The sequence below is a fragment of the Diadema antillarum genome, unplaced genomic scaffold (assembly GCF_040938485.1).
Source record: "Diadema antillarum isolate AM-2024a unplaced genomic scaffold, OU_Dant_1.0 scf00000041, whole genome shotgun sequence".
Classification (NCBI taxonomy): domain Eukaryota; kingdom Metazoa; phylum Echinodermata; class Echinoidea; order Diadematoida; family Diadematidae; genus Diadema; species Diadema antillarum.
The window spans coordinates 519,178-591,266 of NW_027270930.1; the positions used below are offsets into that span (position 1 = coordinate 519,178).

At 37.8% G+C, this 72,089-nt stretch overlaps 2 protein-coding genes across 2 annotated transcripts in view; one reads left to right on the forward strand and one right to left on the reverse strand.

The window, feature by feature from the left end:
* Positions 1-53,584: 53,584 nt before the first annotated feature.
* Positions 53,585-60,623, forward strand: LOC139712582 (tubulin beta chain-like). Its single transcript, XM_071624394.1, has 3 exons — positions 53,585-53,746; positions 58,376-58,711; positions 59,081-60,623. The coding sequence occupies exons 1-3, from the start codon at positions 53,690-53,692 to the stop codon at positions 60,029-60,031; spliced, it is 1,344 nt and encodes a 447-aa protein (XP_071480495.1). The 5' UTR covers positions 53,585-53,689; the 3' UTR covers positions 60,032-60,623.
* A 3,474-nt stretch (positions 60,624-64,097) lies between these two features.
* The window catches only part of LOC139712593 (metaxin-1-like), an 8,906-nt gene continuing 914 nt past the window's right edge, over positions 64,098-72,089 (reverse strand). Inside the window, exons 2-7 of the mRNA XM_071624406.1 lie at positions 69,858-69,927; positions 69,477-69,646; positions 68,900-69,079; positions 66,846-66,922; positions 64,979-65,136; positions 64,098-64,315 (exon numbers count right to left, since the gene is read on the reverse strand). Coding sequence (XP_071480507.1) covers positions 64,098-64,315; positions 64,979-65,136; positions 66,846-66,922; positions 68,900-69,079; positions 69,477-69,646; positions 69,858-69,927 — 873 coding nt within the window. The remainder of the gene's footprint in view (positions 64,316-64,978; positions 65,137-66,845; positions 66,923-68,899; positions 69,080-69,476; positions 69,647-69,857; positions 69,928-72,089) is intronic.

Below are 72,089 nucleotides of genomic sequence, written 5' to 3' on the forward strand. Positions count from 1 at the left end.
CCATGCCCCTTATCTTCGTAATATTCTAAAATATATTTCGTGGTTTTTTTTTAGAATGTCATGTAATTGGTAGCCATTAATCAGTGAAATTACGGGCGAAACCATAAGGAGCAAATAGTTACGTCTGAACAACAAATCATTATTACCCAGAATGCTGATCATGGAAGGTTTTAAAATGGCGGCCTTCATCACGGGACTGCTATGTTTCATTTCTAACACTCCTCATTCTCGCGGAACCAAAAAACAAACAAACTTCTGCCAGTTTAAACATAACAAGGATTATGAGTATCACTTAGCTAAGAAAAGAGAAGAATTAGCTCTTCATTTTGTTTTGTTTTTTCAGGTGGAGAATCGATTTTGACACCTAAAAACGTTACGCACTATTGTTTGTGAAAAAGTCTTTTATACATTACATATTATTGTTTTATTCTGAATTCTGTAATTGTTTTGTTTGATTATTCAGGAAACAGATACCCCAAGACTTTTGTTTCTGGTACACAGGAATTAGTTTGTGTGGGAAATTAAATGCCCTCGATTTTGCTTGAAAAGAGCTGGAGAAGCAATCAACATTGGTACCGTGCAAGTGGCGTCACTTTCGTAACGGCCATGTTGAATTGGTCATAATACGACATGTCAGTGTAGATATGATGACATTCAGATGACACGATTATACATTTATTTATCACTTTGTCACTGATTTTATTCACACGGATACTGATCTCTTTATACACTGCATGCCCTAAATCAATATGCCGCTGGGGGGGGGGGGGGGATAAACTTTGCGTTAAGTTAAAAGTTAAGCAGTCAAAATTTCAAGATGTTCTTATTTCGGAACGCATATCAGCACTCATTGTTGTCAGTCGCTTCCACTTAAAAGTATACAGACCCGATTTCGTCAGCATTGCGTCATGATAATTACCTTCATTAGTGATGTAATGACAGCTACCGAGAATTGATTACATTATTATAATCAACGTCTCGTGTTCTTCAAGACAAGTTTTGTAAAAAGTTAATGTATAGTAACTCATGTGTAAGAAAATGACATTTTACAAAAGACTATTATCGTCAAGTTATAAGATGATAAGTCCAACAGTATCTGTCCTAATTATGAGCTTATGAATATAAATATTCATAAGCTCTTCGAAGGCTTTCTTTTGTTTGAAAGTTGTTAATGCAGACACGATTTCATGTAATATATGAAGATTCTAATATATCCTGGAAAATGAACCCTTGAAAAAAATATATTCTCAGCTTCTCCGATCCCTTTTTATGAATGAAATTTGTATAACTATATAACTAACTGTCACATGTTTCAGCTTTCCAACGAAAGCAGTAACTGCTCACCATGATGACTGTGGCAATGACTAAAAATCCCAGGGCAAATACTTTCCCCGTTTTGTTGATAAAGGAAAATGCAAATGCCAACAGCTCCTTGACGGTAATCTCGATGTGATTACGTTGCCCCGTTTTCTTTCTAAGCTTGAAGCATGATGACATCCAGTAAACTGACATGAGGTAGAGTGGACAATTATTCATTTGACGTGGATCTTTGTATCAAGAGAAATAGTCTACAATCCCTGTAGCTGAAGTAACGCGTCCTGAAAATGTGTGACAACTTGAGCCATCTTTCGTTAAAATCATTACGCATTGCATCCCTGCCCAAGTAAGCCAGGTATGAAAGATCCTAGAAAAGGAAGAAATACAGTAAGAAAAAAAAGGAAAAGAAGAAGAGAAAAAAAAAACAGGACACAGGAGAAGATGTGTGCTGAATACTGACAATGTCAATGAAGATTCAAAAGCAACATCGCTATTAAATTGAACAAAACAAACAAGTATACAAAGACCAAAACCCAAACACGACGGTAAGCCAATAGACAAGACTCAGAAGAGAGACTGTCATAGCACATCACATTAAACAAAAACAAAACACACACACACACACACACACACACACACACACACACACACACACGCACACACACACACAAAGATAGTATTACAATACCTTGCTATCAGAGAAAGACTTTTCGTCAACTAGGGACACCATTAAGTGTCTCGAGTTCCTCGCTGAAGAGAGGATAATTTTCACTTGGATTATGTGTGCTATATTCTAAACTTTTTTAAGGTGTGCCAGAAACGATCATGCTATCTCCCTCTCTACCTTAAAAGCAGGAAAGTAATATTCAGTAGTCTGCTGGGAGCGGAATATATTTCGAAAATGTTAACTGACGTATTGAGAGCAAATATACACTGTACTGTATACCTAAACAGTAACGAGTAATGCACTCTTTCAGCATATTTGACATGATAACATAATTGGTGAGTTTCAAATCATTTTTTTTCAGACGATACTGTCATTTCGTGACTGGTTAGACACAGTGAAGCATGCCTTACCGATTTTACAGGTACTAAGCTGTTCTCTGACTGAAGAGATTTCATTCTAAAGCAACTTAACTGATAACATAATCAGCCTCTGGTGAGGGATAGCTTCCATTTGACGGATTTTATTGATATATTTTTTGAATTATTATTCGAAAGAAGTTTATCTGTCAATGCCGAGAGCCTAGAGTGATGAGCGGACCTGATAAAATGTTGACATTCTACTTCCACTTCTTTTCTTCTTCTTCTCTTCTTCCTTTCCTTCTCCATCTTTCTTTCTTACTCTTAAAAGGGCTATGCAGCCTATCATGGAGATGTTAATTTCTTAATATATATACTGATTTCAAAAATTGCCCTTAAAGTGATCACACATTCTCAGAAGTGATGTTCCTGTTCACATTGTGTCATTTTTCTATTCTATAGTAATACAATCTGTTTCTACTTGATTGTGGATCCGCGTTCCACATGTTAGTGTTCTCTTTTCAGTTTTTTCTCAAAGCTGAAGATAATCATCTGAAACGTATATGAAGAACTGTGTAAACTTGTTTGTTATTGTTATATAATATAGTAATTATATCATGATAATGTTACATTATATTATATCATATTATATATTCTATTATATATTCTATTGTATTATGTTATGTTATATCATATCATATTACATTATATTATATTATATTATATTATATTATATTATATTATATTATATCATATCATATTATATTATATTGTATCATATTATATTATATTATATTATATTATATTATATCATATTATATTATATCATATTACATTATATTACATTATATTATATAATTTTATATCATATTATATTGTTACCTCAGTTGGAATAACTCGAATTGTGTCTGTCTCCCTGTCTGTTTGTTGATTAGTATGTTTGTCCGTCAGTCTGTTTGTCACCCTCTAGATCCTTCTTTGAGAATAAGGCTCAGTGCTCACCACTTTAGGCAGAATACCTTATTTGCCTCCCACGTCATTAGAACTTAAAGTTACCGGGTCATTTCAGAAGTAACACCTCTTTGGATAAAGGCAAAGGGGTTATTGCACTAATCGTGCTGATGATGCCAACATTAACACGACTTCTGGGTGTCACCCCCTCCCCCCCCCCCCACACACACACAGTTTGCAGGTAATGGATATATGAACAGCTCACTGTGAATGTCGATATATATTGTGTAATACCACCATGTGTTGACTGCCAGCCAAATCGCTGCAAGATTCTTAAACGTGCGGAAGAAACAACAAATAACGTTTGAACAGACGATAATCATAATAATGCTATAATACTCATAACGATAACGACAGACCTAGAAATATCAATAATGATAACAATGGTAGTGATTATAATGATGATGTTAATGATGATGATGATATAATCGATGATGATAATGATAGCAATAATAATGATGATAATGACAATTGATAGTAATGATAACTGTCGTAATAATACGGTTTTATTTACACAGTATAGTAGCTCCTTCATTGTTAGCTACCATCTTTCAGAGGACAAGAAGGTGCCCATTTTTCTTTTTTAACCACCAGAGAGAAGATGGAGAACGTTGGATGAACATAACTTGTCAAAAGGCTGTATGATCTGGGCAAGATTCGAACCTGGGACCCTCTGTTTTATGAGTCCTGAGCCTTATCCTGTATGCCACAGTGCTGGTAGACGAGGAAAGGGGGAAAGGAGGGAGGGGGTTCATGAACCAATCGCTCCACCACCCCTGCCGCCAAAGACTCAAGACATTCTACAATGGTGTTACTTTTGAAGGTTTTGATCAGGCAGCCCAAACCCTACCCCGAATATCGCTCTTCATTTCTGTGTAACTTATGTTTTGTATGTAATCCCCTCCCGCCCCCCCCCCAGAAAAAAAAAAAAGAAATGGGCCTCTGCATTCCCCTTCCCGTTCACAGCATGCAACCACTTCATTGAGGGGGAAAAGGGGGGATCAAACTTCCCATAAGTAGGTGTGTTCGCATACATTATGCTCATCCTTGCTCTGCCCCTAATGATGTTCCTGGGCATGACACTGATCACCCGTTTTCCTTTTGCAGAAAAAAAAAGTCTTTCTCGGTCACAAACTGCATGACACATTAATTTTTGCAATATTAGATTATAATGATAGTTCATCTGGTTAATCACATGTATTTTTGATAATGTTAATCAACTATATTTATCTTTGTGTGTGAGAGCTCGTGCAAGGAGAAAGGGTATCAGTTTGGGTCATTGGTAGTATATACGGATTCCCTTTCTCAAACCCCCACCCCTCCGCCGCGTACCCCTCCCTTGAGAAACGAAAGTCTGTCTCATTCGCATTTTCATATTAAATCATTTGCTTCCACCCCGTTCCGCGCGTTCTGGAAAATAATGCACAGCTCATACGATGGTTGGAACGGACAATAAGGAAACAATGTCGAAACAAACGAAAAAGCAAAACAAGCAAAGAAACGGGAGAGGGTTTTTTCCACGATCTGTATAGGGGTTTACTCGCTGTTCTGCGGTTTTTCCCCCCGTATTGTTATCTATTTTGGATTTCAGTTGAGTGGCTTTGATAGCTTAATGCATCCCCATGTACTTTGTCCCAATGCCGCATCCTACCTAGTCTGTAATCAATTTTGAATCAAGTATATAGCGTATCTCTGTAGCGAACACGCTGTTCTGGAAGACAGCGAAGGAGAAAGAGAGAGAGGCAGAGAGGGAGAGATAGAGAAAGAGAGAAAGAAAAAAAAAGAAAAAAAGGCAACAGCCTCTGCATGACCCCCATCTCCTCGATATCTAGCCTAGCGGAGAGCATGGGATGACAAATCAAGAATAATGAGAGGAGGAGAAGGAGGAGGAGAAAGCAAAATACTCAAAGAGGACAGGACGGAGAAGAACATATTAGTGAAGTAGCCATGGCAACGAAGAATAGATCTTAGCGCTACATCACTTGATGCCATGGCAACAACGTTGAACATCTCAATTTTAACTACTGCTTTAAAGATGAACTCTGGCCAAATCTTAAGATAATGTCAAATACTGGGTGTTATAGATCGTTATCAATGCAACACTTTTAAAAAAACACTACACAGTAAAAAATTTGTCATTGCTAACGTTATGCAAATGAAGCAGTATTACATAATTTCTGTATGTAAATGTGTACAAATACATAATTAAGTCTGTTTGCATATTAATCTCCATCATTTACAGAAACCTACGTAGAAATTAAGATTTATAAAGAGATAGATTTGCTGAGAGTCTGCTACTATAATGAAAAACAATCCAAAACGAGTCAACTCATCTTCAAATATTTCTTATTATCATTCTTTTTAAAATGAGCAACAATGAAACGATATTCAATACACGACATTATATTTATTCATTGCACAGCGTCAATCTTGGTTGTTAATCTGCTTCAAAAAATCAATAAAGACAAAAAGAAAGAAGACAAACAGAAGACAAAGGAAACTGCCGACAATTAACTCGAACTCATTTTGCTCTAAGGACTCACTTCATCAAAAGCAAAAACAAAATAACATCAAGAAGAACTACCCAACATGAATACTAATTTCGGAGAGAGGAGCTTTAGTAGAAGATTAAATGACCTCAGAACAAAGTAAGGAGCTCCGGCTCCCTCTCCATACAACACTAAAATAGAATTGCGGTGAAGGCGGTCAATAGTAAACTTGAAGGCAACTATCCAAGACCAATTTTCACGAAAAGACGTCGCCGAAGAGAGGAGACACAAAAAAGATCAGGGTCAGAAGCAGGTCAGGGATCTCAAAGGAAGCAATAACGGATTCCCCACAATTCCACACAGACTCGGAAAAGGGATTGCGGAAACTGTCATTAGACCACTGGGACATTTTTAGCCCACGAGTCTTTTGGATAATCTTGCTCCGTTTGTCCTCTCCAGCCCGCCTCTCGCGCGCATATTCAATTTGAAGACTCTCTGATAGGCATTCTCAGTGCTATAAACTTGTGTGTGGGTGCGCGTGTGTGCGTGCGTGTGCGTTCCCAAACCTTTTCTTCTTTTGCTCTTCTTCTTTTGCAGCCGTGCAACTGAATTTACATAGTGGAAATCACCAATTGGTGCTTAATACTGCCACCAATTGACTGCATCCTGCTACGCATCCAGGGTGCAGAGACCAACTTCGCGACGAGCCCACACTGAAACGAGGGGACAGACAGACGTCCAGGAGTTATGCTGCCCTTTGATCGAGTTTGTTCTTCTCGCGCAAAGGTGACGAAAGTTTCTGATTTTTGGCTCTCTAAACACGGTAGCCAGAACGACTAAAGCTAATTTTCTCAGTTCCACAATTTCCCGTGCTACCGTTTCCAGAAGTTGGAGGGAAAAACCACAGGCAAGAATTAGTGCTTTTACCACGGGGGCAGGCGGCTTGCGATTCCCAGTGATGGCGAGAAGATCGGATCGGATCAGAATGAAAACTCAGTCCTATTCAGTCCTTGTTTAAATCTTGTATATATTGAAAAGATTTCAAGAAATACGAATTATGGTCTTTGTATTTAATCAAGATAGATGGCAATAAAACCTCAGTTACGTGATTGAGAATAGCAAAAACGAACGTAGAATATCGTACATAAATTATAGGTCTATACCATATTAGCTGTTGGTCGACTATTCATTTCTTTATGCATCTTTAAAAGGAGGGGACAGGTAACTGGAAGTTTTCTGTCGAGAGGTAATAAATCCAGACTTTTTAAAGGCCTTCCTTTAAAAATATATGAAAGAATCGAATATTACAGACAACTACATCAACATCGATGCTTTTAATGTAAAAAAAAAGAGAAAAAAATGATGCTGGTTTTTGCGTGTGAGAATGATAACGACAGTAAGCAAAGATAACTTTGATAATAACAATGATAGACAATGATGCTGACAATGAGAATTGTCGATATTAAATGTTTTCATGGGTTAAATCTTCGTTAGTTGCTGTCTTAACATTTACAGACACTCCGTGCTCTCTACATTTGAAGAGTAAAAAAAAAAATAAATATGTGATCATTTCCAATACTTACATTTCAAAATATAGCCAAAGAAAGTACTCGTATATTTCGCTTTGGTCAAAGTTGTAGGATTGTACCTAAATTCACCAAAATAAACGTCTATTCGAGTGCTGATAATCCAAAGACAAATATCAAATAAAACAAGGAGCTAAAAAAACTATACTCTGACGTCATAATCGAAGAGGAAGCCAGTTTACCCATGCAGTGAAGAGCAGTGTGAAAAGCCTACTGGTCACTTGTGCTTTCCTACTGTTTGTTTGTTTGTTTGTTTGTTTGTTTGTTTGTTTTTTACGAAAATGTAAGTATAATAGCATGTCATTTTCTTCTTCTAAATGAACTCAGTATAATACATCATTTGTTATGGCATAAATAATGAATCTAAGCTCTTGTACAAGTTTTTCAAAGTCACCTCCATATATTTCTTCTTCCTCTTTTTTCTTATTATGGTGGACCAGGTCGACACCACTTGCCAACGAGTAAATTGTTAACCTGTCGCCTACCAGAAGTGGATGCACTTTGTAGAAAATCTATAAGGAATTAGCATACATGATGCCCAGAGTGACAACCGGTAATACGTAAGACGTTCTTCAGCGAAGTATGGAGTGCGCTTCTCATCGCTGAATGTTTAAGAGTTTACCTTACTAACGATGGGTAACCTCATCACTCACCAAGCCGGTGGTGACCCATCTGTACAGCTCGCGCATGGCCGAACCTCTTTTAGTGATCATATACCTGTTTGCAGTGTCCTACTTTTAAGGAAAAGGATGTCGGTAACAATATTCATCATCAGACATTCCCACCACACCTCTGCTATTTCTACTAATTCAGATTTCCCTTCCACAGAACCGTCTAAAATGTCAGTGATATTATATATGGTATTGTACCGGCCAGAATAATTAGAACATCGCCTTTTATGACAGTTTCCCCCTTCTCCTTTCATCAGTGCTGGAGACGAAATGACTCCTGAGAGAAGTTCTGTCCTAAGACAGAAAATGAGAGACAGACAGACAGACAGACAGACAGACAGACAGACAGACAGATTGACAGGGCTGAAAATGATGATGAAGACGCTTCTCCGGTTACCTAAATATCCGACAGACCATTAAATGATGAGATATTTTTTCATATATTCGTCTGTGTGCTCTCAAGGACAGACCGGCAGAGGCAATTGAAGACCCATTATGTGTCCTATATGCCTCTGTCAAATTTATGACATAACTGACCAGACTTCAATGGCGACATCTTAGCCACATGGATGCTGTCATGAAAATATTTAAATTGGCAAGCCTTAATTCTTCACAATTACGTTAGATATGAAGATGATATGTATAGGACGTTAATTTAAAAAAAAAAATGTCTTAATCGTTCTCCGATCTTCATTAAAGACTCAGCACCGAGACTACTTCACTCACGTGCTCTGTGTGGGGTCGAAGACCATGTGTACAGGGGAGGAAATTCAATTGTCGTCTGCGTACAGAATCCACGACATTTTCCCGCCAAGTGCGGCCGAGAGCCATCGTCCCTGGTCTAGATACTCGGGGCTCGTCCCGAAGTTGGCCGGCTAAATATGATCTCGGGGAAGGAAATCTTTAATTTCCATGGTCATTGCCGACCGAGTGAAACGTGATTCGACAGAAATACAATCCTCGAACTGTCTGAATCGCGTTTCTAAAATTCTCAAAGTTTCCCTAATTAATGTAAAGATTGCATTACGCGATCTTTAGGGGCAATGGCTGTTGGACTGCTATTTATACTGAAGTCCAAACTTCCCCCCAGACGCCTGCTGTATTTCAGAATGTTGTACCCTCATCATCATGAGCTTAATTGCATATCCTTTAGGGATTATGGCTAATTAATTTCATCGTCTGTGTCAACTCGAAGGAAAAACAAATCACTGATTTGCCAGACTCTGAACTCCGCAGGTTTAATTCGCAGATTTTGAAAGGCGCCCCATATGGCTAGCGAGGACAAAAAGGGGGCATGTTTGAGACACTCTGAAAATGGCGCGGTGATTGGCTAACTACCTCTGGCGCACATGAGACGATCATTAATAGAGAAAGAAAATCGCTCTTGCCTCGGAAATTCAGGCTAGTCGATTGTCGAGAAATATTCCGACTGCAGGTGATAGATGTGTAGTCTGATAAGGCCACCTCGACATTTTATTCTTCTCTTTAGAAAGAGGGAAATGTCAAACCACTTTTGTGTGGAATGCGACACCTACGAGTAGTTAGTTTTCGTTGTGATCATTATCGAACTTTGCGACACTTCCGGTTGACCGTCTGCGTTCCCGGGCCCTGACGACGGCCCAGACGCCAGATTACGACCCGCCGAATCCTGGTCATAGTCAGTACCACGTGTGGAGGAACTGGTCCGCTCCAGGTCCAAGTAAAGACTTTGGCCTGTGGTGTGTCTTATAAGGTCGGCAATAGCTCTCCTCATCCAAAATCCCAAACGTCTTAGGTGGAAATGCTACTGATGATAATAGTGATAACGCTGGTGATGATAATTTCACTACTGCAAATACATTATGATAATGACGATTAGAAAGTGACACGATATGATAATTAAGGTAATGATAACGACTGTTCAAAAAAGAGGAAAGTTTGGATATCGATACAGAGAAGTTTGACGATTAATTCTGTGTTCATTGAGAGACAATATATACCTAGTCTTAAAATGTAGTCCTGCTTTGACTGAACGTTCCAGTCTGGCAAGTGAAAATGCCAGACTGCAATTTCTTTTCATGGACTTTTAAAGAAAATGGTCTAAGCAAAGTAAAAGAAAAAAAAGAGCATCGTTGACGTGAACTGCAAAGCAAAGCAAAGACACACACACACACACACACACACACACACACACACACACACACACACACACACACATACACATTTATATATATACCACACCAGTAAAAGTCTTCGTCATATAAGTGACAAATTTGTCGATTAGTAACGCTGTTGATCGTTTTGCCGAATTGATCAATAATTTGTAGATGAGATATCGGTTGGCGTATTGCCTACGCCTGTGGGAAAGTCTTTCAGATGATGATGCAATTATGCGTTCTTCCTTATGATTAAATTAACAAAAAACAACAAGGCAGTAAACATTCGCTATGTCCATATTGATCGCTTTTCAATGATGTATGCTTAAGTAATTGTATTTGTATTTGTATCTGTACTGTACTATCACCAATTATATCAATTACATTAGTTATTATAATTGATGTGTCAATCCATCTCACTGTGTGACTCATAACTGCAACACTTGAAAAGATTCATTACAGAGTCCTTCACATCTAGTCGTTTCAATGTCGCATCTGTTGTGAAATCGGCACATTTGAACACGTGCCATGTTAATTTCATGTGGAAACCTAACAAGAAATCGATAGGGCAGTTTTGATAAGCGGCAATTGGCTGGATTTGCCAAACACGTTTACTACAAAGAAGGGGTAGTGCTTGGTCTCTTCTATTATTAGGGAGGAATGTGCAGTCATGGTTGTCATCCACTCAGTTTAATTAATCTGACTTCAAGTATCTCCCTGCCCCCCCCCCCTCTCTCTCTCTCTCTCTCCCTTTCAATCTGTTTCACCTTAGAGTATACCAGACTCTCTGGCAATTATCCATCACAACAGTAAGTTTTATCTCATTAACGATAGAGCATCTGAAACATGGACTCACTGACGCTCGTTTTGAAATTATGAAGAAACACTCGCAGAGTCCAACTGTATGATAAAAAAAAATATGGTAATTGACTCTTATTTTTACATGAATGAAGTATACAATGCTGGTGAAATTATACGTGAATTCATATAGGTTGAGAATTCTAAGCAAATCTTGTTACCTAGGCTTTCATTACTCAAACAGGGGCTGATCCAGAAATTCTGTAAAGGGCCTCCCCCCCCCCCCCATTTTTCTTTTTATATCTTTTATTTTAACAAAAATTAAAAGGGGGAGCCCGATGCGCTCTCTCTGGATCCGCCACTGCTCAAGTATCACTGAAAAGCATTATTTCTCTTTTTACTGTCTTGGAATCACAAGCACAACGTAACATTTCAGCTTTGCGTATGCTCTATCTCGAAGGCATTACTTTCTGGGATTGGAGCTGATTATTTTCTTCAAGACGCATTGAAATCGAAGCCACTGGTGATTACATGTATTTATTAATAACTCTTTTGTCATCTGTCATTCTGAATTGTCAGCGGAGAGTCATCAGATTATTTTGGTACATATCCGCAAATTGGATATCAGTTTTGATGTAACATTTCTAGGATACATGAATACATACGTATAAATACATAAAAATAAATATCATGATATATGTATATATAATTGTATGTATATATATATATATATATATATATATATATATATTGGCAGCAAAGCTTGCACATAGACGTGGCTGATGTTGGGCTGCACCCCCCCCCCCATGTTCTTGCAACGCCCCGCCATGTTGTGGTTAAGTCCTTTGCTGTCACTATATATATATATATATATATATATATATATATATATATATATATACATATACATAATTATATGCATATATATTTACCTTTTAATTGACAAAGTCCTCTTGTGATATAACACTTAACACTGAAACTCAATTTAAACAAAAATGAAGAAAAAATCGTGATGTTTTAACTAAAATTTCTCGAGTCGTGGCTGATTTAGGTCATGCAGATGTTTCTTTTTTCTTTTCTGTTTTTAAGTTTTCGTCTGGATCGAGCTGTGATTTTTTTTTCTTATCGCTTTGTCTTGGCTTTGAAAATAAGAAAAACTTGATGGTTATTTATCATTATTTCATTTTTCTCATTATTGTTGCCTTCATCATAGTAATGCTTATAGACTTTCCAAAAATTGCTCCCGGCTCTGACGTATAATGCGTTACAGGAAGCTTCATACCTTCCATGAATTCTTAATCTACATTGTCTAGGTACGACTCCCTCACTCAGCAACAATAGAATGCAGATTTGAAAAACAAAACAAAACAAAACATTGAAATCAAATTGAAACGTACTATGATGCATCACAACATGAAGATTTCACAAATCATGGAGCATTTTGTTTGATATTTGTTTTGTTTTGATTTTATTTCGTTAAATCGAGCTTTGTTAAAAGCTGACTAAAATCGATGTAAAATGTACAGTGATGTTTTAAACAAATGAATGTATGAATGAAGAGTTTCTTTCCAAAAGGTGCTAAATGCATTTTTCCTTTTTACCTTTTTTTTACAGAAAATATTTATTTTTAATCGTCCCACACAGTAAACTTCAAAGTATTGACATTCCTGTGAGGAAATGGAGAAATCAGGCAATGAAAAATGAGTTTTGTTCCAATAGATCCTAAATCCATTTGTGCTTCAAAAGTGATAACGTAAATCAGGAGAAAGAAATCGAATTGGTTGAGAGATTTGATTAAACATGCTAAACTTCAAAAGAAAACATGTGTGCAGGAATCTCCAACTTACTCTTCTGTAAATGCATCATTAAAGACTTTAAAGGTTCATTTTTGTCTCGATACGTAATCTCAGAAGATAATCAGAATCAGAAGTAATCAAAAGGAAACACACACAGAATAAGTGTGTGTGTGTGTGTGTGCGTGTGTGTGTGTGTGTGTGTCAGAGAGAGAGAGAGAGAGAGAGAGAGAAAGAAATGCATCACAGAGTCTATGACGGCGACTGAAGGTCTTGGAAATCATTAATTTGGTTCTCTCGTAAGGTGTCAGAAAATGTGTCACTTATGTTCGACATTAACGAGTTAATGAGGGGAATTGACCTGCGAATAAGGATGTACTGATAAACATGGAAACAAGTGAAGAAAGAGGAGTTTATATTTACAATAGGACTAAAAGATACCATGGCGCCGTAATGTTTGATCTAACGTAATATAATGTCACCCCCTGGTGCCCGACTTTTGAGCTTTCATCGAATCCACTTTTCGTCTTTAATACCGAATCGTTTGTCTGTTGTTGAATAAGATCTATCGTCGCCCTGCTTTCTGCTGACAGCAACTGATCATCACGTGACGGGAGAGCATTTTTTTTTCATAACAGTTTACATAAACAACATTGATGGGTGATATTCAAACTGTATTAAGTTATGGTAAGGAAATTGAAAATTTAAACGGACTGGCAATAAGGGATATTGCTGAAACGTCAAGTGAATCATGCGTAAACGTTTCCTTTTTGTCTTGATAAATGCGATTATATAGATATGATATCTATTTCATGTATCATATATATATATATATATATATATATATATATATATATATATAATATCTATTTCATGTATAATATATATATACATATATATATATATATATATATATATATACATATATGATATCTATTGCATGTATGATAATGTTTATGTATATATATATACTATGTTGTATTCATATACCTCATATATTTCAAATCATATTTTGTCTTTCTGCTTTGATGACTTAGACTGTTGAACCAGGTTACTCCACCATGGCTTAATTAGCCCCTTCCCTCTCCACACGCCGTAATACGGAATTCAGCGCCTTTATATAAACAACACCAAAATAAAATGGCACATTTGCGAGAAACATATTATTTTTATTCTAACTATCTACTTCAATAACTTGATTCTATCTGCATGAAAATTATAATGAGCAGTAGAATATTTCAAAAAAGAAACGACCTTTGCTATTAAATTCGAATAAAAAGGGGAGAAATTTCAAAAGAAATCAACTGTTGATGTAAACTGAGACCCCGTGTTAGCTAATCTGACACTTGTATTAATTATGACCTGCATTATCGACAGTTCTAAATTACATTCAGTTAGGCAAGCTATTAAAACAAATTATTTCTTACTGATTGACCGCTTATACAAACTCACATTGCACTGAAAGAAAGAAGGCTCATATTATTTTTTTTTCTTCGTCCCTATTCGAGTAACATTACGTTTTGAAACAAGTTTACTTGCAAGTTCAATGTTATTGGATCTAGATAATGCCCTATACATATTGAGCCATTTGCGTGGGTGTTCAGAAAAAAAAAAATGAATGTATGATCGGAGAATTTCAGCGGATGATAAATGACAACCATCGTCTTAAAGCAATTAAGTCAATATATTTTTCATTATTGTAGGAAGTCTATTTAAGTGTTTTTATTGAGGAAATGCTCATAGATCTCGATTATTCTTGATGCGATAATGTTGCTCAACAACAGTTGGGGATATAACGGATGGCTGGTATGAAACCGTAATCAGGCGGAGCGTCTATAAAAGCTTACTGAATGATCGACGTACATAATATGTACGTCGATCATTCAGTAAGCTTTTATATCACCTTTTTATAGCTCCTGACGAAAGACAGTGGGAAAAAGTAAAAAGACGAATAAAATCAATTTCACGAAGAAAACGCGAGACTATAGATTGAACTATTTTCGGATATTCATTCGTCTATTTTCGAATGCATATTACGGATCTGAAATACCCGTACAGATGCGCTGGTCCAAGGATACCTCCTCGGCTATAGTCTAACTTTAGATCGCTTCTGTCATAAAGTTTGGACACCTGAATTAGACTGTAGTTTTCGCACGTGTTAAGAAAAAAAAAGTGTTTTGTGCAGTTTGAGCTACAATGTATTCCCAATAAATTGTAAGTATCAAACTCTCAGTTAAAACTCACTAAGCTCACACATAAACTTAGTAATCGACGTTACACTGAAAATTCATTTTCATCTAGTCTTCTGTAAAGATGGCTTAGTTTCTATTTATGAATGATAGTTTATAGAGTGTTCGTCATGTACTCATGTGACATGTCTTTCAAGTGATTAGGTACCGAAAGACACATGGCGATTGTCCGCAGACAATGTTGCACTTTCATAAAATATGTAAAAACCAAAATCGGATCTAATCACGGATTTACGCTAAGCTCCAACCGGAAAAACATTGAGGGTGAGATTTGATAAGGATATTTTTGTGTTCTTACCTTCTACTTATGGCAATATATATTTTTCTTTTATTTAGATTCGCAATTAATCACATTTTCTTCAAACATGACAGATTCTAAATCTTTAAATTTATGAAAGTGATTAAACCTCGAAAGGCCAATGGCCTATGCTGTCGTATTCCTCTACGGATATCTCCAATCCTGTTCAATTTCTATCATATGCTTTTTACCAATAAATACCTTATTTAGCTAAAACTTTTTTGTACATACTATGTGTGTATTCTAACTCATTGCTTTTATGTGTACTTTTATCAAATTTACAGAAATAAACTTGAACTTGAATAAAAGAGGATTATAGGAAGTTGAAGGAAGAGGAATGAATCAGAAAAAAAAATAAGAGAAAGAGGAAAGTTCTTCACACGTTGAACAATTACTTAGTCAGGGTATTGCAATCAGCATTCCATTCATTAGTAATACATTAGTTACTGTGGATTTGCCATTTTTTTCCTTCATTTTTCCTTTTATTTTCTATAGTACCCGTTGAATTTGAATGGCAGTCTTTCCTATAAAGCGACCATCGTATTTGATAAGAATGTAGTTTGATCTAGCTTCTAATTATTATTTTCGACTAGGTAAAGCTTAAACTACATAATAATATATTATGTAGTAATTTTCACTGGTTTATTCGTTCATTTAACTGAGTATTTTTGTAATCAATCAATCCTTCAATAGCAAAGTCCTATAAATGTGAATTTGTACATTATTAGAAGGAAGAAAACATGAAAAGTAAATAAATAATCCAGATCTTTATCAAACTTTCAACACAGTTTATAGTAATACATATATTCATTTTGCTCGGTAACATGTTGTAAACTTGATGCGATTTATCAGGCCTACTTATTAGCTACAACTACCATCGTTTTTTGTCAACTAACAAATATGCTTACTGTTTGTATGAAATCACAGTGATTGTGCAACAGAAATTCCTAATTGTTATTTCATTCTAATCTTTTTATAAAAGAAGAAAAAAATCCTGTTAATATTTTGGTTTTAAAAAACCCACGCATTCCTCTCCGAGTGCGTAAACTTGGACACATGCAATTTTTCTAAGAGAGAACAACTTGCTCGGATACGTTTAGCTATTCAGCAACCCTCACAAAAACCCAGTTGATATTCATCAACACATGATTAGATTTTTTTTCTACTTCCTCATGGGGGCACGACATGATCAATCATCAATGATATTTGTCCATGTTATAAATCATATCCAGAGGCAGTTGAAAAAAGTGCCCCACGGTGATTTGGGGATAAGACGTATTTTGTAAATTGTTATGGATCACGCAATCCAAAACAAACGTGTGGTATATAGCATAATAGTTCTTTTCTTGACACCAGATCAACTTGCCATCAACGAAATGTTCTCTGAACATAATTTAGAAAGTAGATGTAGTAACAAAATTATCATATTGATATAATCTGCATGAAATCTAACTTGAGATGCACAAATATGAAATTTCGACAGCCTAGTCGAATTTCCTCCCATCTGTGCTAGTTATCTTGTCCAGTACTTTAAAGACTCTACGCATAATTTTCCTTTAAGTCTTCTAATCACCTGCATGATCGTATGTTTGGGTCTATATCCTCCCCAAGCAGAGTGCATATCAGGCCCCCTTAATCTGTTTATTCTATCTAGTGAAATTATGTTCTCTCGTTAAATTAATTACAGATTAATTTATTTTTAAGAAAGTTTAACATTTAAAGAGGAAATTCACTCCGAAAAAAGTTAACTTTCAAAAGAAAGAGAAAAGTATTCCCTACAGAACGATATACAAAAACGACAAAAATCGGATAGGAAACAATGAAGATATGACATTTTGAAATTTCACATTTTCTTGACCAGTCCTTATGAATATTCAAATAAGCAAGTTGACAATGTCATTCTCTCACAATTTCTAATTCATTTCATATACAGCAATGAATGTAAAACGTGCCTTAAAGCCATGCACCCAAAATAAACAGAACAAATGTTAACTCTGCTATATCTTGGTACAAGAACATGCTTTTACTTGTATTAGTTAAAAATAACACATTTCCCGATTTTCGTATGCTACATACATAAAAAAAACCTTTTTTATCGTTCTGTAGGGAATATTTTTCTCTTTCTTTAGAAGTTGATTAGGTTTTTGTTTGTTTTTGTTTGTTTTTTGTTTGTTGTGGGTTTTTTTTTTTTTTTTTTTTGGGGGGGGGGGGTGATTTCCTCTTGAAGCGTCATTTGTTTAGTTGGCCAAAATAAATCACGCAATATTGTGTTTACTGACTTAACAACATTTGTTTGCTTTTACAGATGATAACATCGGGTAAGTATATGTATATGTATACAAATAATATTATGATGAAGCTTTGTTATCATTACGTTCATAGACATGGAAAACAAACTGCTCATAACAAATTTAGAGTGGTTTGGAATGGAATTGGGGCATATCATAAAGATGTCTAAAGTCATTGTGGGACGAAATATTGTAAGGAAATATCTCCTCTTATTGAAGTGTTTGTGGTCGAGACTAATATCCCCGTCCATTGAAAGCACGCGAAACTATGACCTCCCATAACCTTCGTAATTCATGTCAAGGTTTGCTGAAACTTGCTGAACAATAGCTATTTTCTCTGTATGTTTTTCTCGACATATACTTATCAACGTCAACTTGAACAATCAATGGAAGTGTATTCTAACCTTTTTTCCCCTTTTTCTTCTTTTCACGGTAAGAAAGTAAATTTATTCCAATCATATACGTCTTCAAGCTATCATGCATTTTTATTGACGCGTTCACCATGAAATGTAAAGGAAGTTTGTATACTGATTTTTTTTTTCACTTAACTGGACGATGATTTTTGCTCTTCAAGTTTTTTTCTGTCGATTTTATTCGTTGCTACATATTCCACTTGAATGTTTGAATAAACAAAATGAATGTAAGAAACATAATTATTTCCTGTCAAGGCGTACACTGAAATAATTCTACTTGAATGTTCAAGTGAATTAATGTACCACTTGTCAAATATACAAAGCATAATATCTCCACTCGATAAGTACAAAAGACACATAATAATTATGAATGAAATCTTTTGCATAAACATCCCCAACTTCCCATCCCCTATAACCTCCCCCCCCCCCCCCAAAAAAAAAGAAAATCCCCTCATGCCCCGTACACTCCATCCGTCCCTCCCATACCCAACTTCTTCACAACCACACACACACACACACTCACACACACACACGCACACACGCACGCACATACACACAACCAACTTAGAACGTACTTTGTAGTATGTAGGTATACTTACCGCCATCATTATCGCTATATATGCGTAGAAATCGAAATGAAAAGAAAAGAAAGTGCATGACAACAGATTTGCAGCATAATATCTCACATGATTCAATTGTGATATCACGAATAACAGCAGATAAACAACCAAATCGAGGCCTCAGCTGTGTTTCAATACCCTCCTACTTTGCTAAATGTTTGTGTGCTTTTTTTCTTCTCATTGCTATTGCCTTTTCCCCATCTCGATATTCTACTATTCTTTGAACAATATCCCTCTGAGTGAGAGAGGCTCCCTCTGACCTTGACCTATAATCATACCATATTTTATCACAGATTAATTGTATGATATAATTCAATTCTAATATCTTTGCCATCTCTTCCAACATGAATGTCTTTCCACTGTCAGGGACTGTGCATTTCTTTCAATTACTATCTGCCATAACACTCTAACGTCACAACAATCCCAAAATAGATATGAGTGTGATTCTGGGGTCTGCTACATAATGAGCAGCAATTATCATCAACAAAACCAAATTTCAAAAGATGTTCCCTTGTGTATATTACTCCATAGAGTAATTTGTACGGAATTCCTTAATTTTTGTGAACAGTATACGGTAATTCTGAGTGTTATGACAACAGGAAAATATTTGCAATCTCTTCTTTGGATAAACCGAAATTATTTTGTGACCATCTCGAATGCATTAAGTATATAAATAAATGATGATGTAACGGGGGTAGTGGCAAACACAAACACACACACACAAATATATATATATATATATATATATATATATATATATATATACATATATATATATATATATATATATATATATATATATATATATACACAAAGAGGTTTACTATCATATAATTATATACCAACAACGACATTCACTAGGCAAACAAATTAACAAAATGAATAAGCATTTGCCCTAGCTCCTGGCGCCAAATTAAAATAAACGTTCGTTTCTCACTAGGCTCAGTCCTCTCAGTCGCCACGCCAGAGAGCGGATAAATTCATCCAGCTTGTATCATGTACAAAATGATAATCATATGCGAAGACAAGTGTCCTCCGACTCAGTTCACGGATATGAATGCGCATCTATCAGCCGTAGCTGGCTTGCTCATTTTGATCGCGCACATCTTCTGTGAATAGAAGATGCGCCTCTTTGGCAGACACGCACGCACGCACACAAACCCCCGAACAATACCCCCAGCGAGGACCGTTTTCCCGCGCTTGTATCTCCTCCCCATCAGTACTTAGCCCCCAAAGTGACACAAACTCAAAAAAAAGGTGGAAGAAGAGAAATGATGTTGCTTTAGATCAGCCGTGTTAGATATTCAGAGGCTGTAGGACTAAAGGATTTCGAAGGGCGCTTTGATACGCAGCGTCTCAACAAAAAACGAATTTCGACAACTGAGCCAAGAAGCTTTATCGTCGCGTGCAAATTGTTGTCACGTGCCGTTGGAAGTAACTCATCTCTACTCTATTGCCCGACTTCACTATAATACCCGAGAGACGGCAGTCAATAGATTTGTATAATATCATATGTATATACAGCGTGAAGTTAATGTCTGCCTTTAATGAGTGGTGCACACTTGCCTGTAAACGTAATGTTTAGAAGCCTAGATCTAAATACTCATGTGATGCACTTGAGTGATGGGTATATATATATATATATATATATATATATATATATATATATATATATATATATATATGCATATATAATTATGCAAGAAATACTTGAGGAATTAATTACAAGACGATGTATGTTGCGTTTTTCAAGGCATTATTGTTTGCATATTGCTTTTAGTAGTTGTATTATAATGTAATATAATCACAACATAACATTCATACTATAGAAGCATAAAGTGGGCAAACAGCCTCCATGCACACATACGTAAACGCACACAGAGCAATGTAGCCAACACATACACGCACTAGCGCAGAGAATGCCAAAGAGCCCACTAATCTCTTTATTGAATTACCAGGACACCTATTGGAGCACTTAAAAAAGCCAAGGTAGAATAAACAATTACTGCCGACTTTTCTTCGCGATCGGGCCTAGCCAGATGGGGGACTGCGCGCGGCTTCCGCGAGCCTGCAGGCCCCGCCTGGAAATGGGCGAGAACACCCTCCGCGGTGGAGGTCAAGTTGATTAGACTCGGGTCACGGGATCACCAGCATGGACGTATATGGTAAAGAGGGGAACCCTGAATTACCACAGACCCACGCACAAGCATACGATGGGGGTATATTAGGACTACACCCTTACCTGGAGCTGAATTTTCATCTTTTTATAGGGTCAGAAGACGACAAAATTCTTAGCGGAATAACACGTGCCCTATGCATCATAAGAATTATGAAAGATGCAAGCAACAAACAAGGAATATATATGTATATATATATATATATATATATATATATATATATATATATGTGTGTGTGTGTGTGTGTGTGTGTGTGTGTGTGAGTGCAAGTTTTTATTTTTGCATATATATATATATATATATACACACACACACAAATATATTTATGTGTGTACATATCACTTTTATTTTTTTTTTTGGACGTACATGCTTCCAAACACATTACTTGAATTTGTGTGTAATTTGTGTTTACGTGTGTGCAAACAGATTTTTGATTACTACAAAATAAAAACAAAACATCGATTTTACCTAAATATGACTACCCATTGTCACGGTGACGATTATCTTGTAACAATAATTCAATTGATAGCTGCATTTTAGATGCTTTTTTGATGATTTTATTCTATTATTATACAATTTGCAATTAAAGTTAAATGGAATTCCTATACGATACACATAATAATGTTTGATTTGATAGATCTGATTAGATCTCATTTCATTTCTTCATTATCACAAAAAATTACTACAAGGTCCGCAACCGTATTACCAGACCTACAAATGATTTTGAAAGCGCCACTGTGTAACCTATGCTTATCTGTCCATCTGTCTCTGTATTATGTATCTATAATGATAACTGTGTAATGCTTGATATCAAATCCTACGTGTATGAACTAGATATGGATATTACTGACTGTCATTTTGCTGTAGGCTTCTCATTGAAGTAATAATGTGTCTTGTGATATGAAATATCATCTGATTTGGCAAGCGACTATATCAAAGCCAACTGAGCGAGAATTCTCACGGTGAAATAAAAGTGCATGACCCATTAAAGCCACAGAGACTCTCCCTTCTTACCGCTGTTCCTGAAAACTGTGTGATGAATTCATTGACCTGGGAATTTTAGCAATAATTTCTTGATTTGTTTAAAAAAGAATCCATAAGGAGCCTATCATTTTTAATTGCATCAGTTCTTACATTTTCCGGTAACGCTGCGTTGATTTTAACCTGGCTAACCAAGTATAGATCTGTTAACCCTTTGTACCGCGAGTGGGTGTCAGATTTATTTCCTGTCCATAAATATGAGTGCAAAATTCGTGCACATGTTACTCTTTCGCACAGAAAAGGTTAATCGATGATAGACCACTTATCATTCTTTTAAATCCCAGTACTATTTAGAGAACTGTTCCCGCAACAAGTAGACAAGATTGAGTGATTTCAGTCGAAGGAGCTAAAAACAATAATTTTCATAATGGGGGAATCCATCTGTCATCGCATTGCTATTTCAGTGAAAAGAGAAAATATTTGATGACAGTGGTTGTTCTCCCTGTTTTGCACAACATATTTTGTTTTATTTGGACATATTATCATATACAATATATATATATATATATATATATATATATATATATATATATATATATGTATATATATGTGTATGTATATATATACATATGTATATTCATATATATATACATACATGTATACATAATTATATATATATATATATATATATATATATTATACAAATCATCTCACAGGTTGTCAAGTTCTTAGCAATAAGAAACAGTAGGACAAGATAATTGCTGGTTCAAGTTATGGACGAATGCATTACTTTCTGTTAATATCTCTCTCTTGGTTATATTAAGTATTATCTGTAAATAAAACCTACCAATATTCTTAGCTTACCCAGTCTATGATGATAATGTTGCATCAGTTCTCCTTTTTTTATTGGCTCGTTTTCTTAGTAGTGTGTTTAGAGTATAACCAAAGGTAATTTTCAGTCGCGGTTTCTTAACAGGCAGTATTCCAGGTTCTGCTATTGAGTCTATCACCCAATCCTCTGTGTATACTACAAATATGTTTTAATGTATTTTGTTCGACGGAAATAAATGAATTGAATTGAATGTATTAAGCCAACATTCGTCCATTTGTCCATCATGTTTTGTTTGCCGGTATAGCGTTGTCGCATTTTGTGTCATTCTGTATTCACCCATGTGACGTGATTACGTACTCTTGAGCACATTGATATCACTGTAAAGAGGTAACTTCTTGCAGTCTTAAAATGTTTCGTGAGTGGCAATGCAAAATAATATAGGCCTAACAGAAAATCTGATTGATTACACAGATAGGTCAATTAAAAATGGTTATCCTACATTCTAATATCACTTCAATTACTTGAAGAGAAACTCATTTTGGCGTACGATAGAGATGACGAGAAAAGAAAGGAGAAATAGCTACATGATATACATAATACAAGGCAATAATATTGATATAATTTCACAGCAGAAAATTGCATTTTGGATGACTTGATGGTGAGAAATATGGAAGTGGAGACTGACAGTATAGGGCATTATTTTATTGTCCCGAATTGTGGACGCACATGCGATCCGATCGACCTGGCCCGCAGACCGCATGCAGGCCGGTGAGCAGCGATGGGTGATCGGCACCCCAACGCTGGAGGCAAGCCCCGTATGCGTGGTCCGCTGGGCGCGAAGCACGCGGTTCCATCCCACTGCGCGCGGAGTAAAAAAGAAAAGAAGAAAAAAAAATCGGAAAAACAGCTGCAAAGCTACCCGCTCTGAAACTGTGCAAAAAAACAGGAATAAAAAGGAGGGAAATAAGACTGGGAATCAAAGACTGTGTAGAGGATGAAAATAGGGTAAAACCGCAAAGTTGCACGGGAGCAAAGGAAACGTTTGAAAAAAAGAGAAATCATTCAAAATGCCTCATTGGTTCGCTGACAAACAATACAATGGTATGAAAAATGGGGCTCATCTGCATGAGTCTCCTATATGCAATTCACACTGGATGTAAAGTTCACTCATTGTCCTTGGCTTTTCATGTAGATTTTTCCCCCCTTCTTTCATGTGGGGAGAGTATGCATGTGAACTATGCCTTGTTGGTGTTGCTGTTGTTGATTTTTTTTTTAAATCAAGGGTTATCTTGTTCATGTCTTGTTCTTGTTTTCGCTATAATTGATTTGACAAATTCAGGGAGCACCTCATAGTGAAATAGCTGTGACAAAATATTTCTCTTTGGAAACAAATTTCGGATAACAACTGTCGACTATGCCGTGGCAGGCCACTGCAAGAAATAATCCCGAGCGATCCCAAATGCTACATTTCTATATCATTAGTTTCATTCTCAGCACTCCGCACTGTTTGAACCATTTTCCCCCTCGGGAGCAAAAACTGTTTGCATTGTAACAAAGGCTTTTTGCCCCAGAAAAACGAACCCGTTTAATTTGGAAAGAGTCATTAGTGCGTGAAAGCAGGTTTTCTTTATCTACCTCATCTTGTGTTTGCACAAAGCACGAGGCTCCTCATAATAATAGTGAATACTACCAACTCATTGGGCCTGATGGATCCTGAGATATCATATGTATATAAAACAACTTGGTGAGAATTTTGCAAGAATAATGTAAGGCTCATCCAGGATGAAATCCACAATTTGTGGAGGTTTCTTTTGCTGTTCACTTTCATCTACAGTGCTCATTATGTTCAGGTCAAGTAACTCACTACTAACCTAGCGCGCCATGCTAACTTGCTACAGAGGAACAAATAAATAGATCACCGCAATGATAAAATAATTACGGCGATCCTAATTACAATAATTATGTAATCAAAGTACTAGATGATGACTAAAAGCGAAACAGTCCATTGTTGCTGTTGTGTTTTACAACGACAACAATGTGTTTTACAACAACAACAACAACAACAACAACAACAACAACAACAACAACAACAACAACAACAACAACAGTCCATTGCATGGACAAACGTAAGCTGTTCATTGCTGTATCTATATAAAATATCTCACATAGTAATGACGTATCAAACAGATCAAAATTTAACAAAATGTTATGTCACCACTGTCATTGTTCTCGTTACCATCGTCACCTTTCCTTGAGATATTACATTGGTATTATTTCATTACTTTATTCATTTTGGAAAATGCATCCAAATACGATCATTTTAAAGATGGTTTTAACAATCATTTCAGATCAATACGGAGCTATTTTCACAAGGAACACAGGCATTACCTAAACTAATGATAAGATATAGTCCAAGGTGTATACCCATAAAGAATTTGTGCCGTTTGTGGCTTTTGATAACAACTATTCAGTTCAGTGCAATTCAATTCAGTTCAGTGGCATTTATTTCTAGCAAATGTAAATATACATAAGTACAGTTAACATGCGATCAATTTGTAAATGCAAGGGACACATCTAAAAGTTAAAAAACCCACCAAAACAACAACAACTTGTAACGAGTGCGTCCTTAACATAAATACGATATTCCGTGATAATATGCGTTATCATAATTTATTAAAGGGAGATACGAAACCGAAGTAAGAACAAAGACAGAGACAGACAAAGATAAAAACAAACACAGGGATATACATATAGACATTGACAGTGACAGTGACATCAACTTCGACTTACATAACCATAACAATATTAGGGACATGGGACCCAACAAACGTGTGGTACAGGGAGATTGTCAAGGGCATATGGAGAATGGTAAATGGAGGACAGCCATCAGGCAGTGAAACGATTCATGCAGCTAAAGTTCAGCAAGGTGTGCTACTATAGAAAGAGCAGTAAACATTATGGTATAAGTGGCAATTGTAACAATAGTAATGATAGTGATAACTACAGTGATAACAACAACAACAACAGCAATTGTGAGATGAACACCGCCCTCTCTAGTTAATCAGAGCTCAATTGTAATGGCATTTATGCCCGATGTATTTTACTACGACAACTTTCGAAAAGGACATCCGGACAAAACTATTAATGACTCATTGTATAAGCGTTGTGCCAAACTGCACATCATATCATAAAAATACTACATTCACGAGTCTCAGTGATTCTTGGGTTAGGGGGCCATTGTTCTTGAATCATCGACCTCGTGAATAATTTTAGATCATTTTTCTACAAAATCAATAGGGTAGTATATAGGCCTACGTGTTGTGAGGCAGTCCCTGGGTCACTGTACATTTTCATAGATTATCTTTTTGATAATATTTAATTTCGAATTTGATCAGACTTCTCTTTGGTTCGATTCTACCATACATATTTAATGTAACTTGAACGCAATCACATTCTTTGAGGCTGGAAAATGTTCCTTTGTGTAGACAATTACTTCACGTCACCCCGATACTATATATGGAAAAGGGAATAAAGAGCACATTATTATAGTTCACAGCGAGTGTGATAGCCTATGTGGGAGAGAAGTTGCAGAGAAAGAGTCAGAAAGAGAGAGAGAGAGATGGAGAGAGAGAAAGAGAGGGGAGAGAAATAGAAAGAGGAAGAGAGGAAGAACGCGGATAATTGCACTTTGGCTGTGTGCCCAGTGGTACCTCGATGTCGAGTAGATGAAAGTGACACTATCAAAAGTACAGTTAGCGAAAGTACGTTGTGTAGAGTATATGCCGAGTTTCGATTCCAAGATTGTGTGTAGACTGTGTAAGTATAGTAAAATCAGTCTATTGCCTTTTTTTTTTGTAAAATAGATTTACTTCAAGGGATAACTCCGCTTTGTTCGAAGGATATGGGTAAGCTCAAGGGAGCAGCCAAGCAAAGTTACGAGCAAGTTCACAACCACTGCAAAGTATATTACGAAGATTAGGGCGTATCGAATATACATGGTTCATACCTTGGTATTAAATGGCTCATGTGTTCATGTGGTCCTATAAAGTCATTTTTCTGCTGGTCCGAAGGCGCCAAACATATTTTGAGTCAATGCCCCCATCCTCCACCGCCCGCATAATACGGTTTCAAGGTAGGCGCATTTTTTGAATGTTGTATCTATACCAGAATAACAATCAGAACTCTAATGAATGTAAGACAAGTTAGACAGGCAACCCAAGAGAAATCAGCGAATTCCAATCACTTTTAGAAAGCTCGAGGCTTTTGAAGAAAAAGCAATGCGATCATGTCGGTGGTTACGCCAAAGTGCAATGATAATGACCCATTCTGTATACGTTTACTGTAAGGCATATGATTATGATTATGCTTAATTACCCCTACTAAAATACTACTACTACTACTACTACTACTACTACTACTACTACTACTACTACTACTACTACTACTTCTACTACTATTACTATACTACTATCACCACTGCTACTACTGCTACTACTACTACTACTAATAATAATAATAATGATCATACACTGCAAAAAGTCCGGTGTTAGATAGTGAACACCGAGCTGGTGTTAAATTTTCGGTGCTCATTTATGGTGTTAAATTAACACCTCCGGGTGTCATTTCCAATTTTTAAACTGTTTTTTGAAGAGTTTCTTAGTAACTGCACTTCTTGTTGATTTTTAATTTAAACAAGACGATCAAGAATGTTACATTAAAATACTAGATTTTTGAAAAATGTGAAAATAAATTTACACCAAAGTAACACCAGCTGGTGTGGTCTCTTATTGAAGCTGGGCGGGTGTTAAACCATTGATATTAACACCAACAAATATCAAATCAACACCATGTGGTGTCATTTTTTAATTAACACCAGTACAGTGTCAAAATAACACCAGGTACAGTGTCAAATTAACACCACGAAGTGTCAGGTGAACACTTTTCAACACCATCACAGTGCATTTTTAACACCTGTGGGTGTGGTCCTTCATTGAAGTTTGATCGGTGTTAGATTTAACACCCGTGGTGTCAAATCTAACACCGATGTTTTTACAGTGTAATAATATCATAACTACTAAATTTTGGCGTACTACAACTATCGATGGTGATGATGGAAAGGAGAAGAGAAAAGATGAGAATAATAATGGAAATGATAACGATTATAGTAGTATAGAAGGATAGAAGAACGATATGATGGAATATACATCCCATGAAATGTATGTATGTTACTGATCTTGGGTTTCCTTTGGATAGATCTAGATTACTTCCAAAGCCATGTGTAGACTATCTGTTGCAGGCATCAATGAACGTATGATAATGTTAGAACACACAAATACCATTATCAAGATAAATACGAATATCGAAGAGAAGTCGGGAGGGAACACTGGTGATTATGTATTGTAACCAGGACAGGGTTTATCGGTGAGGGCGTCTTTGAAAATGGCGGCATGAATAAATTTGCACCTCGATCGGGGTTATGGTTTCCCCACAAGTGTGGTTTATCATTCTGGCAGATCAGAGAAAAGTTCAGAGAAATTATCACAAATCTTACAAAATAAAACACGTATTGGATGTGGTACTAGAGATAGGATCCCTGACGCTTTGTAATTTTGCGTAGTGAGAATGAAATTGGCATACTTTTGAGGGTTGGATTTGTGTAGATGAAAAATCTCCCTTTTTATAATACGTTGTCCAACATATTTACCTCTAAGTAAGGAACTTTGAAACAACACAGGCTTCAGTGCAGATTTTATTGCTTGTTTGTACATGACTGTTCCATTAATTCAGTGTTTCAGTTTAATCTAGAGCTTCAGTGTAGGTTTTACTGCTTGTTTGTAAATGACTTTTCCATTAATTCTCAAACAAATTTCGTACATGATAATAAACTGACATAAAATTATAGAGTTACACTAGAAAACAAAAGGTTCCCTAATCAAAATTATACCAGGGTTTTAAATTTCATAGGGAACTTAGCTATCAGACTAAATGTGAGGGTAGTATTAGGTGCTGTGGTTGTCGCAGTATGATGCATAATGTTCATGCCTTTTTCCACCGATTTTCTCTTTTTTATCCTGCGCGGGTTTATTCCATCTAGGCCTAGTACTAGTCTTTTCGCAACATTCATTGCTCATAAAATATTATTATGACCCATGAACGTTGGTGGAAATACACGCTACATACACGTCTCACGCACAGTTACTGGAGTACCATGGACGTGTTTCAACAACCGTTTAACAAACTAGATACATCAACAGACTCGCGGTGTAGCCTTTTGTTTGAACTGATAATAACGTTGGCAAGGTGGTTGGTATCAGTTCTGTTACTATTGATCTCATAGACAGTGTTGTCCCTAATAATATTCATTAGCACCCCTATACAGTTGCTTCAGCATGACTGTATAACCATTGTCACGTAACTGCAAAGATGCTCTTCACGTACAATCTATATAGCTCGGTAAATTTAGACAGGTGTATGACATTTTTGCCATTTTCGAAGTCAGTCGCCGCAGCCATTAAAATGGAAAGAGATCTTGTTAGCTAATCGAACCTTTTCGCATCATTCGTTACCTTAGATAGCATTGCAAGACCGGATTAACTATCGCCCAAAATCCATAGCTAAACAATCAATCAGACACGCCTTCGTGTATACACAGAGGCTGCGTGCCATCGTCGAGTATGGCGATTTCTCGGCATTCATTTTCCCCTCTACGTTTCAGCAATGCAAGCTCTTCAGTTCTTCATCTTCCCCCAAAATCCACTCGTGTCGCGCCGAAATGTTTTCAGCCTCCTCTCGGCTACAGCTATGATGGAAGGCTAGATCTTTAAACACCAATCCATCCCGCTTGATCCTGAAACGTATATCAGCATCTGGACAATTGCAAAGAAAGGGATTGTGATAGAAACAAGGTATATTTAATCTCGGCAAATGACTTACCTCGCAAGACGAGAATACGCGGACGGTGTCGAATCGTTGCACGCATCCCTATTATTACTGCCTTGAGAGCTGCAACCACTTTTGCAGCTGGCAATGTAGATTCGGATGAGTCGTGGTGTGCACCCTGCACTCGTCAGTATCGATAAAGTCATCAGATGTCTCTCTCTATCTCTTTCTCTATCTCTTTTTTTCCTTTTGACCTTTATGGTGGTCCCAAAACCTGTAAACAATACAAACTCTTGACAAACCGCCATCCCGTCCGACTTGATTCATTCACAAAAGCGATCCAGCGCTATAGTAATATAGCGCAAACGGAGAGGGGATTTTTTTTCCCCTCCCCCTTTCGTTCGAGTGGCGGGTTGTTGCCCTCGAAAGCCATGTAATGAAATGACCGGCTCTTGAACTTTCACACTTGACCCCATCTCGCTTCTTGGGCTTTTTTTCGCCTCCTTCAAATCATCTGCGAAACTGTACAAAAACGATCCCTCGGAGGTTAAGGGGGAGGGGAGGGGGACAGAAATATGAATGCGCCAAGTATTTCATGTCATTTGATTAATAATGCAGTATTTCTTAATTTGCATGAATCTGGTAGAAATTATTCAGAGCATTAAAGCATTTACTCCACCATATAAAATGTAATCCTCCATAACAGCAATGTAAAAAAAAAACATAACGGACGTAATAATCCTATCTATAAAAGGATCTCAAAATCTAGCTGTATGTCTAGTGTAGTAGACACTCCCATATTGCAAATTTCAAATGTGAGTAGATAAACAATGAAGAAAACAAAAAATGCTACATGAACTTGCAGACGATGCATTGTCTACCTTTAAAGGTCTTGTTTACCTTTGGGAGTAGTGTTTTAAAAATGTTCAAGATATCACTTTTGATGCATATGTGTATGTCAGTTGTATCACAAAACATCCTACCATAATAACATTTTTGCAGTAAAGCCTGAAATATAAGGAGATATCACTATTTTTCTCATTAAACCATAAGTGTATGCGGTTTAGTCTGGAAACATTGTTATTATAACTATTGTTCACATTTTGAATATTTAACAATACTTAATATACTTGTACAAATTTTTACATTGGTTGTTTCTTTCCCTGACTCACATTTTGGAACTATATTTTGAAGCACTAATGCTGCGTTTTTGTTTCATCTGCAAATAATAAATTATGCCTTTAAAGGCTAGCAATAAATCCCACAGACAAGAAGTTATGTTGAACTTCATAAAGATAGGTAGGCTTCCATAAGGGGGGGGGGGTATATGCTAAATACTTAGAAATACTCAACCTTTTGGGATCTTTCTCTCTCTCTTTCTCTTTAGTTTTCTTCATTCTTTAATTGAAATTATAACATGGAGTCCACGTGCAAGAACCAACTTAAGCAATCTTTACAAGTATTGATCCAATGTTTTGAATACCACTACGATGCACATTGCATTAGTGCCGGAGAACCGGGTTTTTGTTCAGTATTAGTTATTATTGACATTTTGTGCAAGAAAACTGTGATGAGGGACTCTACACCAAGGAGGGCGTTATTTCGAGTGACATAAAGACAAACACAAACCGAACGAATCTATTAAATAATCACAGAACTATAAGAAAGCACGAACCTCTCAACATTGTCACCCAAAACATCCAAACCGGTTTTATTTTGAATAGTCCATTTGAGATTAATGACGGACACATGTAGCAAATTTTGCGAAAGACGAAATCTTTATTTCCTCAAATGAACGTTAGGATCACATTTTGGAGAAATTATGTTTTTTCAAATAATTGTCCTCATAGTTGTTCAGCATTTTTTGCACTTAGCTGGGTTTTCTCAACTCCTTAGAAAAAAAGTTACAAAGATAACTCTCGTTCAGTAAGATCCAAGTGTGTGCAAATGAAGTTGCATAAAAGTTTGATTGACGATATACTTTATTCTGGAAGACTATGGTAACTCCTGAAGATGAAATCATAGCCCACATTGGCCTGTCTTCAGAACGCAAATCTGTTTGAAGGCCTACTAAATTATCTTTCCAATTTCTTCTATTTTTTCCTCAATGCTTGGATAATGTAAGGTGTAACAAAATTGGTTAGAAACTGTGTATACATGGCTTGAATTCCTTAATTATCTCTAATTTCCACTGTACATTCAACTATTGAGTGCAGTACTCAAAAGATCATCAATTTTCGTATATTATGTTATGTTCTGTGGGAGGAGAAAATGAAATGAATTTAAATTGAATAAGAATATATCTTTTTGTACTTATTCATCTAAGCTATTCGTTTGTCTAGCTTATTATGTTCTGTCTATCTTTCTATCTATCTGCCTTTGTTTTTCTTTCTCTCTATATCAATCTATCTACCTGTGGGGCTGATCTCTTGATTGAGCAGTTAAAGGTATTGTTTATCATAGGGAGCAGTGATATACAAAATGCTCGAGTTATCGCATTTGATGCATATGGTGTAGGCCAGTTGTATCAGAGAACATCCTACATCCTACCTGACAAGAACTTCTCAATAAAGCCAAAATACAAGGAGATATCACTGTTTTTCTCAATAAACAATAACTATATACGGTTTATTCTAGAAACAACTTTAAGTATTGTTCACATTTTGTATATCTAACGATACTTGACATTGATTATACTGAATAACATTAACTTTCACATTGCTTGTTTCTATCCCTACCTCACATTTTAGACGTCTTTTGAGGCACTAAAGCTGGGTTTTTGCTCATCAGCAAATGGAAAATAATGCCTTTCAAATCACGCGAATGAGATCACAGGTTTCCATGCATGCATGGATATGAGATTCGAGTCCTAGCCTGGCAGTATATAGTGCGACTTGGCAAGGCGCTTCACTCATCTCTCATTGCAAAGTCATTCGGAAGAGACTTTAAAGCTGTTTGTTCCATGACTTGTGTAGGAGAATCATATCCTTTGTACGTAATAGAACCAACTTCACGTCTCCTAATGTAGGGAGTATAGAGAGAAGCCCCGTGAAGGGGTCAAACACACGACCGGCTGATAGGTCTACACTCAGGTGGTGAGGCCTTAGGGACACAGCCACTTTATAGGTTGACTTTTCGCTGCCCTGGTAGACTGAGGGACCGCCAAAGAATTACAGTGCTGCTGCTATTTGCTATATTCCTTCTCCTTCTTCTTCATCCTCTTCTTCTAATACTACTATTACTACTCCTGCAACTCCTTACAATAATGATGGTTATTAACCCATATCCGCCGATCTACGGGATTTCCCGTAGAAGCCAAAAAACGCTGCAATCACCGAAGTACGGAAAATTCCGTAGTTGAGCTTGCCGCTGAAATGACGTCATTTTTAACGTAATTTCTAACGTCATTTTGACGTCATTTTTACATTTGTAATGATCACATTTGTTTATATGTATATTTGTGTGATATTTTGGTCACAAATTGATATTATTCTCCTGAAGTGTTATGCATTGATTGGGATGGATGTGGTATCTCATTTCAGAGAAGGTTGTAAAGAATAGTCTCTTCATCAATCAATGATGTTTTTGCATGGAAAATACCCATTTGTCATAAACAGAGCGATCGCATTATATTTTTACTTCTCCAATTATTCCTACTTAGAAGATCACAATATGCATGTATCATATATCACTGTAAAGCTCTTGCTTTGAATATTTTGAAAATGATATTTATATCTACATGTAAAGGAAGAAAATATCTTTGATGTATGAACAAATATCAAATATGATAATTATCATTCATATTTTCATAGATCATGTCTGACTTCTGTCAACTGGTATATTTTTCTGATTGGTCAAACTGCATGGAAATTTATATTATGATAAAGGTAATTTTATGCTCTTTCTTTTGATACATAATTTGTCAACTTTCCTTTATTTTTTGTGCCTTTGAAAGAGATGTGAAGTTGAAAATGCTTTGAGTGCAAACATTTGTCTATAGTGGCTCGGTACGAATGGCGTTTACATAGTATAACGCAGTAGACGGATATGGGTTAAGCAATGAAAATGGTGATGATGATGATGATGACAATGATAATAATAATAATAATAATGATAATAATAATAATAATAATAATAATAATAATAATAATAATAATAATAATAATAATAATAATAACAATACTAATTATTATTATTATTATTATTATTATTATTATTATTATCATTATCATTAAATATAATCATAATTATAATAACACTGCTAATAATAATAGAACAGATTATAACAATAATGATAACGATAACATACTCTTCATCCATCTATATATCTATGTATGTATCTATGTATCTCATATCTATCTGTTCATTCTTGTATCTATCCCACCTCTTGCATTCTTTCGTTCACGAATAGTCCGATATGTTTTACAGGTGTAAAGAATATTCATCCCATCCATATTTTTGTCTGGCTTTCTTACTGCTTGATTTTCGAGGCCGAGTGTCATCAACCGTCGATTCCTAATCATATTGCCCTCTAGCGTTCATAATCAGCATAATCACCTCCAACTCCCAATTAACGTACTCTTCCACCGTTGATCAATTTTCGTGCCTCGCGGCTGATGCAAAATTCATCTGTATGAACTCATCCTGAACTTGTGCCGGAAAAGAAAGAAAGATAGATGAACAGAAAGCGAAAGAGTGAGAGAGAATTTGAGAAAGTAAAAGGAAGAGCGAGGGAAATAATAGAAAGACGGGGAGAGATGGGGTGAGATGGAGAGAGAGCGAAATGGGAAGAGGAGGAGGAGAAGGAGGAGGAAGAGGAGGAGGAGGGGAGGTACGAGAGAATGACCTGAGAAGAAGTAATGAAGAAATAATGGGAATGCTTTCAGTGTCCGTAATATCTGGAAGTGTTACATCAGTGGGCCTGGTATACGGCAGCAGGGGAAGTTATGATAGGGAAGTATGCTGAGGTGTGAAGCGTCTGCTTTTGCGTTTGAGCAGCAAGTTTCACCTCGTCTCCCTCCAAGCGCAAGGCAAAACGGGGTATAGTGTTCAACTAACATGTGTTAGTGCTGCTCCCTCGTTAAAGAATACATCTTCTGGCATAATAAAGGAGCCCATTCCCTCCCATCTCTCTCTCTATCACCCCCCCCCCCCATACAAAACAAACGATCACTTTGATATGACACAAAGTATTCAGAAAGGCAGACGTCACTATTTTTATTACATTTTTGTGATTGCATGTGAGCTTACGGGTAACTGAATTATCCCTTACTAATCAAACTCTTGAGTCAATATCTAAAGACACATGCTAACCATACACAAGGATGCTTGACTGATATTCCGTAGAGCCAATATGTAGGCTATATTGAGCAACATAACGTATTGCATACGAGAATGATTTGATGCAGCGTAATAGAGAAGCATACAAATTCATGTACAGCCAATAAACTGCATATCTATGCATTCTCGTATTGTCACACTACACCCATTCATTGTAGCTTTATGTAGAAAATTTATTGTTGCGCAAAACATGAAAGGCAAATCGAGTATTATTTTGTTTTTTATCCCTCGGATTTTTATTCATTTTTAGCTTAGTTGCGAAATTTAGTTGTAGGTCTGTTGTGTTGTTGTTTGTTGGGTCATGCAGTGGCTAGATCGAAGGTCGCACGCAACGGAAAAGGCTTGTTGTTTTCATAGCTATAGGCATTGTAATAAAAACTGTTTTAAAATTCCACAAAAGAAGTTCACAATACTTGGAATGAACCTTTAAGCTGATGATAGTAGACAGACACGGAGATGTATTTACCTAATTGATGTATTCTTGTTCTTTTACTGGAAAAATTAATAAGTACAACATCCTGATACTTATAGAATGTATTAAAATATACATTGTTTAATGAGTAAAACATTAGAACAGCTGAAACAAGTTAAAGTGGGGAATGATTTTCATCAAGTAATCTCTTTCGTACTTGGGACACAAGTTGACGACTTGGGAACTCTGTTCTACGCTATCTTTGCGCCTTCTATCGGTATCATGATTAGCATCATATTTTGTTAAGTTCGTTCAATTCAATTCAATTCAATTCAATCCAATTATAATTTATTTTCCATCTAACAAAAAATGAACATTTGACAAATTATTTCATTATCTCTAAATAATGTGTAAGAAATACAAGTCATTGTCAACATTTATCATCATTATCTTTCTTAACATCGATATCATCTACATTTTTGTACTTTCACAGGCCCGACGCAGTGCGGAAGTAAGAGAGTGAAAATTTGCAAATCATCAATTAATGACGTTTGTACTGATACGTTTTTATCATAATAATCGGCAAGTTTAAGCAGACCGTCCTGAAACAATATCCCCTTGTTGATGCCCCCTAGGTCGGTTGAAAACGATGAAGCCCAAGTGATAATGGCATGGGGATGACGACCATATCATTCCGAGCTCTGAAGAAAATCGTTTTCTTTGGTTGGCTAAATATTGAATTTTTCTTCAAACCGTCTCATTTGGTCTGCAAAGCATTTAGGAATAGATTGAAAGAGAAACAGGACCAACATAGAAAAAATATACCAAGAAAATTGAAAAACTCCCATAAGAGACGGTATATTTTCTTCCTTTACTTTTCTAACTCCAATATTTTACCTTCTTTTCTTGTTCTCTCACCTTGCTTCTCTACTTAAAAGTGTGAGCATTTTTTTCTTTTTGATTCTCTTTTTGTCTTACCTTTTGTGTTTTGTAATCTATTCCAATGACATACAATGCTTTGTCAAAAAATTAACTGAGATGAGTGTGTGTTCATGTGTTTGTTTGTTTATTTGATTGTGTGTATGTATGTGTATGTGCGTGGTTTGTCTCTCTTAATCTAACAAAATATAAGATATGAATTGTCTATTACATGCAAAAACTATATAAATCGATTTTTACGCATATACTTTGAATGCTGCCTATTCATTTCATGTTCATTTTTATTATTGATCATATGCATGTTGAACATACATATTTTAATATATACATACACACACGCATATACATACACACACTTGAAGAGTTGGTCGCAAAATGCACGGGCTAAGCGTCACTTTGAAGCATTTCAAAGTAATATCATCATCATGTATAGAGCAAAATAAAACATTTCTAGTGATACCTCTCTTGTAACATAACAAGAAATGTTCATGAAGTTATGATTAAAAAATCCAATACCTTCTTTTTGTTTTATTTGCTTTGTAGAAGCTTTAATAAAAAAAATCTCAACTTAACAAAAATGGAACTCTTTTTGCCATCAAATTATGCATATATATATATATATATATATATATTTATATTTATACTTGTGTAATGTTATATACAATCCGTTCGTGTATTCAAACCTTGAATGGAATAAAGGCATACATGTCTGTCATGTCCGTGAACTGAACTAGCTTTTCATATCAGGGGAAGCGATAGTGCAACAAAGTCACCTTCAGTTTGATCATCAATATTTGAGGGCTTAATCGAGCCCGGGTCGGCTTGAATTTTCGCAAATTCATGTTCAAATATAATCTGACATTTAAATTGTGTACACTATCATTTAGAGTACCACGCCGCATTATCCAATCAGCTTTGTGTTTCTATGCAGGCAATCTCTCGACAAGATTATTAAAGGGCGCCAAACGCAGTAATTAGATGTGTGTGAAGGCATTACAACCAAGGACGCGCTCAAATAGTCATTAGTCTTGGCTTGGCAGGCGTAGATTAGGGCTTTCTATCAGACTGTTTCGACAAGCCAGCAAATAGGATAATTTGTGCGCATTAAATGGACCTCATGTATCCCCCTTCTTAAAGCTTAATTTCATTTTCGCCGATATGCCAAAATGCAAACTTGAGATGAACTCGGCACACTTTCATACATGGATTTAGTAAACGTGGGAAATTTATTTAATTGTTTCTAAGAGTACATGCTATTTTTTTTCAAAGCTAAAAAATAAGCATAACAATTCTAAGCTGCTATTCACTGGCAAGTGAAAGAGAAAGCACATGACGACAGATGCACATAGATTTCAGACAAGAAAATAAAATTGGACGCCAACATTTTGACAATAATTCTAACCTGCCCATCTTGCAATAATGTTTCCCTCTTCGTCCTAGAAAAGAAACGAAACGAAGGAAACAAAACAAAGATTTCTCCTTGAAATGTTTGGACAATGATGAATGGACTTAGCTGTTCTCTCATCACAGCTGAGCAAACCAAAAAACGAGATACCATTCGTGTCGGGGCGTTCATGCGGGGCCGATCATAGTGGGGACGATACTGGTTGAGAGGGTGCCCGCCGCCGAGACACAATATTGGCGTCATACTTCAGTGGACGTGGACGGCTCACGTGATCATGGAGTTCATATCAAATATCGTGATTCTGAAGCTTCATCTGGCGATTCTTTTCCAGTCTTGATATTGTCCGCCAACGTAACTAAACGATTGTAAAATAATCACGCGGTGATATACCGATGATGAATGAGAAAAGATAGAGAAAGAGAGAAAGAATCAGGCTACTACAAAAGTATAACCACCCCATCTGATTACCTAGACATAATTATGTTGATATTGTGTGGTTATCAAGGAACAATCTGTGTATGGTAGGGTATGTGTGTCCGTGTGTGCATATGAACAATGTAGGCCTATAATAGAAATGATATATATTCGTACAATAGATGCATGATAGAAACATATATTCGTGTTCGTGTATCTCCGTGTGATCATTAGGACACTACATATCTATATCTAACTTGGAATCGAGAGGGCGGACAGAGTAGGCCTACAATTCTTACCTGTTCGTTGTCATATTCACTTTAGAAGAGAATTCATCTTATTTAAAGTAGAGTCCGTGACAAATACCGGCAATCAATAAAATGAAAAATTGTGGGGTAAAAAAAGGAAGTGGCTCTGAGCGGATGACTGTTCGCATTATATTGTACAAACACTCGTGAAGAGTAAAAGTGCATGAGTATAATTCATTTTGTTATTTTGCTCCGGATCAATGCCCTCATCTCATGTAATGCATCAATGCACTGAAGTCAAACGTTCAAAACTGGTTGTGTCAATCCATTATGAACTATTAATGCATCACTTTTTTTTTCTTTCCTGAAGTTAAAGCGATAACTCATAAATTCCCCTGTAATTATATGTATCACAAGATTTTCAGCTGCTGCGGCGGGTGATTTTTCATTTTCTTCTAAACATTTTCTTGTAAGTAAACTCTCAAACAAATGTGATTGTTCTATATCATGATGCTATTTCAGTAAGACAGAACTATTCATAAAAAACACCTTTCTATTTATAAGCTGGAACAATATTTACAGGAACATACAGTAAAGTTGGAAATACGATTCCTTATCAAACATCTGACAGAAATTGTGCATTTTCATGGATTTAATCAATGATAAAAGAGTGAAAGTCAGCATTTCGAAACGGCCAAAATCATTATGTTCTTTTTTTTTTCGCTCTGGCATATTAGTGTCATTTAAGTCTGATTTTCCAAAGAAATATGGTATTGCTCTGTTACAGGAAACTGTTTATATCTCATAAAAGTTTTCTTTATTCGAGTGTAAATGAAATAAAAACTAAATATCGGCCTCTATTTAAGATGGAGAAAGATATACATTTTAATGACAGAAATCCTTTTGCCGTTTTCACTTTGGAATCAAGATCACGGCCGTTTAACTCGAACAAACGAGATTCATGAATCGTATTTAGGAATCTCAATAATTATGCAGAAATAATTATCGTGGAGATACTAAGGCGACACTTAGTTAACTTTGCCTAAGAGAGGCTAGACTAAATAATCTTCCACGTTATGCGAGCACAAGCTGCGGAACTTTGGTCACAGAGATGGTCTTTTACAGTACTGGCTTTACGTCGTTGTCCTGTGTCTTGTGTGTGGTGGAGCGGACGAAGGAAAGAGGGATATCTTCTTGGGCAATGAATATCTCGAATTCCATCCAGGGTGCTATTTCAGTGCGCGCAATATGATTCGGATCAGCTGACGTGTTGCTGGGGTCACCATTCTCGCTGTGAACCTCGCAAATGGATTCCCGCTAATAAAATTCGATACTGCGGGCCCAAATCACATCGGGCAGATACGTCGTCTGTTTAACATTGAAATTGGGTGACTCTACTCTCTCTCTCTCTTTCTTCTCTCCCCCCCCTCCCTCCCCCCCCCCCCTGTATATGTACTGACATGTCTATCGGTTTCTGTTTATCCATATTTTTTGTCATCAAATTTATTTCTATCTACAGCTTACCATCAATCAATCAATCATTGCATCGTCGCATCTTTCAAAATTTTGTGTCAGAGGAATTACGTCTCGACTGCATACAAAAATTGCAAACTGTATAAAAAGTGATAGATAAGACTGAAAAACAAAAACAAACAAGAGAAGAAAGTTAAGGGCAAAAAATGATAAATTATTTCCTACAGCCCCTGATAAAAGTAACTTTTTTCTCTTCCTTTTTAAGTAACTTATATTCTGGTATAAAGACAGGGCATCACGGTCACCGACACCTGCAAACAGACATACTCATACAACCAAAGACATACGCACGTTAACACAAGCACTATGCACGACCTCTGCACGCCCTCACTACGTATAGAATTCTGTATAATGATTCCAATATTCCACCCAAGAGCTTGTGCGCTCAGTATACCAAATACCGCGGTTTTGGTAGCTTAAAAATCCTTGCTGATATACCCTGCAGTTATATGGGTGGCATTAATAGCCAACAAGCTTGTGGCATATCATTTTTTTTTCTCACTCTCTCTCTCTCCCCCTTAGTGTTGATGATAATGACCTACCCCTCGAATAGCTTTCACCTCCAACCTCTTTGACTTCTAGCCCACCACGAGTCGAGCGTCCAAAGCTATAAGGGCTCCTGCTTGGGGACTTGGCGAAAGAGAGGAGGGTGTTCGGAGAAAAGAAGGACTGTCTCCATGGCAACCACATCTGTTTCCCAGAGTCATCTCGGCGGGGCAGTATGGGAACCGAAGTCTTGGGGTCACGAGTGCCTGGCTCAGCGGGGCCGCAGGACGGAGGCAAAATTCCGAAAAATTTAGACGATATAGTTGGAAACCAAATATTGTGTCGTTAGTGTCATGACTTTAGCTTCTTTGTTGTGTAGATTCATTTTTTTTTATATAATGATATGAAAATGATGAAAGTAAATCTGTGAACCAAACTACTATTAGATCATGACTGCTGATACACGACAACTACTAGACTTGTTACAACTATTACTATTACTATTACTATTACCACTACTATTCCTACTAACTACTACTACTACTACTGCTGCTGCAGCTGCTACTGCTGCTGCTGCTACTACTACTACTACCACTTCTACTACTACTTCTACTTCTACTATACTACTACTATCACTTGATTACGTATAGCTCTACTATAATTACCGCTGCTTCCACAAGAACACAGTGTGTCTACTCTACTTCTAATATCACAAAATACTTCTCACGTTACATCTGGCATTTCATAACTGCTTACCCACTACAAATTTTGCTGAAGCTATGTATTCTGCTGCTACTATTAAAACTACTTTTCTCCATCTCTCTGTCAGACAGACAAACAAACATAGCATGATAATGAGATTCCCCGTAACGTGGTTTGTGTGTGTGTGTGTGTATGTGTGTGTGTGTGTGTGTGTGTGTGTGTGTGTGTGTGTGTGTGTGTGTGTGTGTGTGTGTGTGTGTGTGTGTGTGCGTGTGTGTGTGTACGTGGGATTAGGGTATGTGTGGGACATGTCTTACCGCTGCCCTGAAGGAATCAAGGATGGGACCCATGGAAACTGCAAGTGTACCATTCTTTTCTTCTTCTTTTTTGGAAGATTTATTCTTTTAAACCTAAAAGTACGTTTGCTTTTGGGTTCGTGGATGTGCATATTGTGTGTGTAAGGGGGATGATGCAGCGCGAGCCCGCCCCCACCCCCGTTTCACGCTCAGTGTTATTTCTTGAGTAGTGAATTCAGACTAGGACTCGCTACCATCTCAACAACCATTATCCGTTATAATTGTTGCCTCTCGTTTCTCCTTTTCATCGTGAAAAAGGACAAAGAAAAAAATATTCCAAACATTCTACGTTTTATAGATCAGATAAAACCAATTACTTAAAAGGCAAGCTGAGTTGATATTTTTCTCTTTCAACACGACCCGGTTTCTGACTTCGCGGACAGAGGATCAGCTTCCGGGAGTTGATTCGGCCAGAAGTTGAAATATGAACAGCGCCACCTGTAAACGGCTGTAGATATGTTACTTCCATTACATTGGACTTCTGTCAATATAATTACATATAAATCGTTATGAACTGTTTAAAATGACATAATTTGTGTTTTCATATAAATATATGCAGTGCCAAATCTATTCAGGGACATTTGGTCTGCCTTCTCATAAGGCCAAACAGCAATTAAAATACGATCTATCTTCATCAGAATAAGCAGCAAATGAATTCGGTGAATTGTTTCACCGCCCTTTTGAAAAAGAAAATAACTCGTGTTTATGCTATCAACATAAATCATAGCACATTTTTCATATTACAGCTGATGGTCGAAGCCTTATCTCCTGTATTGTGTCATCGAACACGAGGCGCTTTGTTTCTAAGTTGTGTGAAAAACTGTGAAATTGAATTTACGACGAGGTTGCACATAAACATAACTTCCAATTGACACAAGCGACATGCCCAAAGTGTGCATAGTCATTTGAAATTTCATGCAAAGTGTGGGAACCCGCATCCCTCATTTCGATGCAATTCGAAGTAACATATATATTTCTGCACAAATACACACACACACACACACACACACACACACACACACACACACACACACACACACACACACATATATATATATATATATATATATATATATATATATATATATATATATATATATGATAAGCAATCACAATTAAGCTTATTTGTTCCAAGGCAGCCTTATCAGTAATTAGGTATTGTTTTTATCTAACATTCTCGCAAATGTCATTGCCCGCAGGCCTCAGTTGAACACAGCGTTGCTGAAAACTTAACTCTGAACTTCGCAGCAATATAAAGTTGATGAATGTTGAATGTGTAATATCTCTAGAAGACTATCATTCCTCTACGATTAAATGCGTGTATCTATCCAGGTTGTAAGGCAGTGTGACTTTTTTTTTTAGTTTAATGATTTTTCAGACATTTCATCCACTGTAATATGATAAAATGAGAGAGGGTGAAATAAGATGAAGAAGAAGAAGAAACGGAGAACAATTTGGGGTAAGCAAAGTGTTTTCGACATCTACGCCTCAGAGAAGATTGATACATGATTAGCGCCCTCTCCGTGCAAATGAAGTTTTAGTTTTCATTAAACATCGGGGATTGTGATCGCTTATCCCTGTACCCAGTTTAGACATCTCTGTGGGATGACATACAGTTAAAGACAAAGACAAGCAGTTTCACTTGCTATTCATACCACGCCACTTCATACTTACCCATTCAGAATGCCTCTGTCAAAATACAAGCAAAAGCAAACGAAAGATCTCTTAGTCACGTAATCAAAACGGACTGAATTGCTTTAACACAAGATTAGGGAATCATCGCAGTTGATGCAAAGCGTTTACTTACTGCTAACGACGATTATATTCGGATGCCTTCCTGTTCAAAGTTTGTCTCGACAATCTGAGCAACTGATGCAGCATTTGCAGCATGACGGTGAAACAGGAACCTAGTAGATGTTTTATGAATCATGCAACAAACTTCAGCAGATCATTTAGTCGTGAGGCGAGTTACATGGGCGACGGTTTAAGCAAATATGACACGCAAAGTCAACGATTAACATCCGGGCATTATGAATATGATAACACGAATACGTTGTTGTTGTTGTTGTTGCTGCTGTGGTTGCTGTTGTTGTTGTTGTTGTTGTTATTGTTGTTGTTGTTGTTGCAGAACCTTGAATTGATTTGACTATAACACTTGAACATAGTGACGTTGTATAAGATTCAAAAATTCAAAGATTCAAATTTATTTTCACTTCCAACAAACAAACAAAGAAATTATATACATTGCATATGTACAGGATATTTGTAATACTTTCAGAATGTAATTTGACAAAGTACCTATGAAAATGAGAAGTAGATGAAAAAAAATGCAATTATATCTTTGTTAATGTATACATAACGCGTATAATACAAGTCAACTAAGGATGAGGATGAAAGTGGAGGGTCCCACTAAGAAGCACAGCTTGTACGATATGGGACCCTCAGAAAATACACAAGACAGCAATATAAAACAAAATAAAACGAACCGATGTCAACTGACATCAAGATGATAGGGAAGGGAAAAAGAAGGAAAAAAAAAGAGAAAAAAAGGGGAAAAAAGGGGGAACTACAGCACGTGCCATCGTGGACGCAAGCAATCTGGATTCCATAATGTAAAATAAGTAATGAAATACAACCTGGATTGAATATAATGCAAAACATCTTTTTTTATACATAATTATGTTGGTAAGAATGCAGGAGAAAGAGAGAATAGACACATCGATATAAGGAGGACTTATGTAAAAAAGAATGATGACTTGACTGAAGAAGAGACACTGCTTCAATAATCTTAATTTCATCAAGCTTAGTATACCTCAATAGCATTGTATTTAGGAGACATTCTTTCCAGAAGAGAAACATTTTATTACGGCTTCCTGTTGTATAGAACTTGCACATCTCATAAATACGAAGGACTTAGTAAAATATCTACTCCTATAAATGACGAATAATTTGCCCATTGGGTCTTAGCAATGGCTGCATGGTTTAGTTATTCATGGTTTCGGATAAATAGTTGGGGACTGCGCTAAATGAACAATAATTTTTTCTCTCTTTTAATGCATTCAAGTGATCTAAAAGGAAAGGATAAGGATCTGTGAGCACAAAAATAAAAGAAAATATAACGAATAGATAAAAAATCCTGACAATTATTAATCAGGAGGGAATTGTTGGGAGAAATACATAGCATTGCATGGATTCAGACTTAACTAGAGGAAACAATAATTATGGGGAAGCAATGCCAATCACAGACAACACTGTGATGTAAATCATGTATTGGTAAACTCTGCAATGGTCCCTACGTCATGTAGTGTAATGTGTCGCGTGGTCATTAAAACAGATGCGATATTGCAAGGTGAATGTAAATGAAGGTGGGGTATATTCCTCATCTTAATTCTCCTCGCCTTCTCAAGTTCTCCAAAGTTTCTCCAGTTGATATAAAAGTGTGCCCAATGTAGGTTGCAGAAACCTGTTTGTTTAGCGGTGGAGAATGGCAGAATTCATTTTCACCCCCCCCCCCCCCCCCTCCTCAGCCGAGTATATTTCTCCTCGTCTTACAAGTAGAAGTTCTCGATTGCAAAAACATCAGGGTAGGGAGAGCTGGATTTCAAGCAGTGAGGTTTAAAGGATACCTTACATGCCTTATGAGGGATCTATACAGAGAGCAACATTCAAGTCATTTTGCTGATGGGTCATCAATGTTAATAATTTACCTGTGTCTTTATTACATGTTACTACATGTTCATCACATTGTTGTACTGATTTCATGACATTATTTGTATACGCGAACATTTCATTGCATCCCTGATTATTTTGTTGGAGATGAAATAAATCAACTTGAACTTGAATGTGATGAAGGAGACCTTATACCATCATGGCAAATTTCCTCAAGCAGGGCTCGAAATTATGATAGCGGTGGTCCGGTGGTCCGGTGGTCCGGTGGTCCGGTGGTCCGTTGGTCCGGTGGTCCGGTGGCCCGGTGGCCCGGTGGCCAGGTGGCCCGGTGGTCCGGTGGCCCGGGGACACAAAAATTGATGTCGAACCACCAAATTTCAAAAAAAAAAAAAATGGTGATCTTTTGGTGGTCCAATCACCAAGATTCAAAATGGATCGATTCCTTTTATTTCGGGCCATCGAAATTTCAAGTTTAAAGATTTTAGTGGCCCGAACGGGTCATCAGAGAAAATGTTGCTGTCAATGCCTTTCTCATGTATTTAGATAATCAAATGACAATGCAGGAATGGTAAACAACTTAAAAAAAAAAACAGGTTTAAAGGATGTTTGAAGTACATGTATAGGATAAATTATGGAACCAAATTTAAGGGCTATGGTATTTTGAGGGTATATGTCGCTTGTCTTTTCGATCAAATTTTACCGATTAGGCGTGAAAGTATTCATTTCAATGCAGCATTTTAGTGTTTTGTTCAAGTTTATATATCATGGCTCCCCGTATTACATCTACACCTGTTGATCTTATTTTATATAGAGTGTGGAAATGTGTTTGTGTTTTACTTTTATTTTATTTGTGTGTGTTTGTGCATGTGCTTGTGTTCATAATAATGTGAAAGACATAACCCTTTCTACATTTATGAGCACATGACTATTTCAACCGTGACTGAATCGATCAATCAAGCAATCAATCAATCACAGATAATGTATCAAAAACCAAAAGTATGGATCCATTCATATTTTTACATAAATTGCTATAAGTTTGATCTGCAACTTCAGAAATATATACAACTGATAAAGAGTGTCATACATCATTTTATGGAGGTGCATGTGTTTTAAAATAACTACTCTATCATTAAGTATGATAATTATAGTATAGCATTCTCAGCTATAAATGATATTCTATAGAATTTGATTCAATTCAGTACAGTTCAATTAAATTCAATTTAGACTTTATTCCAATATCACATAAATTCTTTCAAATTCAGCGTTAACAAGGAGTCAATGTAATGTAAAAAATATAAACATGCATTTGAAAGCGGGCAAGAAAAATAAGCAAGTAGGCCTACATAACCTGTATGAAACGTCTGAACAAAGTCATTGTGTTACGGAAAGGGAGGCCCACGTAAAAGACAAGCTTGCAGGGATGTGGGCCACTCCTTAGAATAACTACTCTTTCACCGAGTCTCTGTCCTTGCGCTATTCTAGCAATGATGCAGTATGTCGCGGCTGCGATCTTTAACGGGTCTCTTTGCTTTATTTCCATCCGTCCCAGAAGCAATTACTTGAACTACAGCTGAGGCTAAATGCCTGTACATTTTTTTTTCCTTCCCTTGTGTTTCACTTCACATAAACGCGAACACGCTCTTCTATGGTAATTTACTCTCATGGACTGGGCGCGACGAGATCGTCTGCGCATATGATTACGGAGGGGCCGAATCGCTGATCTGGAGACGCCTTGCCTAGCAACCAGACTGTGAGCTGTTTTTTTCCCTCTCTCATCTTTACCACCGTCCCATCTCATTCGGCATTATTCATCAGCCGCTGTTAACATTGATGTAGCCAATGAAATGGCAGGCGAGCTTCGAGTTCACTTGTTAAGAAAAAAAAAATCGCTAAGGCATTCCTTGCAGTCGTCCTCGTTCGTCTTAGTCTCATACCATGCGTTTCCATAAGATTATTACGAAATCAGAATAAACTCACCCCTTAAATGCGCGCCATTTTATACGTCCTTGATATCCATCATTTTGACAAAAACAACATTATTTCGTTATCAGTAACATGGCCGGCGCACTGTTTTCAAAAGTGTGGGGGCCCACTTCCGGGTTTTTGAGCTAACAAGCAAAGAAAAAAAAAAAAAAAAAAAAAAGAGGGTCCTCAACTCATCTCTCCCCGTCCCCGTCCACTTCCGGGTTTCTTCAGCTAACAAGCAAAAAAAAAAAAAAAAAAAAAAAAAGGTCCTCAGCTCATTCTCTCCCCCTCCCATTGTAGTGCTTCTTACGTACTTCCGGGTTGGAAAAAGTGTGGGGGGCCCAAAGTGATGACACCTTATGTATTCCTTTGATGGTGCACAAAAAGTGTGGGGGCCCAAGCCCCCACACGGCCCCACGGCTGCGCCGCCCCTGAGTAACTGAATTAACCATGATGACCTCTCATCGATCTTTAAAAGCATGTTTGTGTCATTAAGCAAGCGATCAAACAGCGGATAAGCACAATGAAATCTTAAATACTTAATGCACCATAACTCATCTATCCTTCTTCCGCCTAGCTCCATCACATGATGATAGCAATGGTATCGGGAGGGACTAAGTGAGATCGAAATCATTATATGGAAATATTACAGACTTTGCAAACCACAGTTTCGACCTGATCATAGCTGTCCATCTTGCAAGACTGCATTGCAAATCAAGTAAGGCAAATAATACATTCAACACACTTTTGTGTTACTTGCTCATCGGCTGTTGGCAATAAAAAGCGGGGTACTTCAGAAAACTTTGAAATATCTCTAGAGCAGGTAAATAGCCTTTCAGCACTCGTGTGTGTTACTATCTCGTGGCCAAATATAGTATTAGTATCACATTTGATGTTCATTTGCAGTGTTTGTAACTGAGAAAAGGGATGAAATGTATTTTGCTCATATATAATATCTCTTGTTCCTTTTAACGTTTTATCTCTTCTTTGTCATTTTTTTTTTTTAATGGGGAAAGGCCTCTGGTGATCCTTTTCAAGCCAAAAAGTATTATGTCTACATGCGTGTTTAGAGTACATATCTTTCGGTGTCTCTGTCAGTTTACAGTGTGACTGAGTGTGTTTGTGTGTTTGTGTGTGTGTGTATGTGTGTGTGACTGTGTGTGTGTGTGCGTGTGTTTGTGTGCGTGGGTAGGTTGATGGAAGGGCAGCACGTCACATAAATCTGCCGATAACAGAAACCTTGTTCAATTCAATTCAATTCAATTCAATTCAATTCAATTCAATCCAATTCGATACAATTCAATTCAATTCAATTCAATTCAATTCATTTTATTTCATTTTTTCCGACGAAACATAACATAACGTATTTACGAATGATTGTAGGTAAACATTTGAATGTTAAAAAAAGATAATTAACAAATAAAGATAATACATGCAAACTGGCAAAATACAAAGTTATGTTAGAAAAAAAAAACAGAACTGAGAGGTCCACTAAAAAGCATTGCATGTGTATCATGAACTACTCGAAGAATTCTATGAGAATATTCAATTCAGAATAGGGCAGAACAATACAGGAGAAACACAACATGACATGACTGCGGGGTGAGATATTACCATAAAATGAAATAAGGGCAATACAGAATAAAAGAAAAAAAAAGGAGAGAAAGGAAGAGAATGCCTATACTGATCAAGAGGAATAGGAAAGGGGGAATTGGAGAGGTGCTTCGGACAGCTGATGGCTGCACGCAGCAGCTGAGCAAGGATTGTGCAAATGAGATGGCGTATTTCATTATTTAATGATTTAATGATGATGTAATGCTGATAATGAACCTTGAGGTTGCTGTGGCCCAGCTAATGAAATGAATATCTCGGCGAGAATCTAACAGGCCTCGCATCTAGCAAGACAATTGACCCTAATTGCAAGCAAGAATGAAGTCTATTAATGAGTCATTTTGTCAGCTGTCTATTCTCCACGTACATTATAATATAGATTGCTATAATGTCATACTTTCGGTGTGAAAAGGGTACACATATACATAGGGTATGCGGCTATCGTTATGAATATTCATAACACATTTACATTGAACTTTTTAATTCAATATAACCGGGATATCATCTTCAGCCTATCAAGTCCTCAATATCTCCTGTATTATTCAATTCAATTCAATTGAATTAGATTGAATGAAATCAAATTAAATTACATTGAATGAAATTGAATCAAATTCATTTCATTTCAGTTCAATTCAATTCAAATTTATTTTTATTTTTCGACAAAACATAATAACATAGATACATTTCACTTTGTTTTGTAACATTTTGTAACAGAAGAATGATATGTGGGGACAATGCATTGTGAAATGAACCGAGTATACAACTATAGCGAAACATTATGACAATGAAACATTGTAATAAAATCTATCATAGCGGAGAATATGTGTATGGAAAATGAAAGGACCTACTGAAAAGACAGTGTTTGTAATCGAGATAATCTGAGCACTACGATAGGTTTAGTAGATATATAGACAAAGAAGGACAGAAATAGACAGATAAAGATATAGAGATAGATAGATAGATAGAGAGATAGATAGATAGATAAATAGATAGATAGATAGATAGATAGATAGATAGTTAGATATATAGATATATAGATAGATAGATAGATAGATAGATAGATAGATAGGCCTAGATAGATAGATAAACAGACAGAGATATAGAAAGATAGGTATGTACGAGTAGATAAATGGATAGTCAGATAGATTGATAGAAATTGAGGTTGTTAGATATAATGTAGAGAACAAATTGGTGTAAAGGGTTCGAAAGGAAGCAGACATCGTATTTGCGAAAGAAGAAACAGCCATAATTACCTGTATATTGACTACGAAACACCGCATATCAAAATATATTCCAAATCTGAATTTTCACAATGATTGTGTGTCTGAATCGAGACTAGCGCAATCATTCCCGTCGCCGTCGTCAGATCTCCATTGCAGTGAGTCAGTCCATTTGGTGAGTCATCTTCTTCCACGTCTCGCTTCATTGATGTCCCACCTTTAGGGGGGAGGGGTACCCCGTCATTATTTTCGATGAGGCTCTAGCTTTGTCTCATACGTCCAGCTTGAACACTTGAAATGCATCTTTGACATTCCTCATCTTTTTCCCCATCACATAATCTCTACCAACCAAGTCTATATACCCCTCCCTCCTCTGCAGAAGAAATGGCAGTAGTAGTAGTAGTAGTAGTAGAAGCATTGCGGTGGTCCCACCTCCCTGGTATCAGTGCAAAAAAAAAAAAACACAACAACAGCAACACAACAACGACAAGAAAGTGTACTTACAACTAATCGCGTCAGTAATGATTGTCATGAATTGCGATGTTTATATATCAACAAAAATGCAGCTCTCATGCACCATCAACATACAATTACAGTTGTAGTACTTATAAGAACCTCTGTAACCATGATGAATGATTACAATAATGATAACGGTGAATAAGATAAAAGAAAAGGAAGTTCAAAAAAAGAAGGAGGAAGAGAAGGAGAAAAGGTGAAATAGTCTTGAGATAAGCAGCGGTTAAATGCTTTATTACACCGGATTTAATTGTTGGTGCGATTTATATTTGTCCAACTAACTTCATGAAAAACTTCCGCCGCACTATTCTCCGTTTAAAGTCCTCTATTTCACAATCCACTACACAGGAAACTGACTGATTAGAGAGCGTTCCTCATCAAACCTCAACACATACAATCCTTAACATTGGGTGCTGCAAGATATAAAAAGATGAAAAAAAAAAACAGCAGACAAGAAACAGCAGCGGAAGAAGAAGTAGAAGAAAAAGAAGTAGTAGTAGTAGAAGAGGAGGAAGAAGAAGAAGAAGAAGAAGAAGAAGAAGAGCTCCCCTCGAGAAATATAGTCGAGTTATCCTCCACTAACGGCTTAATTTCTTTCTGAATTAAAATATCATAACATTTAAAAATATGAAAATTGGAATCTCTTTCTCTCCCTATATATTTCTCTCTCTCTCATTATATTTAGTGACTGTCAATTTGTGTCTCTGTCTCTCTTTCTTTTTCTCTTTTATTTACCCATCTCTTTACTCTGCCATTATCTACATCTCTTTCTTTTTTTATAGATCATAAACTCTATATGGATGCGATATTATCTCGTGACAAGAAATGAAAAAGAAAATGAAAGGAAGAAAGAACACATTATTAGACCCTGCATCCGTAATGATCAGCCAGATAATTAAGGGCGATAGCAAGGCGTGTCCTCGCTACGTTATACCCTCATATTATTGTCAGTTACGTAATATCAATCGATCGTTGCAATTAGCGCTCGAAACAGCCAACGGCTAAGTTCAGACATAATCACGCATTACTTGACATGTCAACGTGGAGAAACATCTCTGTTTGTTAATAATGGTGGTTGATTTTCTCAAGTCGCGATATGACACACACGTACAAGACTACCATGGGAGCTTAACAACAACACAGGCTGCAACACTTCAAGCACACACTCATTTTTAATTCATGATTGGCACCTATAGATACAGATTCGTTTCCACTGAAAAAAAAATAAAAGAATATAGAAGTGTTTCAAAAAGCTTACTATTTTGTAACATCCCATCAAATTATAACAGCCTCATACTGCTGAAAGAGATCTCACAAAAATGAAATTTGAATGATACGAGAACAGGCATAGTTCAAGGCACAATAATTCTCTCAGTACATGACCCCTTTGACTGAAACATCAACGGAAATTACTGATTGGAGAGGATATGAATTCTAAAAACTGGTGAAACTATATTTGAAATTAGAGACTAAAATGAGAGGACCAGTGCCCTAATCCTTTTCTTGTTTTTTCTCCCGCCGGGAGAGAAAGGAAATGTTTCATCACACACTGATAAAAGCGAATAAAAGAGCACTGTGTGTGTGAGAGAATGGCCAACGATCAATATAGGGCTGCAAATATCAATCATAATTATTGTTGCTGCCATCACTCGTCCATTAAACTTGTTTCCTTTTTTTCCACTTTGATTGATTTGTCCTGTAACATGTCGGACAATTTCAGGTACAATTATATGTTTCAATGAAACAGGTCATGATTGATTAAGACAGATTTCAGCCCGAGTATAATATCCAATGCTACTAATACACTTTCCTGTATTATAATGCTTGTTATGTATGTTACTTCTATAGATGTGCTGACTGCATCTCCGTTACCGGTGCCCTTTTCTCGCAAGTGTGTTACATCCACTGGACTTTTACATCATTAAAAAAAAGAAAGAACGAAAGAAGGAAATAGAATACCCCCCCCCCCAAAAAAAAAAAAAAAATATATATATATATATATATTGTTGCTCTTTAAACAGCATGATAATGCTATACGGGAAAGGAAATTATACAGACGACCCCGATATCTCGAGATATAATTATTCTATCCTTCGCGTTCGCGCAACACTCAGAAAAGACTGAATCGCCTTGAATATGGAATCGGTATAAGGAAATTGATCTGGCCCTTTAAAGTTGAAGTATGAGTCAGACAGTGAGTCTCATCAGACACATGAGACAAGACATTCATTCGCCCTGACTGCATCGCCGTTCATCGCCGTCATGAGCCGATGTGGAGATATTAAATACCTACATTGTTTATTACGCTTCTAATTCGCAATTGAGCTAGCCGACACACATTGCTCAGTCTTTTGACGAACAGCAACTTGGCGTATTATCATTATTTTTACAGGATATCGTTAATAAAACACAATGAACAACTGATTTAAAATCAAGTTTTAAATTAAAGCTTAGACAATACCTGATAAAAATGATGATGATGATGATGTTGTTGTTGTTGTTGTTGTTATGAGCGCATTTTATTCGGGTGTCCATATGCTCTGTTAGTTTTATATTTGTGCCTATTTTGTAGCATATTGTAATAACGATTCATGCCAGTCGGTGGCTTGATATAGCCATGTTAATGCAAAAAGCAATATCTGTTCAGATAGCCATTGAGACCTATGCAAGAATAATGCCTTTCTGTTATATACACATTATATGTTTTCAAAGAACTCGCCGAGTGTGTATATATATCTCTAACATTGCTATTCATGAAGGACTTGCCTTTCCTTCAGATTATCCAAGGGTGCGGTGGGTGCTGTGTCAAATCAACATGGTTCTTTTATAGCAGCACGTCAGCCATGTGTCAAAACCGCTGTCATTGGTTAGAATATCGACAGCAATTATTAGGGTCGTCTCATATGTTCGCTGTCTGGGTGATAACTGATATTGTATATTCACGCATTTCCCTCCAATAACAAGTGGCGAATGTGCTAATGAGGGAACTAATTAAACTATTCGGGGTAGGAGTGGATTTCATACAATTATGCTGAGAAAAGCACTGGAAAGCAAAGAGTTGCACGCATTTTGGCCGAAATCGAAATCGACTTTCTAAGATGATCCCTAATAATATGCGCCGTATTGCACATGCTGATAAGGCAGGCCACCTCTTCCACAGTACGTAAATCCCTGCCTTCAGTGAAGTTTGAATTCAGTACATCTGCTGAAGGTAGCGCACAGCCACAGAAGAAGGGTACACCGGCCGGTCGAGACAATCTTCCATTCCATTCCGTGCAATTCCTTAGTATAGCAAGACACAAAATCACCGAAAATGCGCGAGATTGTTCACATCCAGGCCGGCCAATGCGGAAACCAGATCGGTGCCAAGGTAGGGAATAAAGCATTTTTATTTTTTGCTTGTTTTTTAAAAGACAAAAACATTCCATCTTGTCGTGATTTATTCCCCTCCTAGGAAGTATCACGTAAGATGTCCTCCCTGAGATGCAAGAGCACACGGTTCGTGCAGCGCGGAAATTTCTTCACGCCCATTTTAAAGTGACATTTACTTCTCCCTCGCTCGCCTTGATCACGTGTGAACGCACTCTGCCTGATAGAAATAGAATAATTTATATTTCTTTGAGTTTGTTTGCGAGCAAAGGAAATAGATGGATAGCTCAAATTTATACTTGAAAAGCAATTTCATCTCTTCCGCATCTACTCCAGCAATATTTTTGTGTAAATATATCACCAGTATCAGTCTGACTTCTTTATAAGTAAATTTCAAGGAGACCTGTGACTATTCTCTATACTATTTCTGAAGCTGAAATTGTAATTTCGATTTCCCTTATGTTTGCGATCAAATAACTTTTTCGTCTCTGCTTCAGTATTCTATTGAAATTTCGCTGCATGGGCTCAAACTCGCCGTTACTCATGCTACAGACCTTGATGACTAATGCATTTGTAGATTGCTAAGGGGAGACATCAATGGGGTCAGCCAGCTCCACATGGTTGATGGGCGTACTCATTGTCCACCAGATGTTTTCCAAGATTTCATTGCCCGCCTTTTTCTATAAGGGCATGCGGACTTTGTCCTTGAGTGTGAATGTGTGTGTGTGTGTGTGTGTGTGTGTGTGTGTGTGTGTGTGTGTGTGTGTGTGTGTGTGTGTGTGTGTGTGTGTGTGTGTGTGTGTGTGTGTGTGTGTGTGTGTGTCTGTGTTGTGTGTGCACTTCTTTGTACGCATTCTGCATCGTTGGATTTGTATGTGTGTCTGTCTGTGCATAATATAGAATATGTATTAGCACACTATGTATACCTTCAGATCGCATCGTTCAGTAAAAATTTAATGACCCTTTCTAAATCGCGGAAGTCAGTAACACAAAAAGGCAAAAGTTTCATATGGAACGTATAATGAGGAAGTTATAGAATTTCGTGTTTCGCATGCAGAACAGTAATATTGATGGTACCCATATTAATTATGCAAATTGGCCGAAGTGATGATGTCATCGACTGGCAATACTGCCATTAGTCTGTGCACAGGAAAAGAAAAAAGTGTACAAATCATGTTCGGGGTAGAAGATTATTTCCCCCCCCCCCTGGTAATTTTGATAAAAATTCCTATCGTTCATTTCGTCTGATATCATTCATCTAGCGGTCAACCGTATAAAGATGATATGCCATTGCGCTTTAAATGCCATAAACGATTTAGCATATCTAATCAGAGATCAGATTTTCAGGTAGGAAGTATCAAATAAGCCGCAATGCGGTTCGAACCGGGAGATATACAAATCATTATTGGTTTTTTTAAAAATCATTTATTAGTAGGCCTATATATTACTATAAATGTATATTATTTGTTTATTTGTTTATTTATCTCATTATCTTTCTTTTAACAATTATAATTTGTCATACAACGTGTGACCCAGACGTTTAACGAGTCAGGTTTCTTTTCTATATTGCATCTTTATCTATCTTGTTATTTTATTTACCGGATCAAATTATTGTTAGGCCCCTAATAGGACTATACATATCAAGAACAGAGGTAAAATTTACATTAGCTTTAGCACGCATGACAAGAACAGCAGAGATGTTCCATGCAGCATTACCAACGGGCTTACATCTTTCATAGGGTCTAAAATTATTCTGATACTGTTCGATTCTGCAATGTATTCTGTGCATTTGTATACAAGAAAACACACACACATCATGCAAAACACACATACACACATATGGGAATTTAATATGTCTTTAATCCCAGGGTATCCGAGTGAAAGAGATGATGTTATAATATCAGCAGGGAAGCGAATTATTTTTAATTCGAAACTAGCGCCGTCGAGTGCCCTGATTACATGACGAGACCAAACACAAATACGAACGCTTCCTGTTCTCATACAGGTACTTTGGTGTGTAATATGAAACCTACACGAGAGTATATTACTACGAAGTCCCAATTATGTGATTCATGTCATACCACTTAATCATCAATCAGGATTAGCTACCTCCACCCTCCCCACTGCTTGAAAGAATCTGAAAGGATGGAACCTTTGGAAAGTCACGGGTGTTGTGATTTTTGTTCGATTATTCAGGGAGTTGTACCTCTCTCTTCCACCTCCCTGGATTACATGTATTTTATTTCAGATTATGAAAAAAAAAACGTGGGAAAGGGGGGGGGGGCTGCCCCTATGGTTCCGCGACCCCTGCCGTTTAGACTACACACACATACACACACACACACACATGATAATAATGATTTTTATCAAATTGTTATTACCATAGTATCGTGCTTTGAAACAAGTTGGGGGGGATCTCTGTTAATACGGCTATACCGTCTCCAGACAGAATGTGAGAGACTTAAGTCTACTCAGGGCCAATGAACTCGAATATTAAAAAGATTTACACCAATTACAAAATGGCAGACATCTCCACTCAGTCCCGATCTGTCATTGTCTGCGACGAAATATCTTGGAGCGCTGGGCAAAATGACGTATTATATTAGTCTAGATTTGGCCACACTAGTTTCTTTCTTGTTTGCTTTATTTCTTCTCGACCTCCGACTGTCGAAACCGTGTCATCTACTCTGGAAAAGTACAAGCTGGGGCAAAAGAAAAATAAGCAGGTGTTGTGGTAATTGCGCGTCAGAATGATGGTGATTCAGGCTTACGCGTAATGGAAATGAAATGAATTGTGGCGAGCGCCCGGTGGCATGCGCTCAGCAGCAGTGTGCATGATCACCACTAGCTCTATTTTGTATCAATGCTCTTTTTCATTCCTCCCCCTCTGTTGGCGCGCCGGTGTGCAATACCCGAGGGGTTTTCAGTTGGCACTATGGATGTGAGCAATGGAACACATGGCTAATTTGTTTTCAGCTGCTTTCCGCGGCTGTGTGCCAGGCGCATGATGTGTTATGTGAGAGAATCCATAGCAGAGCTCCCCTTGAATCGTCTTATGTTCAAGGGTTGATCTCCTGCAAGGTCTCGCCTCCAGACCCGACCCGGAAACAAATTAGCTGCGACTAGAATTTAGTAGAAATCGAAAGGGCGAGAGGAGCGTCTGACCTTTTCTTTGCTGTGCCAACGAAATCACAAATTACACATGGCTCAATGCCACGTTGGAAGTTTTGTCTCAGTGGTTTCAACTGAAAGCAGCCTTCCTCAGCGTAAAATTCGCAAAAACGCACAGGAGCAAGTGTAACATAGTGCCGTGTGGCGCACGGGCAGATCACATGGCATTCCCAGAAAGCGTCTTCTGATTAACATAAAGTAACACCCAGTTATGTAACGAGTATCCAGTTAATTGCATTCAGAAATGTATGATCGTGACATATCACGTCGTTGATATTGTCATCGGCAATAGAAAGAAGTCACACATTGTCATCATGTACTACATCACAATTTCAAAGTTGGGAACTCGGCTTCTCTTAATCGTTACCTGCTTTATTTCGGTATACGTCCATCATGGATTTTAGAACTTCAATTGGCAGAATAATGATAAAGAAATATCAACCACACCTCATGATTTCAATAGTTGGAGTATTGAAAGCTGCATCATTATTTATGTTCTAGTCTTATATAGTTACTGCATAACTAGACACACATCACAAAGCGCGCACTTATTTCATACATCCACACTATCTCCCTCTCTCCGTGCAACAAATGTATGCCTTACAAAGGCCTACATGCCAACATCAAGCGTAGTTTTCACAGATGTTCTGCTTGAAAATAGCCAGAAGTTAACGAATGATAACAGTTTATAGCAGGGCCTTTCGTTGTCAGACAGAAATTCCCACTTGCGTCAACTTCAGTCAACATCATGGATGTCTGATCGAGAAGCGCCTATCATTGTCAGACAGAAATTCCCACTTAAACTTCAGTCAACATCATCGGTGTCTGATCGAGAAGCGGCTTCTCGATCAGACATCGATGATTTTGACTGATGTTTAAGTGAAATGTTAGACGAAAATAACGATTGCTCCTCTTCAGTCTTTGGTGTCAATTTCACACGAAATGTCCTTCTTTCTGTTTTACTCTGCAAACAGAAAGCTTTTACACGTCGCCATGCTGTATTATGTACACAGGGTCCATGTGGTGATTTCTATTTCAAAAAGAAGTAACGCTCATATTTAGGTCGGCGCAAAGCCGAGACTAGAAGTACGCTCCCTGAAAGATAACGCCTCATATATAGACTGATATAGCAAATATCTCCCGACATTCCACAGAAAATACCGGTGATCTATACCCTAAGATGACAGAATAAAGTATGTAAAGAGGTCACATGGGATTCTGAGGCACAAGTCTTCTATTCTTTTTTTTTTCTTCCACCGCTGAAGGATATTTCTCTTACGACTTGCAATATTTACGCAGATAATCATCTACACGATGAAGGTTACAAGAATCAAGAGAGCTTGCAGAACAGGATGATGAGCGTTACGTGATTACATGTGTAAGAGAGTGATGAAAATGGCATGTACATAGTAACATTCCCCTTTTCACTTTTTTTTGCACTTCTTTTTCTTTATTGCAGTTCTGGGAGGTCATCTCAGATGAGCACGGCATCGACCCCACTGGCACCTACCATGGCGACTCCGACCTCCAGCTAGAGCGAATCAACGTCTACTACAATGAGGCCACTGGGGGCAAGTACGTTCCCAGGGCGGTGCTCGTTGACCTCGAGCCCGGCACCATGGACTCGGTCCGCTCGGGACCCTTTGGTCAGATTTTCAGACCGGACAACTTCGTCTTCGGCCAGAGTGGAGCTGGAAACAACTGGGCCAAGGGCCACTACACGGAGGGAGCCGAGCTGGTCGACTCCGTGCTCGATGTCGTTCGCAAAGAGTCGGAGAGTTGCGATTGCCTACAGGTAATGATTCAGAGTCGACATTATTACGTAATTGACGCCCCGAGGCTGTTTCGGCCTGGACAGCAAGTGTTGTATTCATCAATTTGTTTTACATGAAAAGAGAGATATAAAATAGAATATAATTATGTTGCTGCATGTCAAAACATTGCATGAGATTGCAAATATCACAGTAAAGCAGTGACTGCTTGAGATCTTCAATTATGCATTGTGATAAGAACAAAAATTGCGTGCAAATCATTAAAGATTTATTTACTTTGTTTCTGTCTGTTCTTACTTGTCTAATTTCTGCCAAATCTCCTACAGAATGCTAGGAAAATAATGTGGTTAGAAACTGATTTTACGAGGTTTTACTCCCATATCTCATCTCAGGGCTTCCAACTGACACATTCCCTTGGTGGTGGTACTGGCTCCGGGATGGGAACCCTCCTCATCAGCAAGATCCGTGAAGAGTACCCAGACCGCATCATGAACTCCTTCAGCGTTGTGCCCTCACCAAAAGTATCAGACACCGTCGTCGAACCATACAACGCGACACTCTCCGTCCACCAGCTGGTTGAGAACACAGACGAAACATATTGCATTGACAACGAAGCCCTGTATGACATTTGCTTCCGCACACTGAAACTGACCACGCCCACCTACGGTGACCTCAACCATCTCGTCTCCGCCACCATGAGCGGTGTCACCACTTGCCTCCGATTCCCCGGACAACTCAACGCTGATCTCCGTAAGCTTGCCGTCAACATGGTTCCATTCCCCCGTCTTCACTTCTTCATGCCAGGTTTCGCTCCTCTGACCAGCCGCGGAAGCCAACAGTACCGCGCCCTCACCGTACCCGAGCTCACACAACAGATGTTCGATGCTAAGAACATGATGGCAGCCTGCGATCCCCGCCACGGCCGCTACCTGACAGTTGCTGCCGTCTTCCGTGGCCGCATGTCGATGAAGGAGGTCGACGAACAGATGCTGAACGTCCAGAACAAGAACAGCAGCTACTTCGTCGAGTGGATCCCCAACAACGTCAAGACCGCCGTCTGTGACATCCCACCACGTGGTCTCAAGATGGCCGCCACTTTCATTGGCAACAGTACCGCCATCCAGGAGCTCTTCAAGCGCATCTCCGAGCAGTTCACCGCCATGTTCCGGCGAAAGGCTTTCCTCCATTGGTACACCGGCGAGGGCATGGACGAGATGGAGTTCACTGAGGCTGAGAGCAACATGAATGACTTGGTGTCCGAGTACCAGCAGTACCAGGATGCCACCGCTGAGGAGGAGGGAGAGTTTGATGAGGAGGAGGAACTCGACGAAGAGGCAGCCTAGACATCTCGATGCATAACCTAGCAACCATGCCTCTTGGAAGCCAGTATACATATCACCTACCAAATCGCTAGCACTGCGCCATGATGCAATACAGTATTTCATCGTTTCAGAAAAAACAACAACAATCAGATGAGCAAATTGTACTTTACTTTATGCTAAAGCCAGACAGCTGTCGCCAACATCAAAGGTCAATTGCAAATATCACAACTCAAACCAGCAACGCATTCTCAATTTTAAGCTGCTTCTACAGATCAATGACTTTGAATTAAAATCTGGATTCAGGTCCAGGAACGTCTGTCATGATGCAATTTCTTAATTTGTGAACTGTACTAATATTACGTACTTTTATTTTTTTACATTTATGGATATCTTTCCAAAAGATATACTTTATTATTTTCTCTTTTTCATGAAATGTTTTAATGAAGTATGACTATTTCAGCGACTGATCAAAATGTAAAGTACACAGTGGATATGATTACTGGATATGTTCAAAATTCTTGAAACTGCAATACACGCACCCATGGTTTAACCGGATGAACGAAATGTATGACAGTCATACTGAGAACAAATAAAATACCAGTACCCATTGCAAGTCTCGTTCTATAAATGCAAGCATGTTCATTTGATGAAGAAATGTGTTAAATTTCTGTCGTGTTGATTGATAGTATTGACTGTGTATTCGTTGATATGGTCTGTATGTGTGTGTGTGTGAGGAAGGTTGGTAGGGAGGGGGGGGGGAGGGAGCATGGGCTTGGGTGTGCGTGTGCGAGTTGTTGATGTTTTGTGTTTGTGCGTTTTTGTGTGTATGTGTTTGCATGTGCACATGTGGGGCTGTGGGTGTGTGTGCTAGTTTGCGTGTGTGTGTGTGTGTGTGTGTGTGTGTGTGTGTGTGTGTGTGTGTGTGTGTGTGTGTATGTGTATGTCCTGGGAAAAATTCATAAGTTTTAGAGCCATGACACAGCAGAAAAGTAACATATGCAAAAAAATATAAACCTCAAAATTACTTTTTCATGGAAGCTCACACGGAAAGTATCCCCCAAAACTACCAAGTCCATAACGTGACTGCTTTTTTGTTAGGTCAATTTCATTCTCCAATGGCAGAAAACAACTAATGTTCTGTCAGACATGAATTTTTCTTCCCAAAAATGCTGCTCAGTGTGAAGAAAGTGACAATGTGAAGTTGACATACACTAGTATTAAGATACCAGTGATAACTCTTCCACCAGTTAGCACAGCGCATGGCTTACATAAACATCGTTCGATTGAAATTGAAGATGCTGTAAGATTCTTTTAAAAATGAAATAAAAGAGACACTTACAATTGTATAAGGAACTTATACAATTTTTGGGTTTTCAGAGCAGTCAAGGTTAGGCAGATCAAGAGGTAAGTCATCATTTCCATTCTTGGCAATGGGAAATGGTAATGTTTGAAAGTCATGTTACATCAATATATCTTTCTCAATTATCTCTCTCTTCCTCTCTCTCTCTCTCTCTCCATCTGTACATAAATGAATGAATGAATGAATAAATAAATAAATAGATAAATATACAAATATATATATATATATATATATATATATATATATATATATATATATATATATATATATACATACATATATATATTATATAAATAGTCATACACATATATAGATATATACATATAAGGAGTTACTTAAACTGGTTACGACTGGTCATCAAAATAAAGTATAAAACGATTATCTGAACACCTATGTTTCAAGGAACAGCTCAATGAAATTATATCATGGTCTATCACAAAAAATGATGACAAAAAACAATAAGCATGAAGTTGAGCAAATACAATGGTTTTCATATTTTATTTACCAAACAATCACTGGTGTCCGGGGACAAGGTGTTGGTAAAACATCCACATTTGTATTATCATATTAGGAGCATCATCACACTTTACCTCACCAAAGTTGAGCCCATGCCCAAAAAACAAAACAAAAAGGACAAAAAATCTGCAAAAAAGTAAATAAAAAAAAAATAGAGAAAAAAATTAGTATCACACAGTATCTCCCCTTGAGTGCAAAGGTGAACAAAGCCAGCTTATGAAGCTTGCACCAATGTCCTTTCCTTGGCCAAAGTGGATACGACTTCCACAAGGTTTAATGGTAATACTACAGACGAGCCATTCTGAAAACTTTGTATACCTTAATACCTTAAAGGGACTGCACAGTAGTTGCCTACTGGTTGAGGTGAGGATTCATGTTTTGAATATTCCTAAGTCAGATAATGAGAAACCTCTTATGAAATATGAAAGAGCATGTAATTCTAAGAAGGATTCAACGTTTATTTGTTGAAAATTGGTCTTCAAATGGCTGAGATACCAAAAAAAGTGATAATAATAAAAGGCGACAGGCCACATCATTTATTAGGATCTTTTGTTTCACATTGTTTTTGGATATCTCAGCCATTTCAAAACCGAATTTCATCAAATAAACTTTGGATACCCCTTAGAATTGCGTGCTCTTTGACATCTCATAGAGTGGTTTCTGAATATCTTGCAAAACATTAAAAGCTAAATCCTCACCTCAACCAGAACTGTACACACCCTTTAAAACAAGAATGCATAGCCCTACATATCATCAATTCAAATGGGAATACAGCCCATCCCGAATCCAGGTAATGTGTCCCTGTCACACATTTGACACATTATAGCAGCAGGTGTCATTGAAAGTACATACTTTTTCAGCAACATCATTTTCACTGTACCTTTATGTCATTTACGCCATGGGACCATTACGGCAACGACAATCATTAGTATAATTGCCAGGAGTTTATTAGATGTAACACTACTATGTACTGGCCTTGCTGGCATGCTGGCATTAGTGGTTCATTATCATACGTATCAGTCTGAGCATATGACTGCATCTTTCATGTCTAGCTTTCGGCACATAAATAATTCAGTACTTCTACACACAAGCCATGATATATCATCTGGCAAATTGGCTGCACAAAAATGCATAAATAACATTTCGTCGAACCGAGTTTGCACTTTGAAAGTAGCCTCTGCTGGCTGTGAACAGGCGCCATGCATCACCCACATGGAATATGCAAAGGTAGTAAGAACAGAATGATGTTGAGCTGCCACTGCCATTTTTGTAAATGAGTTACAAAAAAAAAGCAAAACAAGAGACCTGGGGGTCACGTGCTCACCTAAGTATCGCAAGTTCACCTTCCATGCATTCTTGCAGACTCTTACCTGAGAACATTGGAAACTTATGGTGGGGGTAGCTTTGAGAATGGGGGCATGGTGTCCATTTACATATTCCATCACACTGGTAAAAATACCTGCCAAGTACACTGTACTTTATAGAATGTTGGATTATGCAGCTTGGGAAAATGACTTAAAGCCCTATCACTTTTGATTAGAACTAGAGAAAAATATTATTGAATATTCATTAATTTAGGAGGTGTGGACCCCCTGGGGCCCCCAAAGAAAGCATGGTGCCCATTCAAACACTTTGAGATCTTATTCCTATGGGAATGCTACTTGACAAGTTGGGTGAAAATCCATTATGTTGTTTTCAGAAAGAAGATGAAAATTTAGGCCCGCATTTGGACCCCCCCCCCCCCTCATCCCATCCCGCTTCCTTGGGTCCCAAGGGGGGGGGGGGGGGGGGGGGGGGGGGAGGGCACCCTTGATTCTCCCATGAACAAACTTGTAAGAACAGTCATCAATATGCTGACTCCTTGTATTAACTTAGCTCAATCACTTCTACTTCTAGAGAAAATCTGTAAAGATTCCTTACAGGAGGGGGGGGGGGGGGACCCCTGGGGCCCCCCAGGTGGGGTATGGTGCCCATTTGATGGAATTGAGATTGCATCCCCCTAGGGATGCTACTTGCCAAGTTTGGTGAAAATTAGTGATAGGGTTTTCAAGAAAAAGATGAAAATTTACAATTTCGGTCCAAATTTAAGCCCCCTATAGATTCTAGGTACTTTAAAGCATGACAAAAAACCAAAAACAAAACAAAACAAACCAACCTTAATAGGCAAATTAAACAGAAGAAACTGAGGTATATTTGGGGGGGAAAATGATGCTACTCTTGGGCCTGGTAGTCGTCCTCTTCATCCACCATTCCGTCCTCATCGAAGTCGTCTTCGTGCACCACTTCGAACCGAATCATCCCGCTGAGCAGGGCATAGGCAACCATGGCGGCTGTGGCAAACAGCACCGAGAGGACCTGATTTCTCCGCTTGTATGGCTCGTCGAAGGCATCTGGCCCTGAAGGCGGTGCTGTTGAATTCTTTGGTGGGGCTACGTGAGATGACAAGACAAGAGAAGATGACCACGACACCGCAGCTGGCCTCATTTCATCAGTCAATCTCTCTTTCATTTTCTTGTTTTTTTTATCATTTTACAAATTTCTGAGGGGACTCTTTTTTAGAATATTCCATACTCCAGCAAAACATAATCAAACAACCATGGATAAACAGAGACTAAACTTACAGGATGCAGAGAAAACTTGTACATAGATAAACGTATATTCCCACATTATCTATCTCCTTATTGGCGAAAAATATCCCTTTAGGTTGTTTTTAGATTGTTGAATTTACTTCATTTTCAAACAGACAAAATAAGATAAATGATTTTTTTTTTTAAAGATATTGATTGAAGAATGGACTTTCTCTACCATGAAGAACAAGGAACATTCTATCCCAAGAATGATCATATGCCTCCAGCTGAGATTCATTAAAGTATTCTTCTCAACAATGGGATAATTTTGACATTCTGCTTACTGTGTACATATATGAAATCAAAACTGCAGGTCAAAAATCAAAAGAAAACTGCATGGAAAATACAAATTGACATTATTTGCCATCTACACATGTGTGATAACAAATCAAAACTATGTCAGCAACAATGTCGACTTTCTACAGAGTTTGGAAACATTTATGTCCCATCTACACCACCACCTACCTTCTGGATCAGGCGGAAAGTAGCGCTGGAGGATGCGGCTACAAAATTTGGCCAGGTTCTCGCACGCCTTGCAGTGAATCTGGAGGCTGTTGCTAGGAAACGGGACCTTGATGAGAGGGGCCAGGTAGCTGAACACCAGGGCATCCATTGATGTTGGACTGAGCATAAAATGAAGCAGTGATATCACCTAAACATCTTTCCTTTGTCATCATATTCTTCACACTGCTAAAAACTGATATATTACCTTTGACTCTTAGTAATTTCTAATGTCTGCAACAATCAAGAGAATACACCACAAAAACAAGAAATGAGAAATAGAGACGGCCGCAAGATTACACCACAGAAATTGATGCATCCTCAGGAGAATTTTTCATCCATCATCTAAAAATGCTTTGTCATCCAAAGTACATAATCATTATGTAAGCACACTGCATTGTCTTCTCATCTTTGGGCTTGAGTTTATCATCATTATTTTCTTTAGTGCTACATTTTACCTGGTTTAATACCTCCTGTTGACTGTCAGAAGTTGCAGAGCAACTGCACTGCATGTGTATCAGTGTTGTGCAGACCATAACAAAGTGAAGCAGAATCTCTGACTTGTAAACATGAAAAGAAGAAAATCTACAGGCGTAACCAGAGCCATACAAACAGAAACTGGTGTCAAGTTAATGATAAAGGGAACTAGAAATGTCGCTACGGCGACTGGTATGCCTCCGCCATAATGCATGGTTCTCCTTATAGGTCTAAAAAGTGTGGTACAATTTCTTGACAATGTGTTATGACAGTTTCACATAATTGGCAAAATATCAAAATGACAGGTTTGTCACTAATGTGTTGAATGTTCACTTTCCTTGAACTAGGTTTGATTAGATGAACGGCTATATTGTATAAGAGTGCAGGTATTTGGGGATTTTAGGACTTTTCCTTGACTTTTGACCCCTTTATATAACGAAGAAGTGAAATTCGGCACTTTCACTTGACCTCTGACCTTTTGGCAAGAATCTTCCAAAAAAAATCTCTATTGGGTAATACAGTTGTACATACATATACACTAAGTGTCAAGAAAAATCCTGCAGGCATTGCATAGATATGAGGGAAAAAGCAAAATTTTGAGGAGTTGACCTTGACCTTTGACCTCCTGACCGTTGACCCCTAAATTCCCATGAAAATTCCTACCAGTCAGTATATGCATATGTACCAAGTTCCATGAAGAAACCTCAAACTATTTGCAAGATATGGAGAAAAAGGTGAAATTTTAACATTTTCATCTGACCTTTGACCTTTTGAACTTTGACCTCATGAACTGAAACTCTCTCTGGAGAATTTTTATTTGGTAGTATATGTATACACTAAGTTTCAAGAAAATGCCTTCAGGCATTGCACAGATATGGGGGAAATAGTGACATTTTGAGCATTTGACCTTGACCTTTGACCTTTAGCATACGCACCCAAGAGTTGATAGGCACAACTTCGCCCACTCATACATATACATGCCAAGTTTCATAAGAATACCTCAAACGTTTTTTTAGTTATGCTGTCCACAAAATTGATTACGGACGGAAGGACAGACGGAAGGACGGACGGAAGGAGGACAGAAGGATGGATGGAAGGACGGACAACCCGAAAACACAATGCCTCCAGCGACACTTTGTGGCGGAGGCATAAAAAAGGAGGAGGTGAGAGTCTGCATTTATTTACCTTAGCTGAATCAAGATAAGGTCTGTCAATCTGTTTGACTTATGTCTTTGCCCAAACAGACTTAAAGATGGACTAAACATGGTAGATATCTCATTTGCTACGCCCCCGTGATAAAGGAAAATAAGATGAGAGACCTTAGAATATAGAACTACTCAGATAACAGTCTTACCTCTCACCAAAGAAGAATTCCCCATTTCCAAGTCTCTCTGATAATAGATTCAGGCAGAATTTGGCATCTTTGGTAACCTGCGATAGAAAAACAAAAGACAAACAAACGAACAAATGAACAAACTAATCACAACACAAACAGAAGAAAACAAACACAAAGCATCAAGTGATCAATGTGTGTTCTCTTCCCACACATTGTAGACACTGCCTTTCACTGTGTATCAGATTGCCACAAAGTAACAAGGGGACAAAGGATGTCAGAGTGGGAACATGAGAAGCTGTCACGTTTTGTTTCTTTATAATTTGTTGAGCTCTGCAATAAAAAGCTCATAAGCTTACCCGTAACTGTGTATAACTCATAAAAAGAACATTAGTTCAAAGCACAAAAAGAAATATATGATGACAATAACAACACAACATAGACCTGACTGCAGCACGCAGACAAGGGCAAATCTGTTTGACAATAAATGATTTAATGCAGAGCTCTTTGCACATGAACTCTCTGTGACGAGTCGAAGCTCTGGGTAATTTGCCATTTAAGGAAACCAAAAGCCAAAGAGAAATATGGATTGAGTGAAAGCAGCAACATTAGTAGAAAACATCAGTGAAAGTTTGAGGAAAATCGGACAATCAATACAAAAGTTATGAATTTTTAGAGTTTTGGTGTTGAAACCGCTGGATGAGGAGACTACCAGAGGTTATGAAGTCATGTATGGACCACAATGTAATTCTAATATAAAGGGAATTCCACAAAAATTCACTTTTCTACCATAATGAAACAGTACTTGACTAACCGCTATCAGAAAACAGGGAAAATAATTGCTACCCTTAATCAGTATCAAGTTGATGGAATGTGTAATATTCATGAAAAATGATTTCTTTTTTTTTTGTGGAATTCCCTTTGTTTTCTTTACTGGTATATTGTTGTCAAAGAGATTTTCCGCAGTGACTGCTAGAGTGCGGAGTCTTCATACGCCCTGTACTATTGTTGTGTGAGCGCAAGGAGCACTGGATGGCAACGAAGCGGTAGGCTCACCCCTCGTGCTAACACGCTAGCAAACGAGCAACCGAGGAGCAGCCAAAATCAAGTGCGTACTCGCGTAAAAGTTCAGAAGTTCGCGTAATACGCGCTGTAGAAATGTATACTTAGTACGCAAAGTCCGCCATTTTTAAGTGGAACAATGGCGGCCCCCATGAAATCACTGACTCCATTGTAGAGTCCGCCCTCTAGTGGTGGGGAGGAGGAGAAAAATCTCTTTGATTGTTGTCCACACATGACGCCATAACCTCAAGTCACGTGCTAGTAGTCTCCTCATCCAGCCGTTCCAACACCAAAACTTTAAAAATTCATAACGTTTGCATCGATTGTCCGATTTTCCTCAAACTTTCACTGATGTGTTCTACTAATGTTGCTGCTTTCACTCAATCCACATTTCTCTTTGGGTTTTGGTTTCCTTTAATGGTCTCAGTGTTTTCCTTGCCTCTATCTTTATTTTGCATTTACAATCATTTACCAATGGATTCATTTTCAAGCTTGCCACATTTTTGTGCACCTTCCTCACCCCTAGGCAACTGTAACATACCAGCTTTTATTCTTGAAGAAATCCTGGTATGTAACAATTCTTGCAAATGCGAAGATTTCACTCCCTTACCTACAACTTCAAGCCACCACCTGGAAGTTGTATGAGTTTTCCATAAACACAATACCATGGTTCATCACCTGACCCTCCTACACAATCAGATACTATCATAACCCATGTCTTTTGATTTATTTGATACACAGAACATATCAAATACTTTCGTATCCAACAGAGAGGTCAAGCATGTCATTTAAATGAGAGTTGGAGATCTCAAGCATTCCAATTAAAAGAACGTCATTGAAAAAAAAAAGACTGGAAAATCAGGTTTGCAAATTAGAGAATAAGCCTTTCACAAATTCATCCTGATGGCACTGTAACTACACTCTCAGTCTCAGTTTGGGGGAGAGCCAAGGACTCCAAGGACATTTTTCCTTCATTGTCACAGCCTGCTGAAACTGCTCTACCTTCGACTCACCCTTGCTGCTAACTCTCCATCCTCTAAATGCTGCCCCCCTCTCGTGACCTCTAGCTTAGTCTCTGCTGACCTTTGCAGCTGGCCTGGTATAAAGTAGTTGAAGGGGAAGTGGACAGCCTTGGCGAACCATGGACGGGAGAGCTCCATATAATTTCTTGCATCCATCCACCACATATGGAGCTGCATTTACACATAAAGAAAAGAGACTTAAAATATGGCCACCTAATAAACAATGGGTTAGATGATGACAAAGGGCTATGGGTTGTAAATATAGGAGACTTTTCACAAAATGTCCTTTCAAACCCCATCAAAAACTTGTCATACATGTACATACATAGGTATTACCGCTATAACATCAGTACTTCAATTTCCATTCTTTGACCATGATACTTTGTCTGTTTTATCAACATACTTGAGGGAAATACACACAAATTATGTGATTCAGAAACCATGCACAAACATGTTTAAGGACTAATGAAATGTGTTTTTTTTTTTAAACATCTTGAGGCTCCTCCAACTGGCATAACAAGTTCCACTGGGTCTCGACAGTATTTGGAACTATATTTAAGGTATTTACCAATGCTGGCAGCAGTTTTTCCTCTAAAAGTGACGAGAATGCCAGAATATCCGCTCGCTGCTGGTCTGTCAGTCCGGCATCAGCATCAAAGCCATGCTGTTTCAGGTGTTCTACAATATCGTCTGCCGAATGCAGCACTGTGCCATCACTGTGGAAGACTGGGTATCTTGCTGGAATGATGGAAGAGAGAAATGGATTACATAAGGAGGAAAGTCATAATTGTGAATTGGTCACAAGCAGCCTTTTGAGTCAACATTCATCCAGCAAAATGTCATCATACAAATTGATAGTAGAAAGCATTGTACACATGAGGCTCAGTATGGGAAGGAAAGGTCAATATGAGCAATAGTACTTAATACTGGTACACATTCATCAAGTTACCTGTCATATTCCTCCAAAGCGGCCTATCATGGTAAATCTTTATCGGAGCTCCTGCAAACTGGGCGTAGGCCTGCACAAAAAGATACAACATTTTGATGAAGTATTTCATCAGTGGTAAACTGAGAGAAGAAGAAGAAAAAACAAAAAAACAAACAAAAAAACTTTTCTTGATAGTGGTGTGAAGTGGTCTGGACGTCTAAGAAGCAATACAGATTGATACTGGATCACAACATGGCTCCTATCAAGCTTAAATATGCCATTTTAAATCTAGCACCATTGATTTATGTCATGAATTGCCACCATGGGATCAAAATACCATGCGGGGGGGGGGGGGGGGGGGGGGGGGCGAGGTACGTTTTTACAGCGACTGGGCTGTTCAGTGGGGATCCCAACATCCATACAGATGCAAAATATAGCATACCATGGCATACAGATTTCCACTGAAAATCCAGCATTCTTTCATATCCTCATGCACTCAAAAATGATACAAGTTTGAATACTCCAACATTTCTGCATTCAGATTGCAAGTTGTATCACGTTGAGTGAGATGCCAAATTCAGGATAAAGTTTTATAGAATAAATAAGAGGTGACTGGCAATCGCAATGATGGTGATGGTTGAAAACTTGTACAAGTAAATTTTATATCAGTCCGGGAAACCCGCTCATGAGGACCGCCCCCGCGTACGAGGATGGTCCCTCCTCATGAGGACCTCCCCCCGCCTCATGAGGCCCCCCGGGGAACGCCTCATGAGGCCCCCCATTCACTTCTTATTCATCTCACATCTGACATATAAATTGTCGCAACTTTGCACGGTGATTTTTTGTTACACACACATGTCCACTATCCATGATGAAAAGAAGAAAAAATCCTGTCTGTTTTTTTTTTCAAAAATCGAGTTTTAATCAACCGATGCAGAGCGCCCATCAAAACACGGGCACCAGCGCACTCGCACAATGCAAGACTGCCGCACCTAGCGGCCTGATCCGACTAAATATTTTCGATGCTTTTTTCTGCGGCTCTCACCTCTCCGAGCACGAATCAGCCTCGTGAAGCTGAAGTCTGACATCTTTTTACACAAATTCGTAACGAGAAAAATTAAATCAGTACTAACCTGATCTTGTCCATATATTCCAAATTACTGTTCCACACTGACAGAGTAGGTGGGTAGATGACATACTCCAGTTTGTTAGCAAAATAATCACTTTGTAGGTATGACGAGTTCACTTTATTCGTCAATTCCGCCCACGATTCCGCCGTTTGGGCGCTTTTTCTGGAATCATCCCGCGACGCGACGTACGTCGCATCACATCACGCATCCAACACATACCAGACTGGTATGTGTTGGATGCGTGATGTGATGCGACGTACGTCGCGTCGCGGGATGATTCCAGAAAAAGCGCCCAAACGGTAAGCGGGGCGGAATTGACGAATAGAAAGTGAACTCCTCATGCACTCAAAAATGATACAAGTTTGAATACTCCAACATTTTTGCATTCAGATTGCAAGTTGTATCACGTTGAGTGAGATGCTTTTTACACAAATTCGTAACGAGAAAAATTAAATCAGTACTAACCTGATCTTGTCCATATATTCCAAATTACTGTTCCACACTGACAGAGTAGGTGGGTAGATGACATACTCCAGTTTGTTAGCAAAATAATCACTTTGTAGGTATGACGAGTTCACTTTCTTCGTCAATTCCGCCCACGATTCCGCCGCCCGCTTACCGTTTGGGCGCTTTCTCTGGAATCATCCCGCGACGCGACGTACGTCGCATCACATCACGCATCCAACACATACCAGTCTGGTATGTGCTGGATGCGTGATGTGATGCGACGTACGTCGCGTCGCGGGATGATTCCAGAAAAAGCGCCCAAACGGCGGAATCGTGGGCGGAATTGACGAATAGAAAGTGAACTCCTCATGCACTCAAAAATGATACAAGTTTGAATACTCCAACATTTTTGCATTCAGATTGCAAGTTGTATCACGTTGAGTGAGATGCCAAATTCAGGATAAAGTTTTATAGAATAAATAAGAGGTACCGTTACTAACTCGTCATACCTACAAAGTGATTATTTTGCTAACAAACTGGAGTATGTCATCTACCCACCTACTCTGTCAGTGTGGAATAGTAATTTGGAATATATGGACAAGATCAGGTTAGTACTGATTTAATTTTTCTCGTTACGAATTTGTGTAAAAAGATGTCAGACTTCAGCTTCACGAGG

What these genes read in the sequence shown, in the direction of transcription:
- LOC139712582 (XM_071624394.1), top strand. Translation starts at nt 53,690, where the DNA reads ATGCGCGAGATTGTTCACATCCAGGCCGGCCAATGCGGAAACCAGATC. An exon ending in GAAACCAGATCGGTGCCAAG is followed by an intron (nt 53,747 to 58,375) that starts GTAGGGAATAAA and finishes TCTTTATTGCAG; the next exon opens with TTCTGGGAGGTCATCTCAGA. An exon ending in AGAGTTGCGATTGCCTACAG is followed by an intron (nt 58,712 to 59,080) that starts GTAATGATTCAG and finishes ATCTCATCTCAG; the next exon opens with GGCTTCCAACTGACACATTC.